Source organism: Silurus meridionalis, chromosome 1, assembly GCF_014805685.1.
Source record: "Silurus meridionalis isolate SWU-2019-XX chromosome 1, ASM1480568v1, whole genome shotgun sequence".
Taxonomy (NCBI): Eukaryota; Metazoa; Chordata; class Actinopteri; order Siluriformes; family Siluridae; genus Silurus; species Silurus meridionalis.
Genome location: NC_060884.1, coordinates 24,130,916 through 24,203,004, shown reverse-complemented (window position 1 = coordinate 24,203,004; position 72,089 = coordinate 24,130,916). Strand labels below are relative to the sequence as shown.

The 72,089-nt window shown below is 38.4% G+C and overlaps 2 protein-coding genes across 6 annotated transcripts in view; both read right to left on the bottom strand.

The window, feature by feature from the left end:
* The window catches only part of tp63 (tumor protein p63), a 43,857-nt gene extending 35,133 nt beyond the window's left edge, over window positions 1-8,724 (bottom strand). For 2 of the 5 annotated variants that reach the window (XM_046852512.1, XM_046852515.1), the window contains exon 1: window positions 8,506-8,721. In XM_046852512.1, coding sequence (XP_046708468.1) covers window positions 8,506-8,558 — 53 coding nt within the window. In that variant the 5' untranslated portion in view covers window positions 8,559-8,721. Of the gene's footprint in view, window positions 1-8,505 lie in introns of all 5 variants that reach the window. The other 3 variants (XM_046852516.1, XM_046852517.1, XM_046852523.1) reach the window with 2 other exon arrangements.
* A 26,297-nt stretch (window positions 8,725-35,021) lies between these two features.
* tprg1 (tumor protein p63 regulated 1) lies at window positions 35,022-68,453 on the bottom strand. The gene is made up of 6 exons (XM_046851412.1): window positions 68,333-68,453; window positions 66,939-67,237; window positions 65,827-65,918; window positions 59,925-60,101; window positions 37,293-37,446; window positions 35,022-35,873 (listed from the first exon to the last, which is right to left on the bottom strand). The coding sequence occupies exons 2-6, from the start codon at window positions 67,200-67,202 to the stop codon at window positions 35,679-35,681; spliced, it is 882 nt and encodes a 293-aa protein (XP_046707368.1). The 5' UTR covers window positions 67,203-67,237; window positions 68,333-68,453; the 3' UTR covers window positions 35,022-35,678.
* Between the last annotated feature and the right edge of the window lie 3,636 nt (window positions 68,454-72,089).

Sequence of the window (72,089 nt, the reverse complement as noted above, 5' to 3'; positions counted from 1 at the left end):
GTATCTCAACAGTTAAAGTGCTGGGCTACTGATAAGAAGGTTGCGGGTTCAAGCCCCGGTATCTCTGTTGGGCCTTGGAGCATGGCCCTTAACCCCCTGTGCTCCAGGGACATCGTTTCATACCTGACCCTGCGCTCTGATGCCAGTTTCCGAGCAAGCTGGGATATGGGAATAAAATAATTTTGCTGTAATGTACTGTATATGTGACAAATAAAGTCTATTCTAGTTTTTAATTTGCATTATATATAGCAAACACATTAAAATGATTCAGTTTCAGTACTGTGTTTATACACAGATCCCACAGAAAAAGATAAGGTTAAAAATATACTTTTTAAAGCTCTGTAAGCTGTATCACAGACAGTTTGAGGTTCTGAAAAAAGCGAGTATGACTGTCAGCACAGACACTGTGACCCTTCTCCCTCTGAAACGTAACACCAAGCAATGGCCCGAAGTCTCATTGTTCCTCTTGAAGAACAGCGCATGCTGTGGGTCTGAGCAAAGTGGAATTTCCCCCAAAGTCTACATGACAGCAACACGACCACTGTGATTTGCAGCATGCGGCATGTGTGCAGCTGGACTGGGCTTGGCAGTCTAGAGTGTTTGGTTATGTGTGTGTGTGTGTGAAAGAGAGTGTGTCGGGATGAAATAGTGAGAGTGTGTGTATGCGCCTGTCTGTGGCTGTGACTGGGGGTATCAAACTATAATGTGAGGCGGGCACTTGGGCGTACAGCCGGAATTTCCCCACATTCTGTGAACTGGTGATATTAATATGCTGCACGACGCAGACATACTTAATGAATAACTTCGAAGCAGGATGTGAGTTTACCACAGGCTAGAGATGAAACCTAACCACAGGTAGTTTAAAACATTAGTGTCAAACTCAGGTCTTGGAGGCCCACAGTTTTCCCTTAGTACACAAGTAATTACCAGATGGATCCAATCAGATGTCAGACCCCCCAAAATAAGGTCCTTTTATCTATTCGGATAATTAAGAGTTCTCTTTATTAATTCATTTTTATTTAAATTTAAAAATCAGAATTTGTAATTTGAATTATATACTATTTAAAATTCTAGCTGCAATATGTCCACTACATATCCATACTGATCTAGAAACCATGAGTGGCATACAGAGTAAAGCATGAGCACTAAGGATTTAATAATCAAATTGTGCACATCACTATTCAAAAAACAGATGCAACTACAAATTAAGGGAAAAAAAGACAACCTGATTTTTCCAACCAAATGTGGTCCTTCCCCAAACCGTTACCACAAATTTGGATGCACACACATATAGGACCTATTTGGATGTGGTAGTATTAAATTTTTCATTCATTTGATACCTAAACTCGTTCCAACATGACAATGCCCCTGTGCACATAGCCAGCTAGATAAAGATATGCTTTTACATGAGTTAGAGTGGAAGATCTTGAGTGGCCGGCTTTAGAGCTCAGAGTTTAACCCTATTGAACACCTTTGGGACGATATTGAACGCTGACTGCACCCCAGGCCTCCTCACCCTAGACCAGTACCTGACATTACTAACACGCTTGTGGCTGAATGATCACAAATCTTCACAAGCACACTCTACATGTAGTTGAACATCTTCCCAGAAGAGTGGAGCTTATTATAACAGCAAATGGGGACTAAATGCGGAATAGAATGCTCAAAAAGCACAGGTGTACACAAAGGTATGTCCATATAGTGTACTTGTGTGAGAGTTATGAGAATGGGGTAGAGTTTACCAAAAAGAAAGTGCCATTTCAGTTACACATGATTCGGGCAATTCGCTTGAGTGGGGCGCAGAATTAAGTCCAGCACCACTGCCTGATAACTTGATGTAACAACATCATGGAAGACTGAGTCTTAAATGGAGACAATGTTTCCATTAAGGACTGAATATTAACATATACATTTATGTATGAATTTAAAGATAAATGTCAGTGTAGCAGACAAGTGTTTGGTGAGAATAATGTTCAGAGTGTGGCCATGATTTTCTTTACAGGAGTTTTACATAACTCAAACTAGTGAATTAAAAGGCATGATGAAAACTTTTTGGACTATAGTTTTGAATAAAGTGTCAGCTAGTAATTGTTGGTTTCCAAATAATTAGGGGGAATGCCATATTGTTACATTTTTTTATCTTCTGATTATTATAACTACTATATCAATATTAATATAATTTACAACTAGGACTATTCAAGCAGCAAAATAATGGGCACATACTAGATTTCTTTAATACGTCTATATCAATGTTTCTCATCTGTTTCATTTAAAATGTCTTTAGTATTTATTTTTCATTTGACATTAAAACATAACATGACATTTAAGAGTTAAAGGCAAGTGCTTGTGGTCTAGATGATATTGTAGGAACCTATTTTAAATGGTTCTCATAGAGAAAACGAGTATCATTCAACCTCATAGGTCTTCACACATGCTACTTGAAAAGTATGGTATGTGCTGGACCCATTTCTAAATAGGATTAACTTTTCAAGTGTAAATTAGAATTTCTACGAGTTTCCTCCTAGGTTTGTCTCTTTTGTTGTTGCTTTGCTTAAAATGTCCCCCCCAGTTACTAGGTAGAAGATCTTGTGCAATGGTTATAATACAGACATTATAAACATTCCCACACAACTGTTTTTGTTATAAGTACAAAATCAAAAAAGCCCACACTATGTATACAACCCGGATTTGGCAGGAGGGATAAGCAACAAGAAAAACGTGTTCAATTCCCCCTTTTAATACCTTGCCAAAAAGGTGTGGCACAAGTGGGAATTACTAAACCAACATTAATGCATTCATGGATTTTAAACTCATGCTAGTGTAATATGCAGTCATGCCTAATAGTGAATGTCAAAAAAGTACACATTAAGCGTTAGGTCTAAGACTGGAAATACGACAGAATTAACTCTAAATCCCAAATGATGAAGGGGTGAAGACCGGTGGAGCAGCTTCAATAACACTCAAAATGCATCGTTCTTTGCTTAAAAGGTTCCCCCCCCACAAAACAGCTCAATGAGAAAGCGTGGTCAATCCCCCTTTTATGTGCAGCCAAAGAGGTGTGGCACAGGGTGAATGCTTGAGCTGATTTACTCGGATATTGTTATGCCGCCAAGCCTGTCACAAGAGAGCAAGCATCTTACTCCTAATGTGTGGTCTAAGCCTACAGATAATGTCATTAGGGCTTGTGAGGACTCACAAATGCTAAACACAGTCAAGTCTATTGTCATATATCCGACGTAAATCCAAGCTGAAATTTCTACTTCCAGGCCTGAATTGATTGTAATGCATACATGAAAGGTGATTTTAAAAAATGTTTAATGTAATTTAGGGCAAACAATTCCAATATCAATATACACACAGTGACATGCACTTGAACTAAAGTTGAACCTTTATTCATTAAACATGTGGAAATGACCTAAATCAGTTGTTGATAAGTTTTATTTTGGTCTTAGATTTGGTGACTAAAAAGTTTTATTTAACAAAAAAGAAGACCGTGTCAATTCGTATAACAAACCTTTGACCCACATAAGCGTATCTTTCCAGAAAAGAGCCTAGAGATAAATCTGACCTTTTAAGTAGACTTTATTGACTTCCTTCACTCAACATGAATCCCTAGCTGCTGGTTATATGAGTTGGATTACTTGACTCATCACTAGTGTGTGCAGCCTGACTGAGTTGCGTGAGCCTGTGATAGCAATGAATAATTACTGATCACCACCAATTGTTCTTGGTGTTCATTTCTAATCTTGTTCATATTATTTTTAATAGCTCTTGTCCAAAATTTTGATTGATATGTTTTTACATTTACATTTTAGGCATTTTGGCAGAGACACAATTATGCATATAAACAACTGGACAGTTAAGGCTTAAGGGCCTTTCTTAAGGGGCCTGCCACTGCTGGCCCCTTGGTGGTGCTGAGGTTCGAACTCATAACAATTTGTTTAAAACTTTACAATATGTTTACGTTGCCATAACCAAACACTACTTAGTTATAATTTAGTTTTACTGAATACAGGATTACAGTAGATTGTACCAGTTTTGCTTTTCTGCTGGCCTAATTACTTTCAGAATTACTGACTTGAATCTATGAATATGAATTAAATTATTCCCAATAGTCTAGTCCCTTGATTTCATAGCTTTTCTCTTGGTTGCCCTTCTTTCAGAAGTGTCTGTTCATGTTTGAGTTTCTATCCAATCATATTTCAGCCATCATGTGTTGCCAGGGTCAAAGAAATCTGCCTTGAGGCCTTAAAATAGAGCTTAAAGAACATGACACTAAAACTGCTCATTAACCAGTTAAATTTTAAATTGGTGAAACTGGGGCCATCTGGCAGGCATATGATAACATCAGCATTTTCACATCGTTTATTTGGTTGGACTGAGAAAACATAAAGCAGAGGTATACAAGGCCATTTTCAAACATGAGCTTTTTTAAAAAACCATTTAAACCTTTTCAATTTTTTTCCTGTTCAATTTGCATAAAAATGCAAAAAAGCCTTAATTTTAATTCTCCAGGAAACCCGTAATCCCCAGGGTTTCCATGGTTGGTGAACTCAAAATGTACAGAAACCATGTATCATTTTAAGAGGTTAAACTTGATTCCTCTGCTAGAGATCGATGTATGCGGCACGGCTTCTGCACTGAAAGGAGACTTAATAAATTGTGGATTTATAGGACACCACTGTAAATGTATTTGTTAAATGCATGGCCCATCACTGGATTGTACTGTATGTCAACCTGCACTTTATGGGCAAATGTTTGTGGATACCTGATCATTAGACGTATGCTTTTTGAGCATCACATTACAAACTTAGTCTCCTTTTTGCTGTTATAATAAAGTCCATTCTTCTGGGGAAGCTTTCCACTAATCTTTAGAGTGTGACTGAGGGAATTTGTACATGAGTTTTAGTGAGGTTAAGCACCGACGCTGGGGTGCAGTCAGCATTCCAGTTCATCTTAAAGGTATTTAGTGGGGTTGAAGGGCTCAGTGCAGGTCCCTTGAGTTCTTCCACTACATCCTTACTGAAATGTTACGCTGAAATATTGTCTCTCTTTTCCTCTCTTTTTCAGTTTTAGTTTTAGGAAATTTTAATGCACAACAAAGGGAACTGTTCTCACACACATGACCCAGCTCATTATTAAGTCATTCATCATTTAAATCAAACGAGGTGCTTTGGAGTTGCAACTGGAATTGTGAAGGGTATCCTGAGAACAGACGAAAAAAACTCTGCATTGTGTTGTACTTATTTTACAGTAATAAACAACTTAAGCTCAAAGTATGAACAGGTGTAAGCAACTTAAGCAACGTGTATATATCACATGGACACGATGTTTCATTTATAGTGCACAGAGAGCTCCTGGAGTAATACTCCATTTGACTGGATCCTGAACCAGATCTTGACTCTGTACCGCAAAACAAACTGATACTCATATACCACAGGATGTAATGGCTATTAAATAGCATGAACCTTCATGCGGCGTAGGGATTCAGTGTCCATCTCCCTCATATTATATATTATTACACGTAATATTATCAACATTTTGGGCCAGTGAGAGCATGAGGAATATATATGCCTTCAGCAGGTGTAGACTCGACACTTTCTCAGGTCGCACATCGTGCTGACCACGTTTCAGTTTTGCTGCTGGAGATTCGACAGCTCAACTGACAGACCACTGTCATGACATCATCATCAGCCTGGAATTAACACTGAGAGCTCTAACCAAAGCTAAGAGGATTTATGCACTGCAGCGAGGAGGAAGTGTTAGGACTGAGTTGACCGATGCTACCCCCTACAATGCTGGGACGTCGCCAGAAACACAATCTAGCCGACAAGGAGTGTTAGCCAAGTACGACATCATGGTTCCACAAAAAGCCACAGCACCCACACGTCAAAGCATTCAGGCCTTTTTCATCCAAGTGTCGAGGCTGTGTGATTTACAAGTGTAGAAATGACAGAAGTTTATGGTCAGGCTACATGCCATGGTGAGTGGTTCACAGATAGATGTTTCAGTTATATTGGACAGGTCATGTAGCCACACCAAAGGTTTTATTCGATGCGAAAGCCCACAGACAGAATTCATGGTCTTGCTCTGACCTTATAAATCAATCAAACCAACTGTTATTAGCTAGTACAGTGGGTCTGCTATTACATTTTATAATTCAGTGACATGTCATAGTTTTGCCTGACAAATCCATCACCATCCCACATTGCATATCATCCTCGGCTTAAGCAATCTGCTCCTGTCTTTCTAGGAAGGAAGATCAAAGTTTGTTTTATAAATACTTTGGGAAAATCCACTCAGGACTATGTAAATCTTCACGCTTCACCTGTATTTGAATTGAGCTACCACTTAAAAAAGGCCTGAAAACCTCCTTGGAGACAATAGTGGTCTCATCTCTATTTTTCGTTGTGGTTATTTTCTACGCTGCTCCTGAGTGTGGTGGGTTTGATGTTAGTGGATCTGGTGTGTGTTGGGGGAGGCTGTGGGCAGCCGGGTGTCTGGTTACTGAAGGACTTATGTATTGAGCCTAAGGGGGAAGGTGCGCTGCATTCACTTAAACGTAGACCGGGCCTCTCGCAGACGGAACAAGGTTAAAGGTCAGAGCTAAACAAGGCTGCCCATTGTCTCCTGGCAGGTTGGGCACATCCAGCGATGAAGATGCAATCAAAACAAACAGAGCCCTCCGATCTGCAAGGGTGTTGGGGGGTCTTCTCCTGTGACTTCATTAATCAAAAGCCAAGCGGTGTTCAAAGAGAGCAGTCCCTCCCTCCCTCATCCCTCAAACCAGCGGCTGCAGGACAGACAAGAGGGCTCAAACAATAGAAGAGCGGCCCTCCAGGTTTCTCCTCCTTTCTGTCGCGTGCTTTCATTGTGCCTCATTCTAGTGAAAAAGCCTGATTGATTTCAAATAGCAACTTCCACTCACTTTGCACGAGTGCTTTCTTCCTGATTTATGGTGTTTGTCCAAGTTTTTCTCCAAAGCACTACTATGGCAAAGCAATCAAACAGGGAAAGTCACTCTTCCATGAGACAAAAGTCCTATTTTTCACATGAGCTAAGAGCACATTACATACAACTGGTATAGTCCACATAATGATTTCCTAGCACAACATTAACACGGGACAAATTCTCTGAAAATAATTCCTGTAAATGTAAATCTAAGAATTTCCCAACTAGTATCTAATATATTTATTCTATTTTGTATTAACATTAAAAAATACATTGTATTTATATTTGTATTATATTATATATTATAAAATATTATCTCCAAACATTTTTCCTAAATTATTATAATCAAAGAAACATTTAATATTTTAAACATGAAATGGTTAAATTAATCGAAAAGATATTACTATTATAATTATTTTATTTAAACTAAATTTTAATGCATTTATAATCATTTTCTGATTAGAAATATTATAGAAATTGGTTTTCATTAGCTGACACTAGAAAAAATCCATAAGAAACTAAAGAAATTTGTTATGCCAAATTTCACTTCTTGTACATGCCTGTGGAGGAGGTTAAAGCAAATGAAGGCTAATAAGACTGGTCTGTAAACCATCAGTGATGGGGTTTGTGCACCTGTGAGCAAGATCAGATACAATTATTAGTGCGGGCACACAGCATAAACACACCTGTGTCAGTGATGTGGTGCTTATCATTAGAGTCTTGTCTTGTTAGACTTATTCACAAACACACATTTGTTTGTAGTGCATTTTTAGTCATGGTGACAGATTTGAATGGCACGTTTGATTATGACGTTGAATCAAAAATGCCATTTACTTCATGGTATAGGAAAGTGGGATCAAAGATGAATTAATATCAATAAATATAATATATTATTTATGCAAACCAGAACAATGAGTGCTATACCTTCCAAAACTATTAAAACTTTTTTTTTTTCGCCCTTTGCTTTCATTGCTTCAGCTGCCTAAAGGCAATATGGCCCAGTAACAATAAATAGATATGAAATGAGCACAGCAGCAGGACTGGCAGTGAGTCCAGCCCACTTTAACTCTGCAATAAAGTGTAAAGTGGTGTGTGAATACTAAGGAGGTTCAAGGTTTCAAGTGTCTTGACTGACTGCCCTGAACCCTGGACACTCCCATACACTTGCATTGTTACCATAAGAACACGTGTCTATAAATATCCGAGGTTGGCAGCAGCTGGACCGTTAGATCCATCTGTTTGCATCTCCAGACACTGTTACACACTCTCAAGCTGGATGAGTATAAATGCAAACATTTACAGAAAATGAAAAAACTGGTAGTTACTCAGTTGTGCAGTTATGCAGTTGTGTTTGTATCATGGTTAAATATACCCATGCAAAAGTGAGTCAAATTTCACTCAGTCCTTTGAATACACTGATTCCCAATACGATCTACTTGTGTTACTAGTACAACTAACCATACAGTCAGACTCTGGGTCATGTGACAACATTTCCATGGTAATCTCGGTGACTCAAACTTAGCACCTAGCCATGAATAGAAGGTCAAGTCTTACCGTTGAAAGGCGTGCTCTGGGCAGAACTGTACGGCTGCATAGGGAGATGTCATGCTGCCACACTGTAGTCTTCTCTGAGCCTTTTAAAGCTATCGGTAATTGGCACAAGCACATCGATCAAGGTGAAGCAAGAGGTCAGATGTATGATAAATTTTAGTAATGAACACAAAACAAACAAAGAAAAAAATCAAGCATCAGACAGGGTAAAGTGCAGTTAAGGTCAAGTGCACAGGAGTGAGTCAAGTGTGAAGGATGTTTTGATTTTGGCTTATTCTTTCTACAAAGCCCAAGCTGAGGGGGCGGGTCCAATGCCAAAGTGCTGACCAATCCCTGATGACAACTGCATGAGGTATCGTACTCCCTCCGTTGCTAGGATATTGATATTACAGCAACAATCCCTCTTGGCAAATTGTCCCCCGCCCTCTCCATTCCTGGTCCATGTCCCTAGTGATGGCTGGCTAAACACTGTGCTGAAATGTTCATTCCAACTTCCCTTTGCTGCCTGAAATTTCCTTTTACAATCACTAGAGCTGTCAGCCAGGCATTTGCAATTGCATCACTTTGGCTGCTGAAGCATTGCTCTGGATTGATCAGGTGAAAAACATGTCTTTTCTGTCTGAGGTGGTTTCCTGATCTGTCAATAAGACTAAAGCCTGAGGTGAAATGTTTAGCTCTAGCTCTTTACGCTTGCTGCTGACATACATTTAAGATGTACACTCACTGCTTCTATAGCACTTTGAAAGAGACCTGGCAATTTGGAATATACAAGTTTATGCTGGTGCTTATATTGTATTTGGGACACTACATAGCCATTGTAAGATTTCTTCTTTATTTAAGTGTACCCTTCTTTATCTTCATCAACATTACAGAAATTTCTAAACTGGTTCCAAAAGTAAAAACTGATATTGGGACTAGGTAAAAACATATATACATGCATACATTAACCAGGTCTAGCTAAAGTGGCCACTGTCCAAGTGACTGTAAACATAGAGGCATTTTTGAATTTTCTAGGGGAATAAACAGCAGATGAATCAGAGTGCTAAATTAAAGAACAGGGTCGCAGAGGTGGACAGATAATAAATAGATGCTGAGTATCCAGGGAAATATGAGTCGTCATGCAGGACTTTTGTACTTTTTGGAAACTGAGCGGTCCCTCTAGCGCCCTCTTCTCTTCTTGGCCTCACCATCCACAATGCACCTCTGAGACCTTGATGATGTCAGCATAGTATGCCAACCTAGTGAGATCAGTCTGCAGACCGGCTGTGTCTTTTTAATAGCCTATTCAGAGGGAAAGTGACGTGCAAAAAAAATCCCCTCCGCAAGCAACCAACCAGCAGCCCTCTGCAAATGTCTACTTTACCTCCTCTTTGCCACACATGCTAAGGCAGCAAAGTTATTTTTAATCCAACCCTCATATCACCCACCCAATGAACATGAAGCCTATATTGCACACACCCAGACAGATAGACAGCTCTACTAACATCTGCAAATTGTAAATCCTCATTTAGGAAGTGCCGTTCCTGAATGCGATCCAAATCAGTAAGCTGTGCTGAAGTGTAAGCCACATTTAGATTCATTAGTGAGTGGCATATGTCCATGATCACAGGAGATCATCCAATCAGTTGCTCAAGGCTTAATTGCTACTTGACCCTAGTGCTGTGCATGGTGACAGTAAAAACGTATCAAATGCTGAGAATTACTGAATCTGACCACGTGTACTACATTCACATTTAGGGCACTTGGCAGACACCCTTATGCAGAGTGACTTATCTCTTACTTATCTCATACTTATATAACTGAGCAATTGAGGATTAAGGGCCTTGCTCAGGGGTCCAGCAGTGGCAGGTCGGTGGTGCTGGGATTTCAACTAATTTAAAATGAACCACTGAGATACCACTTCCCCGTGTACTCTTACTTTATTACATTTTCAAGAAAAAAAATGACTCATACTCATCACTTATGTACTAAACCTAGAGCCATCAACCGATTAAAATATTTAAGCGCAATTAATCAATAGTTGTCATTAGTTAACTCGTGATTATTCGCAAGGTCATTGCACATTTTTATCTGTTCTAAATGTACCTTAAATGAATACATTTCAAGTTTTTAATACTCTAATCAATATGGGCATGGACAAATATGGATGCTTAATGCAAATGTATGTTTATTATAAGTGAAACCATACTCAACATAGAGCATGAAAACAAAATATACATGTAAATATTTATTTAAATAAAACTATGGTGTTTAAAATTATGAAAATCATCAGGACACCAAACAGAACTTTTTTTATGTTTCCACACGGATGGTTTTAGATGTGTGCACCATGCAGATTTTAGTGCTTGATTTGAGACTGGCGCATCAGTATAACAAATGTTTAGTGATAAAAAATTATTTTGCGGTGGAGTTTATTTTTTTTATATCTGATTAAAGAACATCATGAATAAATCTGTGCTGAGTTAAAGGTTTTTTATTGCGCCTTATATTTATTTATATATATATATATATATTTTTAGAAAAATTGTCAAACAGAAATGCAAAAGCAATGTAAGATAAGACTGTATGTGAAGTCATTTAATCCACTGAATTTTTGTTAAAGCATAGGTTTTACTAAATTGCTCAAATTAAATGGCTATATGTGACAAAGTTTTGTTTTTACTACCATCAAACCAAGTGGCCAAAATAATATGTAGCAAGTTACACACAAACACACACGCTCACACATGCATGCACACCTTGATGAGAATACGGACCCACTCTTCCTCTTTCGGACTTTGTACATACCTTTCCTGTACATATGACAATAAGCTCTTGAATGAGTCTTGATTCTTAAAGTCTAGCTTATGGTAAATTTTGCATACATACAAAAAATAAAGACACTTTTAGGCAAAATAATTGCTGTTGAACTGAGGTTGGCAAACTCTTTTTTATTAAAAGGCGAAAATTAAACTTGAGGGCTGTGGGCCAACAGCATATGTTGCATTATACCAAAATGCCTAGCCTGTACAAAAAGCATCCTACATAAGCAAATTAAGTGCACATAAGGTGTGAGATAAATGCACAAACTGTTCACTCAAATCTAGTAACAGCCACACCTATGCCCTTTGGTTAAGCACAACTGTTTTTTACTTGTGTACAGAAAACACTCAAAAGCTGTAACCGTGTGTGTCCTTAGCAAACCTTCACCAAACCTATCTAATCTAATCTAATCCAATCTAATCTAATCAACAAGAAAACAATATTATTTACTATTAGCGAAATCCAGAAGTGAGCTTACCATATCCTTACCATTTATTAAATGTTACACAAGAACCAACCTGATCTATTCAATACATTTATTGTAACTTGCATGAGTACACCTACATATACAAAAGCATTCAAATGTATTTATTTATAATCATTTTATATTAAGCCTAGCTAAGAGCACATCTATAAATGTACACCAGTTCCACAAATCAGTTCGTCCTTACCATTTTCTCTCTTTACTCGCCAAGACAACTACCAGAAGAGGTTAATCGGGTACACTGAATACTTAAATAATTTGTGCAACTAATTTTAGAAAGGAAATACTGTACATAAAGAAGAACAACCAACCTGTACACGCAGTTAAAATAAACAGGAAAGAGTAATTAAATAACAACTAGGAAAGACAAGTTGAACCTTATGTTTCCTACTGCATCTGTACACCTCTGCCAAATCCACTACTGTACCGAACCATTTATTCTCACAAATGTTGCATATTTTTTCTTTGTAAGTTTATCAAATTAGACTGTTGTTAATCTTGCATTGTTTTCTTTACTTCTCTTTTTTCCTGTGCCTGCTTTAGATGTGTATTTAATGGTGCTCATTGTTTTTTTTTTTTAAAGAGGGGGTTGTGGCAGGTTTAACAACCCAAAAAATACCAACATGGTTATCAATGTATATAGACAATTCTCCATGTGGCTTTTAATGACACGGCTACTTAGAAACAACTGCTAAAACATGTCCATCTAACTTTAATATGTTGCTTTCCTGAACTTGATGGTCGGTTAATCCAGAGGGCAAGCATGTGTTTGGTGCATTCAAGTAGATTGACAGGCAGCTGTCTTCTTATGAAATAAGAACTGAAATGCAATTTGCATCTGTGCATGCATAACAGAATACTTCAAACTGCTTTAATGTTGACCCTGGGAGTTTGTGCAGCATCACCAAGACTGATATCTTCGATTCCTTTGTGCTGAGATATTACAAAATCTTGTTTAGCCCATATGATCTGATCCGACCATTTTTAGAAACACCAGTCAGGTTGAAACCTGTGATTCGGACCATACACGTCCTTCGTGCACAAGGACACACTACCTACACGCTCCTGATGCGACCAAGGATTGATTACGGCTGATATTCCTAACGACACATGAAACCCTTACGTCACCGCACTGTTAATTGCTTTTAATATGCAGGCATGGCATGTCACTCACCACTGTCCTATTACTTCACATCAAATGCATGTCCTCGTTTCGCGCGTTAACAGTTACGTCAGTCTTTGCCTCGTCCAGGGCCACATCTCTAATGCGCTTATTATCCCTGCCTGGGGTTTAACACGCAGCATCATAACTCTGAACCATGGTGTTAAGCCCACATTAATCTGTAACTGTATAGGTATATGGGTTATGTAGGCCTAGAGTACTGCACATGCGCTTTTACACACATCATCTTCCTTAATTTGTCTTTATGCACTATTGAATTCCTTCAATTACATATAACTGAAAAAGCAGTTGTTGGGGGGTGTGGGGGATTGGTGTTGGGGCAGCTGGCCAAGCAAAAGAGCCTTGGGGTTTGGCTTGCCTCGCAACACACACATCAAACATACACATATGATATACACACATGGCAAGGCTCGCATGGAGTGCAATTTGTGAGTAATGGAGGGGATGTCCAGTGACTGAAAAGTATCAGCGTATTGTACAGTACTTGACAGTGATAATTCATAAACCGCCATATTGCTTGTACGACCCTGAAACTGCCCAGCAACCGCGCACTGTTTAAAGGTAAATATGGCAACAGTAAATTACTCGGAAGAACAAAACCGAGATACTGGAAACGCTAGAATGCTAATCGCAACAGTGTAAACTCACAGTGTCTAATGAAAAGTCTGTGCTTGGGAGTTTTTGCAATTTATCAGAAGTGCAAATCTCAGCCTGGCTGTTTCAATTTCATGCACATAAGGGCAGTAGTGGACAAAGTACACAAAGCATGTACTTGAGTTAAAGTAGGGATACAGTAGGTGAAATATTACTTCAGTAAAAGTGCTTCATTTAAACTTCCACTTGAATAAAACAAAAAAAGTATTTGCCCATTAAATTCACTTAGTATCCAAAGTATTATGATTTATTTTGGCTTTAATGTTCCTATTATAAGTTTTGTCACAAAACCTTTGCCTAATCAACTTAGTTGATGTGGAAAGACTCTCATGTTACTCTTGTCTTTTAATAGAGTATTCTATTAATATAATGATATTAATGAGTCAAACACTGATTGTTATCTATTACACTTATCATAAACCCAAAACCTTCTTTTCAACTACTTCAAAATCATCACGCAAATAACGCCAAGAGTGTTGTGGCAAGTTAGAGTTAGGAGTTTCTTCCATTATGTTCTTCCTCCATTGCACAATTTGTTAATATATTAGTTTAGTAATCTAATAAAACTATGCAGAAACAAAGGTGACTGTTTTCCCACGCTGTGATTCAAACTTTTCTTTCTTCACTTTTGTTACAGAGACTTTTATGCCTTCCATCGATTCATGGGAAAATTTCACATCACCTGCGGCAACCAATAAACAGGCAAAATGCCAGAGATTGGATTATCCTGAAGGACAACTTTTGGTGGGAACCAGATTTGTTTGTATGTTTTTTCCTGCTTTGTAGCATTCACAACAGATTACCTGGTTTTTTTTTTGTTTTGTTTTTTCCATGCTGTCTGCTACTTCGCATTACTCAGATCTGGTCATAGCTGTTAGTCTATAGACTAAACCGGTTTGTTATTTGTTACAAATTGCTGAGCCATCGTAAGGTGGAGTCAGAAAAAACAGTAATTTCTTTTTGTAAACTGACAAAACAGTAACATAAATGTCTTTTGTTAAACTCAAAATACATATGAGTGACATCACTGTATTGTCATAACTAAGGGGGTATTGGTACAGTAGCGCTAATGGAGCTGGGGTCATACATTTTGCATATTATTATTCGATTGAATACACATTTTAAATTCAACCTCAAATAAATTTTAATGTTATATATAAAACTAATCAAGAAAATATACATTTTGCAAATGTCTATTTATTTAGCAAATTTTAAATTGAACTTTTTTATTTAAATCAAGTTCCTCTTTTTTCTTGTACTTAGTAATGAAGGAATGAAAATAAATACACTTAATTTCTTCCATCAGTGCATTTTTTCAACTAAGGAAAAAACAAACAAAAAATAAATACATTTAATGCTCACAGCAACCCATTGCCTCATAGCTAATGCTTCAACTTCCAAATAAACCCTTACAACCACAATCTTTCAGTAGGTGAAATCCAGCTTTAACTTTGTTTTGCTTTGGTTTCCTGATTGTTCTGTAAATCTTGGCAGCACATTGCTGTTTGCGGTTTTTTTGTTTGTTCAAATGAGAAGAAGTAAAGATTTTGTGTGTGCTGTGAAGGTAATCTCACTTGATCTATTATTCCAAATTAATTCTGCCCTTAATGCTTTCATGAATCAGTCATAAAACAGGTTAAAGTCTCATATGCTATATATCTGTCAAATAAATAAATGAAGTAAAACGAAGCTGGTATAGCAGTAAAACAGCATTAGGAGTTCAAACAAGTGTGTTCACTGGGGTGTGTGCAGTACAGTACGGAGTGTGAAAAGACACCTAGTTTAACAGCTCGTATACACATCCAAGCAGGTGTCCCAAGCTCAGCACTTCTATGGCGTAACCTTATCTTGGATATTCCAACTTTCAGAAAAATAGCCCATGATGTAAAACGGTAGGCCTGTTGTTTAGCAACCAGAAGAGCTGTGTCTAGGCAACGGAGTGACAAGTGTGATTGGTCTGAACCCTCGACCTGTGAAAGTGGACGTGTGTGTAGCACATTATGATGCTTGGTGGCATCCCAATGACATTTTATCCTGCGCGCATGAAGCAGCATCTATCTGTGTGTAATCTAAGAGAGGCCTGGAGGTGCCCTTTGTCACTGGATAGCTCTTAAAAATAAAACATGGTGAGATGATATGGACGGATGCTGGAATCCATGCAAGTATTTTTCTGGGGGCTTGAAAGACCAATTTAATAACAGATTGTTGTGGTAACTTGGCAAAGCAATAAACTAGTCAAAGCATTCTATAAAGCATCTGTCTGTGAACGCTTACAAAGGATTTGAAGGTCGAGTTGAATACTGAGATCGGGGATCAGAGTGAATTACACTGGCGTAATTTCGTTGTCTTGGAACTGTTTAATTCTCTGTAAACCGTTCAGAACAATCCATACTTTTTAAAATGTGTGACCTGATGGACCTCATAGGCAGCTGGCAGAAGAGATGTGAAATTACTTTTGAAGGTGCTCATGTTGCAATGTTCAATTTTCAACATGAGTCATCCTAAGAAAACAGGACGCAACAGTGTCAACGGTAGCTTTCTTCCCACTGATTCTCAATAGTGAGACACACCACACCAAAATAGGGGCCAGAGTCCTTCCATTTGCACTTTTAATCAGTTAAGCAATCACAAAGCAATTGCTGATAATGAAAGGATATCTAGGAAAGTGTGTGTGTGTATGTGTGTGTGTGTGTGTATGAAGCGGTTGGCGTGACTTAGTGTGTGTTTCCCCTGAAACAGAAAAGCCGTGAAAGCAATTCATTCTTTTCCACTTTCAGTAAATTCTTGTTGCGGAGGATCATCGCCTCACTAAAAACATTCGCGTATCTGCTCCTTCATGCAGAACTGGAGTGGGCTCAGTGCTAAGCAATGCCGGATTGGTTTTCAGATGGAGGTGCTCAGGCTGAACAGAGATATGTGCGTTTAATTGAACTGACGCCGACTCCCAAACGGGACACGATGAACAGAGTTCAAGGTAATAAACACGTCATCTGCTCAATTTACACTGCGGCTCAGTAACATGGCCCTTCACACCTGGTGAACACTTCTCTAGTTTATACACATTCCAATTGATTACTATATTCAAATCCTACATCTTTTAGGAAACATTAATTCAATCAGATTTGATCTCAAATACCACCAAGTTATACTCCGGGTAAAACTGATATTTGGTAATTAAATGTTTAAAATCCAAACCTGCATGTTATGATTTTGAAATGGATCAGTATTTTGCCTAGGGTATGACATCACTGTTCCAGTAGTGTTAATCAGTAATCAAATCATGGCGAAATACAAAACAAACAAATAAAAATCAAATAAATAAATTAAGAGGGGACAAATATAGTTAAGAGCAACAAATAGGAGGAAAAAATATATAACTCAAGTAAAAAAATATCATAGGAAAATATGTGAAAATTAAGGATATTTATATAAGGAAGATTGCAAAATGGAAGAAAGATTGTGAGGCTTAAAAGGGATGGAAATACAGGAAGGTTAAAAAATAGGGTAACGGTATGAGAAAATACAAATACAAATAATAAATAAATAAATAGATGCATAAATAAATCAATAATTGATTATATTATTATATATTTATGTAAATCAAGTTCACAAAATCAGTTCCAATTCCAAACATTATGAACAGTAGATCACATTCAAATAAAAGGGGAAAATACAATTATTTGTAAAATACAAGAAATTGGGAAGTTAAAAAAAAAAAAAATACAAAAATCAAGAGTTACAATTGTGAACTTGTGAAAAGTGACATTTTAATAAGTTGAGGAACACAATAATGTAAAAAAATAAGTGGGGAATAGAGTGAAATGCAGAAGATATAGACATTTAGGGAGAATGCATTGTAGAACAACAAAATTCTGCAAGTAATCTTTTGTAAAAAAAAAAAATAAAAGATTTGATGAAACACACATATATGAGCGTGGTTCTCAAACAATGCATATACAGCCACAGTGCTTTACTATTTTCAGAATCCCGCCTACATTTATGGTTTTTGTGCCAGTGTTTTTTCCCTTAGGATTATTCACGCTACTGTTTCTATCACATGATTTCTATCATATAAGGATAATTTAAATTACCTCTCACTCATAAAAACATATTTTTTAATTACATTTTAAGAATATTAAACACAACACATATTTGGGATTGTTATGTCATTCAAGACTGCATTTGATTGGCCTATTTCATCCATTTTTATTAAATCAATTCCACTCAGAATCTTTCGAAACTACACTAAACTAACAGAGGTCAGAAAAAGAGATGAACATAAGTCCTGAGATTTCAGGCAGCTTTTTGACACACAATCTGATCCAGTAAACAGATGAATAAAAGTGTATTCACTACACCAAATAATAAAAGACATAAATTAGGGTAAAAAATATCTGCTTCTGTGTTACAGTTGACTGTAATAAATTTTATACAACTGACTAAAAATAAGTACTGTATTGTCTTCTGTCTTCCAAGCCATGCTTAGGGACCGTGTCTCTGTGGAATATCAATGTAGCATCACTAGAATGCTGGTGGGAATAAGGGTTCCTTATGCTGGAGGAATGTAAACTACAGCCATGGTCAATGGGACGTATTAACTACAACCTTAGTTCCTGCTACCTGATATATGGATCTGTTTCTGGATAAGAATATGGAACACCATTTTTGAATTCTTATCCTGCACAAAGAGTAATGCATGTTTTAATGTCTATAATAGTCACGATCTTTAGTTCTCTATCATTATCATAGCGCTATCATTGGTCATCAGTTGTACAAAACCATACCATGTATTCCATATTGTCTCCAACTAGCAGTTTGCTAAGATTTAGGAGTAATTGACCTCAACAAGTTCCTACGTTATATAATGAGACTTTATCCGAAATAGTAGTCTAAAAATGTTATAATTCCTGGTAAATTACTGCAGCTTTTTACACAGATGATGTGAACATGTAGTTAGTAAGTTGCTTATTAATTTTAATTGCACACATTTTTCTTTTGTTGAAATGAAATGCTTTGTTTTTATGCACTGATTTTTGTTACTTTCATCCCTCTGACAAACGCAGGAGGTGTGTGTGTAGGGTCGTCAACCCACTGCAACGGTTGAGTTGGATTACTTGAGCCACACTTTTGCTGGTTATACATTTTGTCTTGTTCCAGTTTTTTGTGAGATTGAACTTTTATGGAGTTTTGAGGGCATCACTAATGTAAATCAGCTCTGCCATGAACAATCTTAATAAATCCAGGGTGACAAACTTCAATCTGGCAGGAAATTTTAGTTTGGTTTACAAAAGGATTTAAACACCTAAAAAACAAAAAAAACAAACAGATAAATGAGGCACCACATGAGACAAATAACAGAGGTTGCTGTAAGAAATGTCTAATGGAGCTGTTGCAGTGATTTCTAACAGTTTTTCCCTCTGGTTTATGTACGGGTGTGAATGCAAGTCACTGTCTGGGAACTAGTGTATGTTCAAAACTGTCTATGTTTGAAGATGACAAGATGCAGAACAGATTTGCCTAAGGCGTTAGAAGCTGAAGATTCCCGAAGACCTCTCTGAGAATGTGTAGATCTGTGATGTAGGCCCTGAGGGCTGATTCCACGCAAGAGAAGTATTCACCCCAGCTAGCCTACGAGTTCTGCGACGTGGTAACTACAGAGCCACAAGACTGCACATTGCATCAACCACACTAACTGGCACGAATTCATAAAAACTTCACACCCTCTCAAATGTGTTGCAACATCTATTTTTTTTTTTTTTTTTTTCTTTGCCATGCAAACTAAGATCTTTCAAGCATACCGTGATCCAGGTGGTGTGTTTGCAAATAAAAAAAGTGTGAACCGCCTTAAAACAGGGGTCCTTACTTAAACAAAATGTCTTTTTACCAGCTTCTACCATATCAAAATGTTCTGCTTTAAACTCTGTTATCTGATGCTGCAGAAAAAGAAAAAAGAAGAAAAAAAAGAATTCACACAAACACCTCGGAACACATTGTTGACTGTAGCAACGACAAAAACATTGGAAAACAATACGTGCCCAAATAAGTTGTCTTTACATGGGATAAAACACTTGATATTTGTAAACTGTTTGCTTTAGAACCCTTGTTTTAATAACAATGACTACCTTGTACTATTGGTGCAAATGCAACAGGTGTGTAGAAATTACCAGTGGTTAATGGATTATATTGTCTATTCAGCTACAATCTTTAAAGAGCCACTTTCAAAAAAAGGTTTTATGAAAAACCTGGGAAGCGACTAACATTATAAATATATATAAACACACACGAAAGTAGTAGTCACTCTACATCCTGTGCAACTCAGTGACTATTGTGTAAAGCTGACAGCAAAAAGAGGGTGATGAGAGCTGGGCAGACAGAAGTTGACCCCTTGTGTCATCACTTGGCTGCCCCTAATGCTGATCTGCGTCACACAAAACAACAGACCTGCTGCCATTGTGCCGCTCACCATCGGGAAAACAAGCCATCAATCAAGCATGCATCAAGCCTTGTTTTACTTATCAGAATCATCTCAGATAGAGCAGAATTCCACATTGTGCGAGAACCAGTGCACTGAACTTAGTTCTCATGTTAGCTTGGCATTTACTTACACAGTTTTGTTCTTAAGTAACAAGAAAGTGAATAACTGTAGGTCCCATGCCAAGAAAGTTCACCTTACATAAAGTAAGCCTATTTATTTGTGCAGTGATATATCTTGTTATGTGGCATTTAACCAAGACTCCCTTTTCTGGTCTGATCAGTAACTCCTGATTGTTATAGATTTCTTTTGTAATGTTTCCAGCTCGTCTGTGTGAGCAGTATGCAGGCTCCTTCTACGAGCTTGTTGTTTTTTTTTTTCTCAGAACTCTTTTTGGGGTGTTAGACCTCCATGGTCAAACCTAAGTTGTTGTATTCGTTCTATTCACCACCAGGTGGCACAGCACTCGGGGAGATTAATAATAGCAAGAGACCACAAGAATCCCCTGACCTACAGATGTGATTCTACTTAACAGAGGCACCTCAAGCTCCCTGCACCACCCAGGCTATTAATGCCAATTATGAGATGAGTGTCTCAACTGGCTGGCAAAGTGTCAGTAATGCACAAGTCTTGCTGTCTCTGTGCTGAACATTTTTTTACTGTTCATTTTCTGTAAGCAACAAGAGGAGCATGATAAAATGTTTATTGTAAAACATAAGCCCAGCACTTTACAAACTGTGAATATAAATGGCAGCAGTGTTGAGGAAATCTTAAATTGAAAAAAGTTATGTGGTAAGATGAAAAATGACACCAATGGAAATATGTTAAAGAGAGAAGAGGGCTGAGAATTGGAATGTGATGGGTCGGTGGGGTCAGGACTCAAAAATAGTGAAAGTGTAATACACAAACATACACATGTTGCATAGGGTAGACAATGCTTGAAGGGAAGGGGAGAGAGAGAGAGAGAGAGAGAGAGAGAGAGAGAGAGAGAGAGAGCATAATGTGTGGATCGTTTTTAAGCAACAGCCCATCAAACTCTTGCCCTGCTTCAGGAGGTCAAGTAGGGAAAAGCCTGAAGGCAGAAGGAGATGAGGGAAGAGGGTGTCAGGAGGGAGCAGCGTACGCTCTGGGGTTAGCGTTCCATGAACTCACACTCTTGTCTGACCTTGCTCATAAACTCTCCCACTTGTCAGGAGAGGATTAAGACCATAGAGCTCCAGGCCTGAAAGAGACAGCAATGGCCAACGTTCCTGCTGAGGGAGGTCAACATCACCCGCCTGTCTTTACTTTTATTAGCTTTGGATATATGCAGAAATGTATTTCTGCTTTCTCAAGTCAGGAGTCTTGTAATGTATAAAACCAGGTTTTGGGCGGAGGCAAGAAATCAAATAGACGAACGACTAAGTTTTGTTATCTGTTCTGAAAGAGCAAACAGAACATTCTTGAATGGTGAGCTCCACCATTAGAATTCATATTAGTGTCAGGAATAATAGGCGAAGTGAAAGAGAATAACTGCTTGTTTAAATACTTGAGGGCAGAGAGGTTTTTTGTTTTGTTTTGCTGAAAGACACTTTTGCTGACTAAACAGAAAGTGCACTGGGCCTGATTGCATTACATGCTTCTGCAGAAAGGTGTGCATTGCCCCCTGTTGGCAATCACATGTATGAAGAAGTGAAGGGTTAATACTTGGATATATGTGATGAACTGCAGCAATGCTACACAAAAATGCAGGTGCAAATTTGGCACGATACACATCAATTTAAGATATGCACAGCGCTGTACGGCAAATGAACTCTATTTTTAATCACTCCGTAGAAATGCAGAAAGGATCGATATTACTGTGCAATGTGTTTCTATTGCAGTTTGCTCATTACCAACAGAATGTGGAGAACTCCAAGCAGCCGGGCACGCTGGGGTTGTTTCATGGGTGCATTTTAAAGGCTTGGATTACACAGCAGGCTAAAAAGTTTGAAATTGTTGGGAGTCACGGCAGGGACAGAGTGAGTGTGAACGCACCTCCAGGGCTTAAGGAGGGCCCCTTAGAAGCATCTGCTCTTTCTGCCACTAATGGTAGCCCCCCCCCTAAACCCGCCTGTCATCAGGCTTTAGGTCCCTCTCCCTTGCAGCTTCTGTAGCCTAACTGTGTTTCATTGAATGTTTTTGGATCATGTTTATTGAACCACATTTAACTCTATCAGAGGTGACAAGGTGCAAACATGTATACACATGTTTCTACTATAAATAGATCTAAAACCTACAGGTTGTGCCATGTTTCACTTCTGTATCTTGACCACAAAATGTATAGTTACCTGCAAAATTGAAAAAAAGAAAAAGAAAAAGAAATTTGCTTTTAAAATGTCAAATTTCAACACCATTTGAAGATTCACCACACTCATAGTCCGCATTAATATTATGGTATGTATTAATTTGCATTAATATGTAATAGACATGAGAAATTAGAAAACGACCAGAAAAAAGTTACCTTCTTAACAACCTTAATTACTAGCCAACGTACTGCCAAGTTATTCAGTAAACCCTGCCCATCCAGCTGTCATTCAATGTTTAATAATTATTTTCCTTTTATAGAATATCAGAAATCATTACATGTTCTTCATTAGTCATTTTTCATAAGTCCCTAACAACTCTGAAGTCACCTCTTAATTATATTAGTTAGATTCATCTGAACCGGTTTAAATATTATCCTGAAATGAAAGCAGCGTATAACATGTCCTGTCCCGCCCACCACTACATTTGTAAATTAATCTGCTTGCATACCAATTACACATTGATACAAACTCAATTGAAAAGTAAAAGGTTTATAATGGGGAATATATAAACATTTTAAACCATTACCACAATGTCAGTCATTATAATTTTTATCAACTGAGGAAAGAGGATTCAAACGAAAGCGATCTCTTTTCACAGCAACTCAATTCGGCAATAACTAATTGAGGAAATTGTGTTGTACATGAAATCTTTACGAAGGCATTTAAAATATTGAAAAACAATTTGCGATCATATATACATCGTCTAATCGCTCCAGTATGCTTCGATGATGACATAAGAGCTGCTATCTGATTACAAACTGAAATCTGTTTCAATACAGAGGAAAACTATGTAAAACAACTGATCAATGCCCGATAAACACTGTGTGAGTAACACAGTTTTAGACATCTCCAAGGACACTGTGTTTGTAACGCTGATTCAGAACTTCTTTGAAAGAGTGTAACTAAGCGTTAAGAAGCAGGTAAAAAGCTTTTCTATGTATTTTGAGTGAAATGTATAAAACTAGGCAGAACAAACTAATTTTTCCACGTTTTTTGGTCATTCGCCAGATTTCTGCCACGGTGAAATCCGTTGGGTTTTCCCAGACAGCTAAATATACACATGGCTAAAGGTGTTTATGTAACTATGTCAGCAGATTTGGTTGAAATTTTCCTTGCAAAAGGTAGAGAGTAGAAATCTGCATGAGAAAATCAGTGGTGAACACCCTTATTTATGTTGTCATTGTAGATGGGGATGATTTCTGCAGAACACAACTCTAGTCACAGTCATCCGAATGACAAAATCCTACCTAGCATGGAGAAGATCTTTATCTAATAAAGGTGTTGTCTCTTTTTCTCTCTCTCTTCCATGTTTTCCTTCTCAACCTGGGTTGACGGGTAAAAAAGTCATGACATGTAATTGATTCTCCTGGTTCTATTATGAATTACAGTAAGATTTCAGCAAAATGCATGTTGAAATGAAAGAGGTCAGATGCTGCTCTGTAATTTGCCTTTGACAATACAAACCATAAACAGACAATGCCATTCATGTATGTCTTAGCATTGGATGGAATCAAAATAATCACTAGGTTGGTGATCCTGTGATTCTTATCTATGTTTTGTTTAATTTAAGGTTACAATGAAGCATTTCTTAAAGAGCAGTGCTGACTGCATCATATACATATTAAAACATATTAGCTTGTTGCCCATATTCTAAATCTCTGCAATTTCCCAGTAGTAAATACCCACCACAATTGGTCCTCTACTGTCCAATGGATCTGCAAATTGTAGTTTAATCTTTCCCTTCACTTTATGAGAAGGTAACAAGCACAAACAGACATAATTTTTTTCTGACATCAATTGAAATAGCTCACCAGGGAAGAAACTAAATGGCTGAGTGTAGTATTTCGTTGTGATGACGTCCATCAGGGGTGGCATCCTCACATTTTCGCCATAGCTATTGTTTTCCACGCATTGAAATCCAGGGCGTGTTCCTCTCTGCATTCTGCATAGCTGGGAAGACTGGCGAGCTTGAGCAATTTCCAGCAGTTCCATTCCTCACAACGTTCACCACACCACTCCAGACACAACACGGACAGCTGGGACAGAAACAGCAGACGAGGGTGTAAATAAAAACAAATATTGCTATCAATCTGGTACTTACACACAGCTGTATGGTTGACAGATGGAAGGAGTAGAAATGGAAAAAGGAGAAGTACACAGCAGGGACCATAAATGCCACTGGGCTAGCTTAGTAACCTGCATTCCACCAACAGGTGTTTGATGTTTACTGAATAAACAAGTTACACGATGGTGCTTAAAGTGACCTGAGGACAAGGGCAATACTCCAAATGCTACTTCTTCCATGCATCTCCTTCAGGTGCCTGCATGCTATTAAAAACTAACCATTCAGACCAACAGAAATTGATTAATAGGTGAAAGGAATGCTCAATTACTAACCTAACCAAAAAATAGCTGACTGTTGAGATTTGGAACCAGGCCTGTGCAACCTGCATCCTCCTTTCCAACTGTAGCGAGCGCTCTTATGGGGCCCAGCAAGCTGTAGGCAGCGTGCCATGTAAGCCTGGCAAGTCTGTCTAGTATTACTTGCTTCAGGCATGTTGTGCAGCTCTGGTGTTAGTCAGGTCACACAGGGTCATGGGCGCTTGGAAAGTTTTTCAAAGCCCCTCCACCCAGCTCTCACTTTGCCAGTTAAATTCCACTCCGGGGCAACAAGGAACCTCATTTCACATCATAACAAACCCCAAATGCACCTGTCTACACACATGCCACTTCCCTTTCCACTAAAGATTAACCTGTGTGAAGACATGAAGACAAGGGATGCCTGTAAGGTACAGACCTGACAAACACAACTTGTATGACTGCCATTGATTTGTAAAAAATACTTTGACTGACATAAGCACTTCAGTGTTCCTTATATTTCAATTTTAAATATATTACAGCACTTGTATACTATAGTAACAATCCCTGTTGAAGATCAGAGCTATGTAATAGATTTCATGTTTTGCATCAAAATATAGAACAGATTATGTCCATAGAACCAATATTATCCCATATTATCCCATAATGCCCTCATGTATACACAATGTCTAAACTTAAAATGTGTGTGTGAATGTGTGCTGCTGCAGTGGTCAGGGGTTCTATCCAAAGGTGTATTCCAACTTGGATCCATCACAACCCTGACCACAATAAAATGTTTACTAAACATAAAGAAATGGCTGTAAATTTAGAAAGCATATTTAGATTTTATTGCTTGAATGTTTGAATATAATAATTTTCATTATTATTTTATTTGCATGTAAATGTATCTAGAACAGCCTGACATACATGCTTTATTAGAACTCAGGTCAAGAGTACACAGACAAGGTTTCTCCAGAACCCTGGTGCTACATAAAACAACATAGAGCTACATCACACAACACAGAGCTGAGGACTAAAATAAGCTGTTATTCCCACATTAAAAATCTATCAGGTGCAAACTAGTGCATACAGTGCAAACACACAATACAAACTGCAGGGCAGATACACAAAATACACAAAATACCTACATACCTTCTGTATGATATGTTACACAGTACAATGTGCAAAAAAGTGAACTGTAAACAAAGACTGTACATGTCACCATGAGTGGGTGTGCAGAACAGCATGTAAACAATTACAGTATAATGCAGGTGGCGCTATAAACATGGACGTGTATGAATTTTATTGGGTATTTGAGTATTATTCATGAGCATTTCCTTAGAAACAACATACCCTACTATACTATACCCAGCAGGTGCAGCTAGGTGGTGCTGGGATTTAAACTTCTGATCCAGAGCCTAATGCCTTAACCACTGAGCTACCACCTCTCATATATATATATATATATATATATATATATATATATATATATATATATATATATATATATATATATATATATATATATATATAGGAAATGGTAAAATAATCTATCCCGAGCTAAAGTCTTGGGTGTCCTTAAATACAATGAGGCGCAGGAAAAACGGCAAGATGGATGAAGAACTGGAAGTGTGTGCAGTGTGCACGAAGATCCTGAGAATTTATTCCTCTAAAAATGTTCTGCTTAATGTTAAAATGACGCTAATCTGTATGTTTGTGCTAAGTAGATACCACCAAGCGACAATGGTGGTTTGAGCTTGAATGACACTCTGGGTGAACCATGCCATGATCCAACATCTCCCCCATTCATTAGTTTCAGCTTTGAAAAGCTCCTCTCTACTTCAGCCACCGTCACTCTGGATGAGTAAAACATGTTATCATAGCAGTCCACAAATTTTGTATACATTTCTGTATTTTATACAAATATATATATAAATTATTTCTGAAAAATATCACCCTAAATGCACAATTAATTTCACATGCAATAGTGCACAATGGATCAAATTTATAGAACCAAAAAAACAAACAACTCCTTGTCTGTAGCCATAAGATACAGATAACATCTATATCCTTATAATAAATGTCCTTTAAATTAGCCTTTTAAGATGCACTGGAGATTCCCCTTTTTTCAGTAGAATTACAGAAAACCTTTATGACATTACCTTGATTAAAGGTAATCAAATAAACAAGTGCTGTTTTAACTACAATCCAACTAGACTAGTTGTAATTGTTTTTTTTTTTTAATTGAAAGCTACACACATTATGATAAACCACATACCAAAAATTTAATGTTAGGCAGCTAATGTAAATATTAAAGGCAACGGAGCATAACTGTTAAGTGCTATACAGTTATTAGCCTGTTTCATTAAATGCATTTGCCTATACAACCTTCTTATAACGAGATGAGCTGCATGCACACCTTCATCTTTTGCACGTTTTTTCCCCCTACTTCTTTTCTCTTTTTTTCTGAATTGGACTTCTAAGGGTTTAGACCTTTTTGTAATCCACAATCTAAATTTGGGTTCAGCGCTCCTGAGGTGACGTCACCCAACGCCCTCCTTTACTTTCTGATTGTATGATTGAAGGAACTTCTCTGGTTGGTGGGTGCACACTCCAAGTTCACATCATCACATCAACCGACCAGGTTCATTTACCGTGCCATGATATAATATTTGATGCAAGAGATTTGACATTAAAATAGTTGAATTAGTTGACCTCTGATGGCTTTTTTTGGTTTACAAAGTATAGTGTAATAGATGTAGGGTGGGTTAAGGGGCCCAGGTGCTGTATTTAGTAGCCTCAGGCAGTGTTTTACCTTCATAGATTGGAATGAAGCACAAATTGCTCCAAGGATGATTCATATAGCATTTCCCCTCTTTCATATTATCCATAAAATAACATTTTTTTAAACATTTTAACACAGCTAATATTGTGCATTCTTTCATCCTACTCCATAATTCTTTGGATAATCATTGATCAATCTGTGCACTGTTAATAAGAAATGCTGTTGCCTAGAGCAAACTGAGTTCATCACTGGTCCAAGTTCAAGCATTTCTTTCGGAGATAAATGTATTTATTTTAAATAAGTGAGTGCCCTTACAGAAGTGTTTAGCAATTAATACATTTGTATTGATCAGTAAAGATTGGGCATGATGAGCAGTGCATGATGGTTAAAACATAAGTACCCACATGGTTAACAAGAAAAACAGAACCTGGCAGAACAAAAAACAAAACATAAAAATCCCCAGGATTTTACAACAGAGCCCCAAGATTATAATAGTGGATGGGATCACTTCATGCTAACTGCACAAATAACCCAGACATTAATAAATTGTGGTTCATGTCTAAATTATGTGACTTTCTGTGTGAAAGATATTTACTCTTTATAGGTAAACATTTCTTGTTCTTCTTCTTTCAGCTTGTCCCATTAGGGGTCGGCACAGCAGATCATCCGTCTCCATACCCACCTGTCGTCTACATCTACCTCTTTCAAAGCAACTACCTGCATGTCTTCCCTCACCACATCCATAAACCTCCTCTTTGGTCTTCCTCTTTTCCTCCTTCCTGGTGGCTCCATCCTCAGCATTCTCATACCGAATTTACCCCATGTCCTTCCTCTGCACATGTTCAAACCATCTCAATCTCGCTGCCCTCTCCAAAATGTGCTACATGTGCCGTCCCTCTAATAAACTCATTACTAATCCTGTCCATCCTCGTCACTCCCAACGAAAACCTCAACATCTTCAGCTCTGCTACCTCCAGCTCCACCTCCTCCTTAATGCCACTGTCTCTAATCCATACAACATCGCAGGCCTCACCACAGTCCTATTAACTTTCCCTTTCACTCTTGCACATACTCTTCTATCACAAATCACTCCTGCCACTCTTCTCCACCCACTCCACCCTGCCTGCACTCTTTTCTTCACTTCTCTAACACACTCTCCATTACTTTGCACTGTCTGACCTCGTCCGTCAACCTGTCCATCACCACTGCAAACAGGAAAGGGCCCAGAGTCAATCCTTTTTGCAGTCCATCCTCCACCTTGAACCACTCTGTCGTTCCTACTGCACACTTCACTGCTGTCACACTGTCCTCATACATGTCCTGCATCACCCTCACACACTTCTCTGACACACCTGACTTCCTCATACAATACCACAACTCCTCTCTCGGCACCCTGTCGTACGCTTTCTCCAAATCCACAAACACACAATGCAACTCCTTCTGACCTTCTCTATACTTCTCCATCAACATCCTCAAAGCAAATAATGTGTCTGTGGTGCTCTTCCTCAGCATGAAACCATACAGTTGCTCACAGATGGTTATCTCTTCTCTCAGCCTGGCTTCCACTACTCTTTCCCATAACTTCATGGTGTGACTGATCAACTTTATTCCCCTGTAGTTACTGCAGGTCTGCACATCTCCCTTATGCTTAAAGATCGGTACCAGCACACTCCTTCTCCATTCCTTAGGAATCCTCTCACCTACCAAAATCCTGTTAAACAATCTGGTTAAAAACTCCACTGCCATCTCTCCTAAACATCTCCATGCTTCTACCGGTATGTCATCTGGTCCAACTGACTTTCCACTCTTCATCCTCTTAATCGCTGCTCTCACTTCCTCCTTACTAACCCTATCCACTTCCTGCTTCACCATCTCCATGCCATCCAACCTTCTCTCTCTCATTTTCCTCGTTCATCAGCTGCTCAAAATACTCCCTCAATCTTCTCAACACACTCTAATCACTCGTAAACACATTTCCATCCCCATCCTTTATTGCTCTAACTTGCAGCACATCCTTCCCAGCTCGGTCCCTCTGCCTGGCCAATCGCTACAAATCCTTTTCTCCTTCCTTAATGTTTAACTTCTCATACAGCTCCTCATATGCCTTTTCCTTGGCTTTCGCCACATTATTAGATTTCATATTTGCACACATCCGAGCAGTAGCCTAGTATAAATTGTTCTTTAAAATTGTTTTTACTGGATAGAAGAAGAAATGTCAAACAAAGATACTGTTTATAAACAACCTGTCTATCCAAATCGGAAACATATTACTCAATAAACAATGAAAACATTTTCATCAAAATCTGAAGAAGTATTCATGCAAGAAGAAGCAATGGTTTAGGAAGAAAGCAGCACCTGAGTGTGGGGAAAGGGGGTTTCTTGTGCATAAAGAGTTTTTCTGTAAAAATAAAGTAAAAATAAAAATACAGTACAGATACTTGAAAATGTACTTGAAGATCTTGCATACTGTTCTTGCAAGAGTAAGAACAAATGCTCCTGAAAAAAATAAAATAAATAAAAATTAAAAAAAAGACTGGTTTCTCTGTTTAGCTCTCAATTTTATATTAGTTCCAAGATGATGTGAACGTTTCTCATGTTTGACTCATCATTCTGGAAAGACTCTTAACATCTGTTAAGCATTGAACATTTAATTTTTTTTGAGAAACCAGAGTTCCGCACTGAATCAGAATCATTATTAGGGCCTCCTTGGAGACAACATGCAAACACACAGCAACACAATTAAACAGATGACATAAAACTGCTTACAAAGAAATACACACAAAAAAAACAACAAAGCAGAAGGTGAGTTCATTAAAGGCAGCCGTTTACACAAAAAGAGTGGATTGAGCATAGGGATCCTGTCTATTCTGTTTTTTAATTCTCATTAACAGTCCCTTTTTTTGCTTTAGTCAGCACCTACAGGAAAGTTAAACACAATATTGTAGAGTTAAAACATATTTTATCAGGTAAAAATAAACCAGCTAAAATGATATATACTTTGCATTACTAGCAACATGGCTTTTTGGTGATAAACTTTGCTAATATCATCAGTATCAACAAGTGAAGCAGTATTTTATTGTGAAATATTTTTGTATCACACCCCAAGCACACTGTTGTGAAATCCAGGTGCATGCCTGGAACTCGGTCACTCCTTGTTTTTTAGGCCCACCTCTGTTTTAACAACTAAGCTGGCAGTTCACCCAGTGTTTTCTTTCAAAGAAAAAAAAAAACCCTTTATTAGCTAAAGTAGAACTGCAAATGTACGTTTGAGAAGGCGCTCCTTCAGGGCACAGCAATTCCTAAGCTTGGGTAATGAAACGCTTCCAAGCTCCACATTAACACCTTGGCTTCTGCACACAGTAAACCCACAAAAAACACAAACACAGTCCTTTTCCTATCAGCTTTTCATAGTTTCTAGAAGGACAGTCCCTAAACCATGGAATCTCCATACAGCAGTTTTGTCCATTCTAAAAGGGCGGACAATTCTTAAAGAAAAATCTTTGATGAAGCAAAGATTATAGCAATGTCTTTCCATCCCACAGCTTTAAAAGTAAAATTCAGTATTAATAGAGCACCTGCCTGGTTTGCAGTGTCATGCTATACAGCAAAAGATGGTATGTTGTAAAATTAGCACTTGATGTCATATCTGGTTGCAGGTATTCACATTCCCAGCAGGTCACCAAAAACATTGTGCATGTGGAAAGTGAGGTGTGATCACATCTTTACTAAGCCGACTTAACATACACACATACAGTCAGCTCCACACTGACCTATCTTTGGGAAAGATAGCTAAAAATACCTCATAGTTCTCTAGCTTGATCCTGAGCTAAGGTTACTGTCTGCCTGAAGTTTTCCATGATGTCCTTGTGTCCATGTTTGGTTCCTCCAGAATCTCCAGTTTCCTTCCACCTCTCAAAACATACTAGTAGGTGGAATGCTGACACTAAAATTGCCCCAAGGTGTTAATGGGGTGGAAATGCGTGTATAATTGAACCTCTGCACAAGCAGAGTTTTTGGGATAGAACCTGTATCCACTGAGCACCTGACCAATTATTGAATAGCAGTTATTGAATGAATCAGTGATTAGAAAGTACTCTCCTGTTCTTAATCTATACTTGATCTTTTGATGAAGTCATATCCTCACATGGATTTTCATACCATTGCCATACAGATGTCATTCAACTAATTCTCTCCTTCCCCCTACATACACTCTTGTTTCCACTGAGATCTTGGCATGTCTGGAAGATGTCTCATTGTAGATGGCAGTTCATCAGCTGAAACCTAATCCCAGCAAAACTAAATTGCTGTACATCCCAGGGGATTCGTCTCTGCATCAAGATTTTGATCTCTATGGACAACTCTCTCACCATCAGTCACAGCACAAAATCTAGGATTAAACATAAATAAGCAACTGTCTTCTTCTTTGCTAATTTGACAAGTTTAAACCCATTTCTTCTTTAAAACATCAGGAGAATCTGTACATTTTTAAACCACACAGGTGCTTCCTCGATCCCTCGACATCTCAAGTGTGGACTACTGTCACTCGCTCCTGGCAGGTCTTTCTCTGAAAGACATTTGACCTCTGCAACTGCATGACTTGTTTTCAACACTAATGCTTGCCTATGCATTTTAATGCAATTTAACTGCTATGATGATGTTTATTGGAAATCTAACAAGGTAATATGTCAGAAATATAACCAAATAGTTCCGTTAAGTAAAAATAATATTAATAGTTAATGTTGATTAAACGTAGGAGTCGATTTCAAAGGGAATGAAAAACTAGTCGATTCTAACAATTCTGCAACTGATAAAAGCTTCTGCACGGAGAACATAAGTACAATTAGGGTGTGTATTTCACAAACGAGTCGACCTTCTGAAACGATTCTTTAGGTGTCGGCACTTTGGAAACCGACTTGCGGCATGAATAAATGGTGACTGGACAGGTGGAAAATAACAGCCAAAAACAAGTCATTATAGAATTATCAGAATTAATTTAACAATTTTAATTCAAAATCCAAAATATTTGTGAAAAGATGACTGTTCAGTGTGCAAAATAAATAAAGAATTAATTAAATAAAGAATTAATACATTAACATGAAATAACCATCTAGAATTACCGTAATTTCTGGACTATTAAGCGCACCCAAATATAAGCTGCACCGGTTGAATTTGAAAAAAATTATTATTTTGAACATAAATAAACCGCACCTGTCTATAAGTGTCTACACTGAAACTAATGAACTTTACACAGGCTTTAACGAAAATGACAGTGTCGACAGTGAACGAAAGACAGTGCCTTTTACACGGCTTGTATCTAAACAGTAGCCTATCAAGAAAGTCATTGTTCACTGTCTTCCTCCTTCCTTTCACAACTATTTCTCTCGAGAGTTTTTCTTTTGGCATCGTCGTGCGTTTAAAAATCACCATCGGTGAAGCTTTTCTCCCGATGCCGTGCAGCTCAGAACACAGGTGAAGTGCGTTTTTTCATGCCCGGTTGTTTTCAGCGTGACGAATGATTCTCATTTCCTGTAGACAGTCCGAGTGAGCGGCAGGTCAAACGTCAGAGGAACATCATCCATATTTATGATGTGGTGCAGCCCGATTCAGTGAGAGCGCATCTGATTTAATATAAAGAGTTTTAATGGTTCACCTGAACCCGTTCGGCAATTTCATTGGTCTAATGTTTTGGTACTCAGTTTTTTTGGCGGCATGACGCTTGTAAAACCGGGAAAAATTCAGAAAAAATCCATAAATAAGCCGCTTCGTTGTTTAAGGTGCGGGGTTCAAAGCGTAGGAAAAAAGTAGCGGCTTATAATCTGGAAAATACGGTAAAAGCCACCATACCTGTCAAAATAAAATGTCCAAAGAGCATTCATTTTATACATCTTTTTTAATCATGTCACGTATCCTTCAGAATATTATGTTTAAATGTAACAAAATATTATGCTGTGTTTATGCCGCACATATTATTTACAATAAGATTACGCAGAGCAACAAGTTTTCGGTGTGGTGTTATGAAGCTGTACACCTTGTGCTGGTAAGCTGATACTGTGGGAGGCTGCTGAGTGACAAAAATGCACACCAGAACCAAATAGCATGCAAAAAATTAGGTAGCGGTGTCCATGAAACAGTGGGCCATTGTGTAGAATCAGGTGAACTAAAACCTAATGCATAACATGTAGCAGGCCAATCAGGGTTCTGGGTTTCCAGGGTTTCTGCAGGGTTCACATAGTCAAATTTAAGACCTTTTAAGACCATTAAGAATTAAATTTAAGACCTACAACATGACATCCAAAACGCACACACACAAAAATGCTGTTAGCAACTGGCCTTAACCAAGCCCTAAATACATTTTTTTCAAGCCATGTATCGCTAAACTTGCACTTTTCCATAACTGAAAAATAAATGTGGTACAATCCAAGAGAAGTTTGTGCCAATAACAGAAAGCTGACTCGCTGTTGCATGTTGGTCTGTAGTCATAATACAGCGAATTATATTTGGACTTGCGAAACAAAGCACAACACCACCATGGAAATTACCAAAGAAAACATTCTAAAGTGCTGCAGGAGCATTTCAATAAGCATTAGAGGGAGCGTTACATGGACGTCGGAAACGTTAGACCAGTTTAAAATGATTTAAGACCTAGAATATTTAACACCTTTTAATGCCTAAAATTGTGATTTTTATATTTTAGACTTTTTAAGACCAAGCGGAATACGTGTTCACTCATTTTTATTGGTGTCACGTGCTTTACGAGGGGAGCGTGCCTCCCTTTTGCACCTGATAGCAAGTGCAACTAAACATTATTAGCTGTGAAGAATGCACTTTATTACCCAGAAGTTTGAGTAAATTGTTGAAAGGATTTGCAAAAACTCAAGGGGCTCTTCAACACACTGCATACTTTTCACTATTTTAATAATAAGGAATAAATGGATTGAGCAAAAAATTTATATCAGGCAGTGTTAGCATTCTCGGATGGATTTTAGGATTTCACCCAAAAGGGAATAGATCAGTAGTAGATTGTAGTTAGTAGAAAACTGTAGATCAGTTTTTTTAATCAGCTGGGACTCAGGGATTTGTTTTTAACCTGTTACTTTGCTAAAGAAATAAACAAGTAGAACTGCAATTACAGAACCCAGCACATTTTTTTTTTTTACTTAAAAACAAGATTCCTATCATTACAGTAACATGACATGCACCTTCATGCTTCAGGGAGCTTGTAAGGAGCACTGCATTATTGATGGGGCAGCAAATGGTGGGACTGATGACAGAATTGTTAGAGTAAATGAAAATGGAAAGAAACTCTACAGAGGGTGGTAAATGATCTGCTGTAGGAGACACTCCTCATTGTGCAATCCTAAGGGAGTCATGTGATGTATGCCATGGATGATAAAACAAACACACACACACACACACACACACACACACACACACACACACACACACACACAGTGAACTGTTTCTCAACATTTATTCTTCATTTATACCTTAGTTCTGTCTATTATGTTTTTCAAACATTCATTAAATGGTGGTTATGTAAAAAATATTTACAAATCGACAGTGCACATAATCTTCTTCAGCAGCCCCTCCTGAATCCAAACTGGGACAGTGACAATCATTTAAAGCATCTAGAACAACATTTGTCATTTTTTATATTTCAAAGTCGTATCAATTATTGGTGGATTACTTATTACAGAAGCAGGATTAAGTAAAATGTATGAAAATGTGGCATTCATTTCCTTCTAGACTCATTTTCATTGAAACAGAAATGCATGAACATCGATCCCAAAAATCTTCGGAATACAAAGAACATTCCTACAAGATATATTTTTAACATTTTAAACTTTGACACAAAGAACACTACGCCACCTTAGTTTATAGCAAAGATCACAACTTCAATTCCCAGTGGTCACATTGCTTTGATTAATCTCTGGGTATGCTTGTGTTTGGAGTAGCTTATCTTGAAAAGAAAAAAAGAAAAAATATGTCCAATATATAGACACACACTTAACATGATGAAAAAGATTTAAGATCTATATTTTCAGAACACCCAAACATCACCTGCTCTTCATTTTAATAAAATTGTTAACTGATCAAACCACAAATTTCACTCAGAAACCAACGTTGCCTCTTGCTAGGCAGTAGCCCAGCTTGTTCTGGTTGCCCAGGGTTGACATGAGGCCGACGTAAGCCTCAATGAGGACAGGCTGGTTCAGAAGAAGAACACCATTGGCTTTCCCTGGGACTGGATTCATACTGTGGGCTTTCTGTGCTGCAGCAATCAACTGCTCCTTAAAACTCTGAAGCTATGAAGAGAAAGCAGATATCGGAGGTCATTAGGTGAGTGTAAATTTTTCACATTCTCTAAATTCTTGAATGTATTTACAGTTCATTAAAGGTTAAAAGAAATAAGGAGAATGACAGCTATGACCTAATAGAGTTGTCAGACATTTTCACACTGACTCTTTTAAGCCTGAATTACACAGTGCAGTCTTTTCAAATTAATATTTTTCACACTGTGTGAAATGAGCCAAACTGTGATATTGTGTTCTTCATGTCAGATTATACAATGAAGATCCTCTAACTGTAGATCTGTGATAGGCTCATGTAGAAAATAGAGGCACAGAAGGAATAAGCCCTTTACTATAATAGAAGCAATTTTATTTCTACAGAAAGGTTTAACATTTTGTGGAAGAGGGATGTAAAAGCTGGGTAAATGAGTATAACGTGTGTGCTGATAGTTTATAGTTGTTTCGATCAATAGCATTAAAAGTAGTTTTGCATCTCAGTTTATGTCAGGAGCGTAGGCTCCTTACATAAAAGACTGCATTTGACGTTATGCATTTCGTCATTGTCCCACACTTTACGCGTCAAATTTTATTCAGAAATCTTGTCTGTCTTTCATCACAATGGCTCTAACTAAGCTGCCACGTAATGTTCGGTTATCCATCTTAACTCAAAACCAGAGAATTGTTCTCTGACATCTCATAATGTCTGCAATTAAATCATGAACAAAAAACCCTACACAGCTGGCTTTGGACAGTTGATGCTCTCTGCCTCATTTCCCTCTTTGCTGCTCACCTCCATCGGTGTGATGGAATGTGAGGAATGGTATTGGGGCCGAAAGATTTGACACCCTGCCTCTCTAAATGAGAGGTTATGTGATCTGTGCAATCACCTGCAAGGACACTGCAACTCCACCCATGTCCACAGCAACCCCCTAAAATCTGCATCATCTCTGCAGGGTTGCACAGGGTGCCTCGAGGGGCTTTTTTTAATTTATGGAGATTTCAGCTTCATAAAGGGGCCCTAGTTGAACTCCTCAGAGAGATAACAGTAAAAACTGTTAACTATCCTTAAGGGCACTAGATGGATGCCAACTATATTGAAAATCCACATCATTTACTTCACTTTGTATTCCAGTGGTTCTCAAAATTTTTGCATCGAGGGACCTATTAAAATTGTGAAATAAAATTCAGCAGATTTATTTTCACAAACTTAAACAAACTTAAATTTTAGGCTTATCTTAGAGTAGATTCTTTGCTATTTATTGGGGCCAATGAGTAAAACATTTTTCTTTAGATGTTTCTGCCAGAGAAACATTTTTGGGTAAAATAATCCTTGGCTTTTCCTTTGTAAAAATACATATAAAATAAATAAATACAATAAAAAAAAAAATAAAACCCTTAATTATATTAGTAAATTAGAGTTTTCAGTTTCCTCACATCACAAATTTTGGCCAGCTTCTCATTAACATTTTGAACTGGATGGTAGGTCAGAGTGCTGTAGGGGTAGTCCGTGGCAAAAGGGTTCCAACGTGATGTTAATGAGGGCTCTCTGAGCTTGTCCCAATCCACACGCACTCCCTCGCCCTCTCGTCTGAAACAGTGAAACAAGAACAGAGGCACAAATACACATTAGTTTTATTGCACTCCTTATAGCCATCAGGGACACTGTGAAACATATAACTCCATGTGCTCCGCCTGAGATAATGATGGATGATGCAGCGTTAGCAATAAAAACAGCTGTCATACCATAATCATTCCTTTTTTCTCTTTCTCAGCTCAAAATGAACAGGATCTGGAAATCAGTTTAACAGCTTGTGACCCTGGGTAGAGCCACAGGGGTTTTATCGTCCAAAGTTCTTTATCCCTTTTTGTTATGCACATTCTCTATATTTTCTCAATAACATAATGACGTGCAGAAGCTAGTCACAAACCGTACCTTGTCCACACACTTTGCCTATAGTTCTTGAGGTCCTGTGCAGAACAGATTATTGACCTGGATGCTTTTCTTTTAATACCACTACAAGTCCAATCACATCATTTTACCCCCATTGTCCCAAAGCAACATTACAGAGATAAATAGGTTAGGAATTTACATTTTAAATATATATATATATATATATATATATATATATATATATATATATATATATATATATATATATATATATGCGCCTATTATTGTATTCCTAATGAGCAAGCCAGTGGTGACAGTGCCAAAGAAAGCCTTATAAGGAACAGTCTATACGCTATTGCCAACCGTAAAACATCCTCCAAACATCCCTACGTGGAGTGTAGACTGATGGCTATGTTAAAAAGACATGGTCAGCTGGCACATTTGAATTCTGACTCGGAGTCAAATTTGGGCCAGGCCTAGCAATGGTCAAAAAGCACAACATTAAGCCCAGACAACCGTTTCATTTAGTGTCAAAAGGAATCAATGATATGGCAGGAAACTTTGATTATTTCTCCAAGGGCTGTGACTATGCTGCTCGCTTCCCGGATGCTATTGATCTACTAGTTGCACTGCCAATTTCAAAAGCCTGAACTCCTTCGTGAGCCAGAACAGCTTGTGCCAGATCCACGGTGCGTGCTCAGGCTAATGTGATGATGAATCATGTGCAGAGAAGTGGGAGGAAACACACATGGACATGAGGAGAAAATCCAAACAGTTTTCAGAGCTCATAATCTACACCTTCTACCTGTCTCTGTCAGCCACTATTACTACAACCACTACAACTATTATTATTATTATTACTACTATCATCATAAATAATATCATGTATCACAATAGATCTCACCTAATCTGCAATCCGTTTTTAGTTCATGTCATTGTGGCAGGACTACAATAAAACATAAAATAAATAAAATAAATACAATCAAATAGCAGTTTTGTAGACACTATGCAAAATATCCGAGTGCACATAATTAGAAAAGCTTTATCAAATTAGCCGCTCATGCTCGGATTCACGTGCACTTGTGTTTTCAAATAGGTGAGCTTGACCTCTCGAACCTCTCTGTTCTCTTTCAACAAAGCTCACTCACTGCCAAAATCAGCACCATTCCTCTTTAGGGCACCTCCTTTATGCATGAGCCAATCTAATGTTTACTAAGCTTAAAGGCAATTCCCAGTGTTCATCAGATTTTCTTTCACTCCCCCTTCTTTTCTTTTTGCCATTTTAAGTAAATAGATTTTAATGAAACGCCCAGGGGCCATGTCTTTATTTTCCAGGCTGATGAAACCCCAGAAGACAAGTGTGTGCCTGGCAGCAAATACTGAGCTTTAAACCTGCTCCACATTCAGGCTTTGAAATGATCTTGGCACCCCTCCATTTTCACTAAGATCTTTCACAATGCTCTATTTACCGCCTGCCCATCAATCTCGGTTGGGGAGGCACTGATTTCCGTTCATGGCTGTAGGATGCACTCCAGGATAGATTACTGCGCTCATCTGACATGCTAATGCTTTTGAAATGCATGTCTTTCTACCGCATTATTGAAAACCAGCAAGCGGCAGTGTACCGGACAGACCCGAGAGTGACTGGAGATCATTACATTACCTCTATTACATTTCTGATGTTCGTGTTTTATGAATAACAAGTTGCTCAGATCGATCGCTCTAACATCCTAATGAAAAGACAGGTCATCTGATTCACTGCACAAGTTACATTTATATACCAGGTATAAATTATGGTGCACGTTTAAACTAAAAGTCTAGTTTGGCACAGTCTAGTTTAGTTTGTAAGCCACAGAATGATTCATAATCAGTGCCCAGATTAACAAACACAAATCCAAACCAGGAAGTATAACTGAGGACATAGAAATCCAGATAACAAAGACCAAGAAAAAACAAAGTTTAAAACTAAAAGTGATACGCTCATTGTTACAAAGAAAACACAGAAATTGACCTATACAAAGGTGAACACCTTTAGGGATGTAGACAATAACAAAGCCAGTTTAGACCAAAAAATAAAAAATAAAAAAAAGCCGTAGTAATTTACAGACTTAAATACATTATATGTGTATATGTGCATATATACGCCATATGACGCTCTTCCACAAACTTTTGCCGCAATGGTGAAAGTACACAATTGTATAGAACGACTTTGGGTGTGCTTTTGGATAGCATTCAATTTTCCCCCTTTACCTCCATTTTTAACACCAGACTGTCACTTTAATATCAGCACATGAACACTTTAGTAAATCACACTGGGACACTTTAAATCTAGACTACTGTCAATATCGTTGTCATATCCATACCTATATTTTATATATACACAGTACAGACCAAAAGTTTGGACACACCTCATTCAAAGAGTTTTCTTTATTTTCATGACTATGAAAATTGTAGAGTCACACTGAAGGCATCAAATCTATGAATTAACACATGTGGAATTACAGTGGAACCCGGTTATGTCGATGTCCTGGGGGGTCTATCGAGGTAACCGATGATCGAGATAAACGAAAATCAATATGGCGGCAATATATTAACGTGCTTGAAATTTCTTTATGTACATGATGTGCGTTAATAAATAAGAATGTGCATGCACGTGTTTTTGAAGGGTTTTTACACAACAGCGTTGCCGCGATTTGTTTGATGAAGGCATGCGATAAAAATACACACAGTACATGTTTATCTGTCAGGAATCCACCTGCCACGCCCCCTTCGGCCCCCTTCAGCGTGGCAGGTGCTTTCTCGGCCGCTTTCTCACATATGGTGCTCGTTTAGCATCATCACCAGCTCCTATTTAAACTTCCAGACTCTCACTGTCCGTTATTGTTGGTATATGTTGGTTCACGGCGGTCGTTGTTATCGCTCATGCGTTTCCTGGTACGTGTCTTCCCACCGGCACTCTCTCAACGGCTGCGCTTTTCTTCCCAAAGCCGCGCCCCTACTAACACTACGAACACTAGCACTAACTAACAGCAGAGATTCACCAGTATACAAAACAACACCTGTAGCAGATGTAAGCCTTGACAATATGACATATTTTCAGTTCACTTTTTTGTTATGTATATAATCCCACATGTGTTAATTCATAGTTTTGATGCCTTCAGTGTGACTCTATAATTTTCATAGTCATGAAAATAAAGAAAACTCTTTGAATGAGCAGGTGTGTCCAAACTTTTGGTCTGTACTGTATATGTAATATATATATATAAACCATTGGTCTGTACTGTATATATATATATATATATATATATATATATATATATATATATATATATATATATATATAGATAGATAGATAGATAGATAGATAGATAGATAGATAGATAGATAGATAGATAGAATCTCACAATAATATAGAAATGAAACGTGGATATATTTTAGTCAACATGCAGCTTGTATAGCAGTACAGATTTACTGTCCTAAAAAAGTAACTCAACATACGGCCATTATTGTCTAAATACGTACACAGTGAAAAACATCTGTACGTCATGTAACCATGCAATGCTACATGTCCTATTCATCGTGGTCATGTTTTTGTCTGCTTGACAGAACCATACAGATTTGTGTATTAGATTAGTTCAAATTTGGTGCTTTGGGTACAATTCTCTTATACTGACCACTGGATGTTCAACATGGCAACTTTTGGCAAAGAACACTGAAGATTTGAGAATTAGAAATGTTGCTCTCTATAAAGATTGTCTCGGCTTTAAGAAGTTCTGTAACACCTTGAAACTGAGTTACAGAGCAGTGGCCCGGGGCATACAGAGGTTTTCCAAGACGGGTTCCACTCGGACCAGGCCTCGTAATGGTCCATCAAAGAAGTTGAGTTCTCGTGCTGTGCGTGAGGTGTAGAAGTTGCTTCAAAAAGTAGACGCATGAGTGCTGCCAGAAGAAAGCCTGCAAACAGTTTGTTGAAGACAACCTGTCCAAGACTATTAATTACTAGAACCATGTCCTGTGGTCTGATGAGACTAAGATAAACATGTTTGGCTCAGATGGTGTTCAGCATGTGTGGTGACGCCCTGGTGAGAAGTACCAAGAAAATTGTGTCTTGCCTACAGTCAAGCATGGTGGTGGTAGCATCCTGGTCTGGGGCTGCATGAGTGCTGCTGGTACTGGGGAGCTGCGGTTCATAGAGGGAAACATGGACTGTGACATTCTGAAGGAGAACATAATGCCCTCCATTCAAAAACTAGTCAAAACCACAGTTTTCCAACATAATAATTGACCCCAAACGCACAGCCAAGATGACAACTGCCTTGCTGAGGAAGCTGGAGGTGAAGGCACCTGTGGGTAAACCTCAAGCAGAAGGTGGTGAAGACACTCCATGTCTAACATCCAGCAGCTCTGTGATGTAATTTTAAAGGAGTGGAAGAGGATCCCAGCAACAACCTGTGCAACTCTGGTGAATTCCATGCCCATGAGGATTAAGGCAGTACTAGATAACAATGGTGCTCACACAAAATATTCACACTTTAGATACAGTTTTGACATTCACTTAGGGTGTACTCACTTTTGCTGCCAGTTATTTGGACATTAATGGCTGTATGTTAAGTTATTTTGATTATATACAGTGAGGAAAATAAGTATTTGAACACCCTGCTATTTTGCAAGTTCTCCCACTTAGAAATCATGGAGGGGTCTGAAATTGTCATCGTAGGTGCATGTCCACTGTGAGAGACATAATCTAAAAAAAAAAAACCAGAAATCACAATATATGATTTTTAAACTATTTATTTGTATGATGCAGCTGCAAATAAGTATTTGAACACCTGAGAAAGTCAATGTTAATATTTGGTACAGTAGCCTTTGTTTGCAATTACAGAGGTCAAACGTTTCCTGTAGTTTTTCACCAGGTTTGCACACACTGCAGGAGGGATTTTGGCCCTCTCCTCCACACAGATCTTCTCTAGATCAGTCAGGTTTCTGGCCTGTCGCTGAGAAACACGGAGTTTAAGCTCCCTCCAAAGATTCTCTATTGGGTTTAGGTCTGGAGACCACATGACTTTCTCCCATGACTCCTCTGGATCATCCAAATGGTCATTGGCAAACTTAAGACGTGCCTGGACATGTGCTGATTTAAACAGGGGAACCTTCCGTGCCATGCATGATTTCAAACCATGACGTATTACCAACAGTAACCGTGGAAACGGTGGTCCCAGCTCTTTTCAGGTCACTGACCAGCTCCTCCCGTGTAGTTCTGGGCTGATTTCTCACCTTCCTTAGGATCATTGAGACCCCACGAGGTGAGATCTTGCATGGAGCCCCAGTCTGAGGGAGATTGACAGTCATGTTTAGCTTCTTCCATTTTCTAATGATTGCTCCAACAGTGGATCTTTTTTCACCAAGCTGCTTGGCAATATCCCCGTAGCCCTTTCCAGCCTTGTGGAGGTGTACAATTTTGTCTCTAGTGTCTTTGGACAGCTCTTTGGTCTTGGCCATGTTAGTAGTTGGATTCTTACTGATTGTATGGGGTGGACACGTGTCTTTATGCAGCTAACGACCTCAAACAGGTGCATCTAATTTAGGATAATAAATGTAGTGGAGGTGGACATTTTAAAGGCAGACTAACAGGTCTTTGAGGGTCAGAATTCTAGCTGATAGACAGGTGTTCAAATACTTATTTGCAGCTGTATCATACAAATAAATAGTTTAAAAATCATATATTGTGATTTCTGGATTTTTTATTTTTTAGATTATGTCTCTCACAGTGGACATGCACCTACGATGACAATTTCAGACCCCTCCATGATTTCTAAGTGGGAGAACTTGCAAAATAGCAGGGTGTTCAAATACTTATTTTCCTCACTGTATTTGTGGTTGATTTTAGTTCCTTATGTTTTTATACTTTATACTTTTATTATACTGTATAATTGTTTATTTAATGTATTTATTTATATTCTATTTCTATTACATGTTCACTACATGTCGTACTCTATATGTATAATAAAATTTGATTTGATTTGATTTAGGAGACCCAAACCTGTTTCAGCATGACAAACCTTAAGTGGTCTGCTAAAAAGCTCTGACTTCAATCATATTGAACACCCCCAGGCCTCCTCACCCTACCTACATCAGCACCTGACTTCACGAACACCCTTGTGACTGAATGAGCACAAATTTCCACAAGCGTGCTCGAGAATCTAGTGGAACATCTTCCCAGAAGAGTGGATATTATAAGAGCAAATGGGAGCGAAATGTGGAATGGGATGTTGAAAAAGCATATACGAATCTTATGGTCAAGTGTCCACAAACCTTTGTCTATACAGTGCGTAAATACATTCTACTAGACCTCCTATTATTCAGCAACAAGCTACAGCGAATGTTGTAACGTTTTCCAGAAAGAAACATTACTACACAGGAAATTGCGGCAATAAATAAAACATTGTGGTTTGCGCTACTTGCAACACGCCAAAAGAGGAGAAAAGCATGTCAGACTTTAGGAAATACTGTACATTTACCCTATTATTCTGGACTTTTTTGTATTCATTCTATGTGTATTCACAGTTGTTATTGTATAAGGCTCTATGTACATATTGTGTACATCTATTATTCATTTTCTGTTGAGTATTGTGTGTATACAAACCTTGTGTATCCTGAATACAGCAAATATAATGGGCTATTTTGTAGCTGTTTATGCCAAAGCCAGTTCTTTGTAGAAGTCAATAAAAAAAAAAAAAGTGTTGTTCATCTTCGCACAGTGATTCATGTTTGGCGCAACCAACCAATCATTAGCGACTAACTTCTTCAGAACACAACTTTCTCCTGAATTTGTGTGAAGTCATAACCGATTCTTACAGGAAGAGAGTCGCGACTTGCCTCTACCTGCACTGAAGGAAAGTCATATGCAAATAAAATCTTTTCTGCTAGTTATTGTTATCAAAATGAAAGCAGGCATGCTCTGAATCAGCTCGAGTTGCCCTTCCACCTTTCACACCCCCTTCTTGCCTTCTGGCATTAAGCATTACACCTCGGTTGTGTTTTAAGGAAACTGATGTGCCCTCCGGCTTCAGCTAAACTGCACGGTGTGAGCAGTGCAAAGCGCTCAATAGGAGCTTGTTGAGTTTTTTTTTTTTAAGCAGATCTTTAGACACATTCTGCCGCAGGGCTGTATCAGCTCTTCTTCTCTCGCACCATCTCTCTTCTTCTTCCTCAGTGTTTCCTTCCTCTCCGTGTCACACTGTTTTTGCCCTTTTTCCACCCTGAGCCTGTGCTCATGTTTTAACTGATGAGTGTAAAGAGCTAAGTACTACATCAGTCTCAGCTTTCACTGTCAGACCAGACATTTCTTTCTCTCTTAAGCCACAAAACACACAGTTCAATCATTAACACACTGCAGGACACTGAAACTCCAAGTAGAACCAAATCTATAAACACCTCTGCACTAGAATAAATTAATTAAAATATTGAATTATTTTTTTTACATAAACAATTATTTAATTAACATTAATTATTCCCCATTATTCCTATTCTGATTATTATCACTACTATGCTTATAAAATAATTTAAAACATTTTTTAAATAAATATTAAATATTTTTTATATTAAATGAGCTTATTAATTCAACAAAACTTTTTAATTAAAAAGTATAGAAATTTGTAACTAAACATAAAAGCATATATAGTATACAGTTTAATTATAGTGCCATTATGATTTTAATAAAAGTGCATTAATGGGTTTCGAGGGTAACATTTAACAGGATGTCGGGAGGCTCTAGAAAAGTCTGTTAGAAACCAAAAATACAATCAAGAATACAATAAGTTCTCCTGGCTGTAAGAGCTGAAGTAAGTATTGATTCAGGCATTAGTGCATGATTATTCATGTACTGTTATTGTAAAGTACGCATGAATGTATGCACTTATGGTTAACAACCGATCGGTTCAGTAATTTCTCCCCTTCACTGATTTACAATCGCTTTTGTTTTGAGTGTACACAGAATGCGGGCACTTCGCCGGCCGATAAATCAGAACTTTAAGGCATGGATGAAGATGGATTTGCCTTTCCAAATGCAGCGAGAGTGTGTTTGTGATGGGCGGAGATCAGCATGCACCGTGCACTTGCGTGTGGGTGTTGCATTTGTGCAGTGTGCCATAACCTGACCAGAGCAACACCATCAACAACACACCTTAAGGGGAAGCATTCTCTGCTAAAGCAAACACATGGCCCAGGGCTACACGTGCATGCACGCACACACACGCACACACACACACACACACACACACACACACACACACACAAAACCTCTTGAGAGTAGCATGAGTCCTGCTGTTTACACTACGCTTTCAGAGTGCTGACAATGTATGTGAGACTCCACCCTGAAAAATGAAGAAAAGGTGAGGCACAAAGGACGCACTTGGAGAAAGGGCCTTAAACAATAAGTGCACGTTCGGAATTGGGGTGTAACCTGATGGAGGGGGGATTTGTGTTTCCGGTGCCGACGTTCGTTTTGTGCGAGAACTATACACGCACATACGTGAGCGTATACATACTTATTTATGTGTAGCGTATATGTTTAGTGTTATCGTGCAATCAAACCATGCAGAACCGTGTAAAAAGGTGTTTGTCTAGTGTAATCTGTGCTGAAACGCATGTCATTCTAATGTGTGTATGAGTGTGTGTATGTGTGTAGAGAGAGAGCTCCAGATGATTACAGGTAAGCTATCGGAATAGGACCAGTTGAGACAAGCTAAAAAAAGAGGGCAGGGCCTTAGTCACCATTGCTCTTACACACTCACTGTTTATGGTACAAAGCTGCGCTTTCACTGATCACAACGCACACACTTTATATCTCACACCCACTCTGACTCTCCTACTCTACTGTTCTTACCACATTAAAACGAAAATTGCTGGGAAGGACAAAGTGGGGGAGGAACTATAGATTGTATAAGACATCCTGCATGGGCACAATGCTTCATATTATCATATATCAGAGGACAAAGTGTAAATATTCATGCCATAATACATAAGCACTGCTCATTTCATTGCTCTCTCTCCAGCACACACAGACACACAGAAACACACACAGACAGGGGCCCACGTCCCCCAGCATATTGAGCTCTGCTCCCTGGTTTTTACAGCATGCCGTACGGCGAGACAGCGGCCCCCCGGCAACGCCGTCTGCACAAGAGCAGCAAGAGTACATTTCCCCAAAATACAACGACAAGAGTCTGTAAATGGAGTATAGACATTATGAGGGGAAAAAGACCCTAAAGCCTCTATTAGTCCACGTGCATTTGCACAAATAGAGACACGTAGAGAAGAATGAAGTGCGAGATATTTCCCACAATACCGCACAAGCTCACCATCACTGAGGGATTCTAATATACGCTATTCAAGTCCAAATGAATGAGACAAAAATATGTCACAGATGTTCATTCCTGCTTTTATTTATTAAGACATACGACTTTTCACTGTGTTTCTTTATTTCATTTACTTTGTCGGGTTTGCGATGAATCCAGGGTCTCTCCTAGGGGTCCAGGCAGAAATATACCCTGTATGAAACACACACATTCATACACTCATTCACTCTGAAGGGCAAAAATGTGTAGCCAATCCACCGACGATGCACATTTTTTAGAAAGGTGGGAGGAAACCAGAGAACCCAGAGGAAACCTGCACAGACACTGAGCACAAGGCTTTAAGCAGGGACATGAACTTTTGAAAGTTTCACACTCTATTGTAATATCAAAACTATTCAATATTTATGCATAGAAATATATTTCCCTAAAATGATAAGCCTTTGGGGAAGAAGAAAAAAAGAAAAACAGTGTAAGGGATCTGTTTGGAAAACTCGAACTTTCCCCTACAGCGTAACCTTTGCTAGCACAGTGACCCACACACTACACAGATATACTTCAACGCTGTGAAATGTTTGACAAGCAGCTGCTTGCTGAAAAGAAATGCTTAACAAATTCAAACACAAGAACGGTAATCCCTGCCATTCCCAATCAGGAAGTCGACGCATTCAACACTGTGGGATCGTGCGTCGCTTTTGTTGCTTTTGCTTAGGCTCCACCTCCACACTTTGTGTTAAATCAGTAAAGATTTACTGTATGGCTGGGAGAATTCTTTAAAAAAAAAAAAAAATCAGGACAATGCCACAGACAGGGTAATCATCTGTGGACATCAAATCTACGACATTATAAAAATAAGTAAAGGGAGGGCTGGTGGTCGGTGTACAGCTGGGCGATAATACAAATGGAAATGTGTGAAACGTCCCCCTCTGCTGGCCACACAGAGAATGACTACTGCTACTACAATTCAAACTGATGAACACTGTTCAAATTGCATTGAGAAAAAATAATACATCATATCTTATACATATAATCACTACTTAATTAAACAATTTGTTATTTTTTTACATCTCTATCGGTTTGCCTCAAAGAGTGACAGAAAAAAATTAGTACAGGATCTACAATAAACATAGGCATAATACACATTTACAGAATTTAGCACATGCACTTATTTAGAGTGACTTAAAGATGTGCTTTCTGGATCAAAAACATACTGTATCTTCATGCTGGTGCAGTAGGTCAGAGACGGCACTATAAGAAACAATATGGTTGTGATGGTACCATCAGTGCTTACACTGACAGACACTTGAGTTCTTATAGTTATTAAGCTGTTTGGTCATTTGAGTGGGTTTAATTAAGCAGTCATGTATAGAACAATAATTAGGGATAGATTTGCCATAAACAGTTTTCGAGTGTCTATCAGTGAGCGGTTGATAGCCTTCACAATGACTCACCTTGCTCATTAGGAATAAATGTATAAAGACTTAATTATGATGTTTAAAAGTATAGTTGCAATGTATTTGATTCTGTAAAGCTGCTGGACTTACATACAAGTCCAATAGACTTTTTCAACAATGAATAGAAATGTACACTGTGAGTGTATCTTCAGGAACTAAACACTTCCTCTTCCCTAGGTAAGAAAGCTTGGCAAAGGGTCAGATTGTAGGTTAAAGCTGGTGCCACTGTGTAGCTGGTTCACACCTTTTACTTAAGGGAGTGTCACTGATGATTAGTCTTATTGCTAATATGTGAAGCAAAGTCAGTGGCCCCCTCCAAACCATGCTAACACATTACCTGACTGTTTCTTTTCATTTTTTTTCCCTTTTAACACATTATTGTGTATCTAAATGCGTAGACTGAAGATGAACAGTTTTGTCATGTAGTCATATACATTTTTCATAAGTACTGTTAAATATTTGACCTCTGTCATTCTCTATTGGTCAAAGATCTAACACACAAGATAATGAGAGAGAAATACAGACATACTCCATTACATACTGTAACAGCACGGCCTGTTACTGGTAACTGCAGTATTCAGCTTAAAAAGCATTTCATAGAACCTGCTGTTAAAAATGAGGAGGGGGGGAAGAGGAAAGATACAAAACATCTTTTTACCCCCAAAGCATTTTGCTGAATGCTGCATATACAGTTTAAAATCATCACAACAAGCTGTCCTCGGCAGGAAAAATAATAAAAAAAAGACGTGAGTGGTGTGCAGTGCAACTGAGTAATTACCTCGTCTAGACAGCTAGAGAGAAAAACGCTTTTCAAAAACACATCCCCAAGTCCCGCAGCGTAGCCGCGCTCGACTGTGTCTACCTCACGACAGCACCGAGAACGTTGTATTTTTTTTTAAGAAACAACGGGGCTAACACCAAACCACAATGAACTGTTTCTCCAGCTTATCGAAATGACTCCAGGGCCTTGAAAGATTTGTAGCAAAGCCTGCAGCAGAAACCAAAAGCCACACAATGACTAGGGCTTGATGGAGCTGAAACCCCATCTCAACCACAGTGCTTTGCAGTAAACAAATAACATTATGAACTGTAGAATTATGTTATTTCTTTCACTTGGTGAAGTCACCCGAGAGGAGGTCTGCCCCTGTGCCCCTGTGAGTCATTGCAAATGCTTATCAAGCTTTGACAACGCCTTATAAAGAAATCAAGAGGAGAAGACTTGAATACTTTCTCAAACTTTTTTTTTTTAATCTACCTTCCCAAAATGCCGGAAAATGATTCACTCCTACCCATCCCTTTGTAGGATGTGATGAAGTGAACACACTCCTTCTCACTCTCTCTCTCTCTCTCTCTCTCTCCCAGACACACACACACACAAACAACCGCTCCCTATAAAACTATGCATGCTGGCCTCTTTACTATACTCTACCTCAAAATAAGTCAATCATTAAATGACACATTTAATGGCCCACAGCTATACAAAATGATTCATTGCTCTCAACCACAAAATATGAAACTGGGTCACACCAGGTTAACTTGGAAAAAGAAAGATAAAATGGCTATATGCATTAGCTAAATAAGCATAATCACAGATATTGTGTTCTATGTGCTCTAGCTGGTTAGTTTTTATTTTTTAATAGAAAGATGGCAGAAAGGTTAACAGGGGATCTGGTTGAAATGAGAAGTGTGCATCCCTGGGATCTTGCCAGTCATAACAAAAAAAAATAAAAAAATCACATGAGCAGTTTTTTTTACTCTTATGCGGGCATGAGTTAATCAGATATGAAAGTCATGGAACAAAGGAAGACCACATTCATTCTTTAAAACACATATGGCTCCAGTTTTAGATTAAAAAAAAGAACAAAAAAGTAAATAAAAAAATAGAAGAAAAAAAAAAGAGAAAAAAAAATTGAAAGCAGATATTTGCAATACATATGCATATAAACTCACTGAGCGATTTATTAAAAAACGCCTGGCCGTTCATGCAATTATTCAATCAACCAGTCATGTGGCCGTGGTGTAGGGCATGAAACTGTGTAGACTCAATTTACATCCGTTTAATATTCATATCAGAAAGGGAAACATTTTTATGTCATCTCAATGACTGAATGGTGTTGCACAGTTTGTGGTGCGGGACAAGATGGTATATTTCTATAGAACATGGAATATGATTTTGAAGAAGATGGGCTACAACAGCATAACAATCACAACAGATTCTATTCCTGTCAGCCAAGAACAATAATATTGGACCAGGTAAGTGTGTGTACAGTACTCTGTAAAAGTTTTAGGTAGGTTTAATAACGTATAAGAATGTTTCGAAAAAAATAAAAAAATAATAATAAGTGTTTAACAAATAATCCTGATTAAATCTTCAACTCAATTTGCAGAAATGAAGCAACAAAATTGCAAGGAACCTCCACCATGCTTCTCTGTTACCTGCAGACACCTTTTTTATCGTTCCACTCTGCACTGGCAAACAAACTCTTCTCCTACTATAGCTAAATATTGAAAATTTTGATTAGTCCAGTCTAGTCCGGCACCTGCTGCCATTTTTCTGCACACCAGTTCACATGTTTTTATTGTTGAATCGCTTAGACTTGTCAGAGGTTTTGCTTTTTGGCCACAATTCTTCCATTAAGACCACTTGATATCACCTAAATGAAAATGGGTTCCCCTTTTAAGTCTGGTTTCTCTCAAGGTTTCTTCCTCATAACATCTAGGGGAGTTTTTCCTTGCCACAGTCTCCATGGCTGCTCATCAGGGATAAATACACACCATTCACCTTGACTGTTAAATTCTGTAAAGCTGATTTGAGACAATGTTTGTTGTGAAAAACGCTATAGAAATAAACTTGACTACTTCTGGTTCTGGCCAGACTTCTCTGGGCAGTATATGGGTGTACAGAAACTAGGTTTAATGGTTTTCCACCAGTTCTTTGATGATGGCACTGCTGGACATCTCCCAATGGTAAAGTAAAGTAAGTATCATATGTCTTCATCTGCTGCATTAAGTTTCCTTGGTTGAACACTGCATCTAATGTCCTCAACATGGCCCATTTTTTTTTTTTTTCTAAATAACAAACAGCACATCCTGAAACCCCAGTCTGTTTTGCAATCTTTGCCTGGGAGATACCTTGCTGATGCAGAATAACTACCTTGTGTCATGTTTCTGTGCTCAGTCTTGAAACTGTCCTCTACAACCTCACCTTAGTAGCAGAGTTTGGCTGTTCCTCACCCAGTTTTAATGCTCTGCTTCATAGCTGTTTCTTTTTCAGTTAATGACTGTGTTTCCACCTACATACAGTGTAAAATTATTAGCACCTGATGGGTACAAAATCCCTCACTTAGTGCAAATGTACAAAGCGTGCAAGTAAGAACTGAAAGCAAAACGGTATTCACACCAAATATTGATTTTATTACATTTTTCTTCTGTTTGCTCACTTTGCATTTTGAGTTTCTTTACACCTGCCTAAAACCTTTGCACAGTACTGTATATATTTATTTACTTACATGCACAAACACACACACACCCCCCTAACCCTAGACAGACAGACCGACAGATAGATGATATGAGGTTTAAAGCCACATGGGCCGGTTTGGGTATTTCAGACAATGGTGCTAAAAAACAAAACCATGCTGTGTGTAGTAGATCTGCTGGCTGAACCGCAATGCTGATGAGAGATTGAAATATAAATTAACCAAAGATTCTTGTAACTGGAAGTGCTTAGTAGTATCGCTAAGGGGAGCCAATGGCCCAGTGTGGATAATACTAGTGATGTATGAATGCAGACATGATTGATCAGAGCAGAAATGAGGGTTTATCAGTCACAATGATTGGCTAGCTGTAAAAAGTGGAGGTGGGAGTGTACAGATCATTACAGGTGATTTGTGTGAGTTCAGACTATTGATTGTAGGCTTGGCTGACAGTCGCATCCTTAAAGATTAGAGAGAAAAGATTTGGCCATTTGTCATTTGCACGTGCGCTCCTGTTTGGATGAGGTAGTGTTATTTTGATGGATACCTTCAGATATTTCTCAAATGTGCTCTATGAACTTTATTTTTGAAACCCGGCACATCAATCACCGATGTTTTGCAGGAAACAAAAGCCTCATAATGTTAAACTACAACAATTATCATATTTTACAGTGTTTAGACGACAACTAATGTTCACTCTACACTTTTGGCTTTTAACTTGCATCTTCTGAGTAGCAGCACTCTCAACAGATGCGTCAACCACAAAAGAATTAATGGATAAACAGCTAAATGGCTGCACCTCCACAGACCCCTCAATCACAGTCCTGAAGTTTGCAGACGATACTACAGTCATGGCAACCTGGTACAGTCATAACATCCTGGAGCTTAACACACACCCCCACACTACCCCCACTCACAATCATGAACAGTCATTCAGATTTCTGGGCTCAAGCATCTCTCAGGGCCTAAAGTGGGACAATCGCATTGACTCCATTGTTAAAAAGGCCCAAAAAGATGCTGTCCTTCCTTCTCTAGCTGAGGAAGTTCAACCTGCCATAGAAGCTGTTCATGCAGTTCTACCCACTGAGTAGTCATTGAGACTGTCCTGTGCTCTTCAATAACTGTGGTTTGACTTCAAAATCATCTACAAAATCAGACATCAAAAGACTTCAGAGGACGATTCGGATGACTGGAAGGATTATTGGTTCTCCCCTGCCCACCCTTCAAAAACTCTACACATAGAGTGAGAAAAAAGGCTCAGAAAATCACTCCGGATTCCTCACATCCAAGCCATATACGTCATCTGGACGTCATTCCAGAGCACCGAACACCAGGGCAAGAAAAGTTTCTTCCCCAGGCAATCCATCTAATGAACAACTAAATCCTCCCCCTATTGTGCAAGAAGAATAAAAATATGTGCAATACCACTTTTTATTCATTTTTGCATCTTTTCATGCAATACCACTTTTTAAAATTGTATTTGTTTAAATATGCAAATGGAAGCTTGTCACCAAAACAAATTCCTTGTTAATGCAACATACTTGGCACTAAAGCTCTTTATGATTGTATGCTTTTATGATTGAGGATATGATTATATAAATGCATGGATCAGTAGGTGTACAAGTGCACAGGGAATGTACATGGCTGATATCAGAATATATAACAGAATACAAACAAATACCCAAATCAGATTTTATCTGAAGCTGGCACAAAGTAAAACCGAACTGAGTTTCACTATGTACAGTATAACACACATTGCATTAAACAAATGACTAAAGAAGAAGACTAAATCTAAGAGAAGAACAACAGGAAATAATAAATTGGAAAGATATGAGAGATTAAAGATGAGAGAAAAGGGGAAAGAGGATAAAAGAGTGACTGTGTCTGGTTTATGGCTGGCTTTTCTTCCTTTGCAGCACTTTAGGGTGGGTTTCATTGGTGATTTTATTTATAATCGAATGTAATGTGTGAAGATTAAAGGCCCTCCAGTGTCGCCTGCCTCTCCTAAGCACTTTACGCTGCATTAGGCTTTATTCATTGAATTAGCTTTACTTGAGTTGGCATCCCCTGAGCCTCCTTTAAAAAAATTCCCATGAAAGGCTTACATTAATTTCTGCTACTAATCACATGCACAGGAGCGTGGTTGTGTATTCTGCATACTTCTGCCTCTTTCTGCCTCCCCAAGAAATAAGAGCAGAATCAACATTCTTCTCCTTATGCTTTGCCGTTGCTGCTTAAAGAAAGAAGCCATTTTCCCCTTTCCTCACATGTATATATTGACTGAGATATAGATACACGTATGTTTGGGGTCAAAAATTGTCTTTTTAAATTTTGCGCATTAGCTAAAATAGTGAGGTATTAGTTACTCTGCTCTGCTTCTAGCTAATAAATGCATGCCTGAATCTTCAGACACTTGCTCTACCCACCGTATGACTCAGTTACACAAATAAATGGTGCTGTCGCAATGAACGCGCTAATAACGCGTTAACGGAAATTAATTTTAACGGCACTAATTTGATTAACGCGGCGATTTATGCGACACGCATTTCTGTTATAAATAAATATAAAAAAGGTGAAATTAAAACCTTCAACGAGACACACATTTCTCACAATAAAAAAAACAATGATTTTTTTTTTTATCAATAAACATTTGTTTTACTGTTTTCTCTTATGAAGCACCAAAATCCGACGTGATGCACACATCCGGCAAATAAAACCGTCCGTGTGGAAGCATAGTAAAATTCTATTTGGTGTCCTGATGATTCACATAATTTCAAACGCCATCATTTGAAAAGAGTATTTATTTTACGAGTTGCCCCGTCATCTGATAATGATAAATGTAAACAGTTTTTGTGTACAAATAAATTGCTCAGTGCAAAGAAAGAGAGGTAATGGGAGCCTGCTTCTTTTTAATGAGTCTAATAGACATGAACAAGTTCTTTGTGAAACACTGATGTTTGAAACTGTGTCTAGTTTCCATGCTCTATGTTGAGTTTGGTTTCACTAATAATGCACGTTCATTTGCATGAAGCATCTATAATTGGTCCATGTTGATTAAAGTATTAAAACTCTAAAAAATATTAATTCAAGGTATATTTAAAACGGATAATAAATGTGTCATTAAGTTGCGATTAATCACGAGTTAACTCGTGACGATCATGCGATTAATCGCAATAAAAATTAATCGATCGAAAGCCCTACAAATAATACATGTACAAATTTATAAAACTGCAGAAGATTCAAGATTCAAGAATTACAGCTGCATATACAGTGTTGTGAAAGTGTTTGCCCCTTCCTGATTTATTTATTTATTTTTTGCATGTTTGTCACACTTCAATGTTTCAGATCATCAAACTAATTCAAATGCAGTTTTTAAATTAAAGTTTTAATTATTGAGGGAAAACTAAATCCAAAACTACATGGGCCTGTGTGAAAAAGTGTTTGCCCCCTTGTTAAAACTGTGGTTTATCACACCTGAGTTAAATTTCTTTAGCCACACCCAGGCCTGATTACTGCCACACCTGTTCACAATCAAGAAATCTCTTAAATTGGACCTGCCTGACAAATTGAAGTAGACCAAAAGATCCTCAAAAGCTAGACATCATGACTAGATCCAAAGAAATTCAGAAACAAACAAGAAAGAAAGTAATTGAGATCTATCAGTCTGGAAAAGGTTATAAAGCCATTTCTAAAGCTTTGGGACTCCAGTGAACCACAGGGAGAGAAATTATTCACAAATTATTCCCAGGAGTGGCCAGCCAACCAAAATTACCCCAAGAGCGTAGTGACGACTCATCCAAGAGGTCACAAAAGACCCCACAACAACATCCAAACAACTGCAGGCCTCACTTGCCTCAGTTAAGGTCAGTGTTCATGACTTCACCATAAGAAAGAGAGACTGGGCAAGAAAGGTCTGCATGGCAGAGTTCCAAGATGAAAACCACTGCTGAGTAAAAAGAACATAAAGGCTCGTCTCAGTTTTGCCAGAAAACATCTTGATGATCCCCAAGACTTTTGGGAAAATACTCTGTGGAATGATGAGACAAAAGTTGAACTTTTTGGAAGGTGTGTGTCCCATTACGTCTGGCGTAAAAATAACACCACATTTCAGAAAAAGAACCTCATATCAACAGTAAAATATGGTGGTGGTAGTGTGATGCTCTGGGGCTGTTTTGCTGCTTCAGGACCTGGAATTCTACTGTTTACCAAAAAATCCTGGCTATCTGTTCATGACCTCAAGCTGAAGGGAACTTGGGTTCTGCAGCAGGACAATGATCCAAAACACACCAGCAAGTCCACCCCTGAATGGCTGAAGAAAACCAAAAGGAAGACTTTGACCTTAAAAAGGCGGTTCATGCTCAAAAACCCTCCACTGTGGCTGAATTAAAACAATTCTGCATAGATGAGTGGACCACAATTCCTCCACAGCGCTGTAACAGACTTATTGAAAGTTATCGCAAACGCTTGATTGCAGTTTTTGCTGCTAAGGGTGGCCCAACCAGTTATTAGGTTTAGGAAAAGAACACTTTTTTACACAGGGCCATGTAGTTTTGGATTGTGTTTTCCCTCAATAATAAAAACCTTCATTTAAAAACTGCATGTTGTGTTCACTTCTGTTATCTTTTACTAATATTTAAATTAGTTTGATGATCTGAAACATTAAAGTGTGACAAACATGCAAAGAAATAAGAAATCAGGAAGCAAAAAACTTTTTCACACCACTGTAGCTAGAATGGGAACTCGTTGATTTTTTTACTGAAAGTCACATACAACACTAGAAACCATTAAAGAATATTTAAGATCATGACCTGGTCATGAATTTCATATCAAACTAGTAGACTTTTAAAAAGTAAATGTTGCTATTATCCTGATCAGGGACAAATGCCGGAATGGGTGACTGTCACAGAGGACATTGCAGATACACACACACACACACACACACACACACACACACACACACACACACACACACATCAAGTAGCCAATCCACCTACACTATGTGGACCCAGGTATTGGGACACCTGACATTTCCTGCCATATGTGGATCTCCAAACTGTTACCACAATGCTGACACACAATTGTATTGGACATCTTTGGAAGAAGAGAACCATCTTCCCAGAAGAGTAGAGGGAAATATAAGAGCAAATTGGCACTAAATGTGGAACGCAACGCTCAAAAATCCCATACCATACTCATGACCAGGTGTGTATAGAGTATTTGCATGTTTTTAGAGGTAGAAGAAAACCAAAAAACCAGGAGGAACCCCAGATGAATATAGACGGAATGCAAATCTCCACGCAAACATAACCTGAGCGCAGGGTCTCTGAAACTCTGAGGACGCAACAATATTCATATCAAAACACTAGAACTCTTAATACTGCTATACTATAGGATTAGTGTTCGGTAGAAGTTTTAACACTGGAGGAAAATGGAAGAAATAGAATGGAAGAAATTTCTAACAGAAGTGACTGAGATGTTAAGGTTAAATAAATCTTAAAGTGAAGCATCTGTGCAGTGCACCATCTACAGTTAGGTACGTGATAACACACCGTGTAACAAAACACCGGCGATGGTCATCATACTCTTCAACACTCACTCAGTGCCTATGGCACAAATTAGCAATACTTTCCACAGCCATATTCACTGCTGGGACATGAACTGTTGAATGAAGCTGCTTATATCTGCCAGTAATGTGGCTTACAGTAATCAACACTGTATTCCTGAATAATCCAGCAATGTTGAGTAGAGCAGGACATTTCACTGGATCCCGGAAGCCTTTTTTTTTCCACATCTGTGCAACCGTGTTCTCCTGAAATCACCTCTGCACCTCATGCTAATGTTCCTAATACAACCCTAATGTACTTTAGGATCTTCTGGGAAAGCAGAGAAGTTGATCAGATATCAAAGCGCAGAAATTAGTGTAAATGGAGTTGTTTGTTATGTACAAGAACAAGACCAGATGTGCTCAATGCAGCATGTAATATTGTAATGGTGCTTATCTAGCTTAGGTGTGTAAATACGGCAAGCTCTGAACCAACACGAGATTTCAGGAGACAGCTGGCTGATACGCTGCACAAATGAGCTGCCGCAGCAGTCCTCTGATGTAGAAGGAAATGCTCAGAAAACAAAAGCACTGAATCTGATTCTTACAACAGTGACACCATAACCTATACTGCTCTAACAAGAACATCCAATTACAGCAATCCTGGATCCCTGTGGGCATACCATACATGTGTATTCCTCTATTATCACATTTGCTCACACACATTTCTACTGTATATTTGATGTTGAAATTTTAATTCAGTATTACCAGGACAAGATGCAGTTATATACACCCACCGACCATAAATGTATGGCCACCGAACAGGCATTACATTATGACCTAATATCGTGTTGGTCCCCTTTTTGCTTAACCTGTCGAGCATTTACAGCATTAACGTCTGCAGCAATTTGAGTTACAGGAGCTCATCTGTTGGATCAGACCACATAAGCCAACCATCACCCTACACATGCATCAATGAGCCTTGGCTGCCCATTCTGTCGCCGGTATACCACTGATCCTTCCTTTTGATAGATACTGACCACTGCAGATCAGGAAACCCCACAAAAGATGCAGGTTTGGAGATGCTCGAACCCAGTCGTCTAGCCATCACAATTTGGCCCTTGCTCAAATTCTTACGCTTGCCCATTTTTCCTGTTTTTAACACATCAACTTTGAGGACAAAATGTTTACTTGCTGCCTAATATATCCCACTCACTATTAGGTGCAATGATGAAGAGATAATCGGTGTTATTCACTTCACCATTCATAATGTTATAATGTCAAAGATATGCCTGGTCAGTCTATAGTAAATGGGCTATTTAGAAACAGCTAAATAACACTAAGGATTCACTTTTGTCACCAACATTGTATTATTTGCTGTTAAAAAAAAAAAAAAAAAATGCTTTATACTTGTCACATGTGCATTACAGGACAGTAAAATTCTTTCTTTGCATACCCCATTGATTTGAGGAAGCTCACAGAGGGGTCAGAGGGTTAAGGGCCAGCTTGGCAATGGTGGGGTTTGAACCCCTGACCTTCTTATCAGTAACTCAAATCCTTAACCAACAATCTTCCAAAAGCTGGCAGAGGAATTCTGTTTTCTAGGTTATCGGTGCGCCAGTCTGTCCATCCACCTGAGATTCATGCCATATCTCAAGAACAGGGAGTTGAACGCTGGCAGAGTTTAAATAAAACTGTCAGATAAACAGATTAGATTGTGGAATTGCTCCAATCAGAGACAAGCTCACACCAAGACAAGTCTGAAATACATTTTTTTTAGTAGCACACTATCTGTTTGAAGTATATTTGAAGGCTATTCCATGCATGCGAATTAGTTTTGTTGTTGGTTTTGTTGGTTGCTGATGGAGCTCCATCGATATTTATCCCCCCGCCACAAAAAAGAAAACACCCAGAGTGAAATTCCCCTTAGATCTGGTGTCCAGTGGGCCTAATTTATGTATGGCTGCTCCACTGACACCTCAGCACATGTCATAATGTGGTGCATGTGAAAAACAAATAGCAGGAATATAAAATACAAACAAGACGGATTACTTTCTTGATCATTTCCTTTCTCCATTCACCTACAGAAAAGCATAGATTATATTACAGAATCAGATATTCTACAGAACCGCATGCTTTGTGAAAGAGGGAGCTGGCTAAATATAAGCACAGCTTGTTATTATTCGAGAGAAAAATGGTATGAATGTGGACTTTGAAAATGTGAAAATAACATAAGTGTGTGTTCTGGTGGTTTGTTGCTATGTGATGAGAATTAAACCATAATGGGATCTTTATAGTAACCTAATGGTAAAAATAAGGAGATGCTACAGTGCAATCTCTGGGAGATACTCACGACAGCAGGGAGCGAGGAGGGAAAGTAAAGGCACCCTGGGTGATCCGATCCACCAGATTAAGAGGAATTCTCTGGATCTGCTCACAGTTCAGCATGATGAAATCGTACTTGCAGATGAGGAGGGACTTCTCCGTGATCAACACCACCCGCTCTTTTTCATTGTTCCAGTGATCAATCCTGGGGAACAAAGACACATATTTAATACATAGCTAAGATTAAAAAAAAAAAAGTTGAGTACTCTCTTTAGTAATGTATTGCGATGTACTTGACTGGTCTACATTCACCAGCACATCGAAAATTCTTCATCAAAATACAAAGATGGGGAGAAAAAAAAAAAGCACTGCTGGAAATGAAATGAAAGAATGAAGAATTAGGAACGAAGGTGTCAGTGACAGCACTGGGAGAATGAAAGCTCTGACAGATGAGCAGTGTTTCAATCTATTTAGCTTTAAGGGATTACTGAGCATCTGTTTGCTGAGCAGATCTTCAGGGAACACCTGAATAAATTCAGTGCAAGCAAAGTAACTTTGAGACAAAGCTGATTGAGCCACTGCACATGAAGCCAGACAAAAAAAAAGAAGAAAAAAACAGTTAAAAAACAATAGCATCATTAAAAAACTGATCAATAACAACAATGTGAATTAGAAATTAGGAATACACAGTATATACTGGCATCGCTTTTCCCTGGGAATTGTAACACGACTACTCAAGAGGTTTACATAAAAATGTAATTCAGCAGTCAGGGTGGTGTATTTTGCCAGTAAGTTATTTTGAGGTGAGACAAATACACAAAACCTCTCATTTATGTACATACTCAAAAAGCTTCAATATTTCATGAAGTGCCTTAAGGAAAACCTCATCAAATATGCATGGTTTGCATTTTTAGTTCCCAGATGTTATACTGAGCGCAAAAGTGAATGTGTTCAGAAGATGAATCACTGATACATAAGCCCTGAACGTGAATGACCCTGTTGTGGAACAAAAACTAAGCTAGAAAGAACAAACAAAACTTGCAAACTATTGGTGTGTTCTTGCCTCATTCTGTCGCCGCTGCAGGTACTTATGTGGGCCAGAGAAGAGAAAAGTAAAGAGGCGTTTCAAAGACTGTTTTGAAAGTGAAAAACAATTTCAGCCATTTATTGGAGGCAGTGTTGTCTCTAAATGACATCCCTTTCTTTAAAACACAATGAGAGGAAGAAAACATCCAAGTCACACGAACATATGAATTGGCTTCAAAGATTCTAAAAACTTCACACAAAGGATGCTGAACTTTAACCACTTGAACCACATTCAATTTCCTGAAGAATTTCCTATGTTTAAAAACGAGGACAAACACAAATCCACTGGTGGTAGTTTCATAAACCTCAATGTCTCAAATCTTTGTTTGGATTAGATTTGTTTGTTTGTTTAACAAATGAAGAAAAATTTTATCAAAATTAAAAGCTACAAGCACCCAGTTTCAGGATGCCGCACATTTACAAGCTGTTTCCTAAGTAAATACAGGAAAGCAAAGAAATACATTTATGCAAAGGAATTCAAGTGTGATTTGTAGTTTGACTCATGGTGTGTATTTTAATGAAATGTCATTATAATTTAGAAATACAAACGCAATTTCTAAAAAGTTGCGAAACTGTTAAATGTAAATCAAAACAGAATGCAATGGCATGAAAATCTTATAAACCCATATTTAATTCACAATAAAACAGAGGAAGCACATCAAGTGTTTAAACTGAGGAAATGTACCATTAGACCATAGAGCTCTACCATAAGAAACAAATAAGTTACTTTTGAATTTGAAGCAACACATCTTAGAAAATTTGGGACGGGGCAACAAAAGTCTGGAAAAAGTATGTGTTATTAAAATGAAACAGTTGGAGAAACATTTTACCACTAATTAGGTTAACTGACAACAGGTCAGTGAGATTGTATAAAGAGTGTATCTTAGAAGATACAAAGTAAAGATGGGCAGAGCGTCACCAATCTGTGAAAGACTGTGGAACAATTTCAGAACAGCTCATTGACACCTACAGAAGCACCTCAACTTACCTGAAGTATAAGGTGGAGTTAGAAGTACATTGCACTTGTAAGAAAGTTGTATCGGTCACAAGAAAATGATTGGTTGTGTTTGTATGTGAGGAAAAATGCAATATATTATTCATTCCCATGCAGTAAGCTCCTAAAATAATTTCCTAAAAGCTTGTGTCCACTGATAGAATCTGACAACCGCCTGCACATTTAGCAAAACTTCCCTTAGCAGCCCTGCTTTACTCTCTGTTTATTTTACTTAATTCATTTCCTGCATATCTGCCTTATATACAGGAAGGCATGACAAAATAATGGGCTGTCAGGCGCAACCCTGCCGTACGGGATCTTGTGTAAGATGGACTCCTTAACATTGCTTGCGATTCAGTTAGTTCTGCAGTGTTACCACATTACATGACACATTAGTCCATGTGTGGGCTCAGAGAAAGGTTAATGGGTTAAAGGCTTCATAATGGTTTGCTTACCATTTACATACACATACTTCCTCAGTCACACAGAACATAACACAAGTGTTCTACCTGCAGTTGCAAAAACAACACAGCCTGCAAGGTAAACTGGGTGGGTTATAGGTAAAAGGTTTTATACTTCCTGTACTTGATATAGTCTGTGACAGACTTAGATATATTTTCCAGTAGGGGCGTTACTGACCTAACCTCACAAAAGTGTTTTCAGTTAAATATTGTAAAAAACAGGAAGCTTTTTTCAAAACACATACCACAGTTTCTCAAATAGGAACTTCAGTGCAACCGAACAATCAAACAGGAAAAAAGAAGACTGCAAAACTCTTAATTGGCACAATGGCATACTGCAAAAACTTTAGTATGCAAAAACATACTAAAGATTAAATTACTGATATTTTAATCGGTTAAATGATTAAACCTGTGTAGTGATTATATTAGAGTGTGGTGGCACACACACACACACACATTTTACACACATACATTTACATACATATACATATATATATATATATATATATATATATATATATATATATATATATATATATATATACACACACACACACACACACACACACACACACACACACACACACACACACACACACACAGTACCGGTCAAAACTTTAGACCTTTTTTTCATTAATTTTTTTATTTTTATTATTGTTTTCAAAATTGTATATTAATACTTAAGATATTAAAATGATGACGGAACAAATATAGAATTATGTAATTATATGATCAACAAATGTGTGTGTGTGTGTGTGTGTGTGTGTGTGTGTGTGTGTGTCCTTTTCATCATGTTCATGTTTTTGTCTGCTTGACAGGATCATACAAATTTGTGTATCTTGTATTAGAGCAGTTCAAATTTAGTGCTTTGGGTAAAATTCTCTCATACAGACCACTGGATGTTCAACAGGGTACCTCATGGCAAAGAACACTAAGAATTTGAGAATTAGAAATGTTGCTCACCACAAAGATGGTCTCGGCTATAAGAAGACCCTGAAACACCCTGAAACTGAATTACAGTACAGTGGTCAGGGTCATACAGAGGTTTTCCAAGACGGGTTCCACTTGGAACAGGCCTTGTAAGAGTCCATCAAAGAATTTGAGCCCTCATGCTGTGCGTGAGGTGCAGAAGCTGCTTCAAAAAACAGACGCATGAGCAGCATTGCTTTAGAGGTTGCAGAATTGGAAGGTTCGCTTGTCAGTGCTCAGACCGATTGCTGCACACTGCAACAAGTCGGTTTGCATGGCCGTCATCCCAGAAGGAAACCTATTCTGAAGCTGGCTCACAAGAAAGCCTGCAAACAGTTTGCTAAAGACAACCTGTCCAAGACCATAAATTACTGGAACCATGTCCTGTGGTCTGATGAGACTAAAATAAACATGTTTGGCTCAGATGGTGTTCAGCATGTGTGGCGACGCCCTGATAAGGAGTACCAAGAAAATTGTGTCTTGCCTACAGTCAAGCATGATGGTGGTTTCATGTACTATGACATTACTACTTTCTTTCGGCTTATTAGTTTTCCAAAATGATAATTGACCCCAAAACACACAGCCAAGATGACAACTGCCTTGCTGAAAAAGCTGGAGTTGAAGGTGATGGAGTGGCCAAGTATGTCTCCAGACCTGAACCCTACTGAGCACCTGTGGGGCATCCTCAAGCAGAAGGTGGAGAAGCACCTGCTCTGTGCAGCTCTGGTGAATTCCATGTCCAGAGGAATTAAGGCAGTGCTGGATAACAATGGTGCTCCCAACAAAATATTCACACTTTGGACACAGTTTTGACATGTTCACTTAGGGCAGATCTGGGCATTTTACAGCGACGCCTATTAATTTGTGATAAGTGCACAGAATTACATTGCTTTAGTTTTAAAGGCCACTATTGTTTTTCTTTATTACAGATCCTCTCTCAGTGATGATTATTTGTGTGCTGTCCTTTGCATATTCACCTCAGATATTCAACCTGACTTCAGTGCACTTGTTTAAGCCCAGAACAGGCTAGATTTCTCTCACTAAATACTTAAAGAACCGAGGTAAACCAAACAAAAAACACTAGGTGCAGTTATTTCTTTTTTCTTGCATAGATTAATGTAATGTGGGTCATTAAAAACTAGTTAATAAAGTTATGAGGCTATTTTTAAAGTATTAAAAAGAAAAAAGCCAATTTTCTAAATTGTTTTTTACAAACGTTCCTTAAATAGCGTGTTCCAGTTTGCTGCCAATATCCAGCAACCCTGCACAGCAAAGAGGAGTAGACTAACATCCCACAGGCCACAATCAACAACCTGATCAACTCTATGCGAAGGAGATGTGTTGCACTGCTTGAGGCAAATAGTGGTCACAACATATACTGACTGGTTTCCGGACCCCCAATACAGTTAAACTGCACATTTTAGAGTGGCCTTTTATTATAACCAGCCTAAAGCACACCTGTGCAATACTCATGCTGTCTAATCAGCATCTTGATGTGCCACACCTGTGAGGAGGTTGGATTCCCTCGGCATAGGAGAAGTGCTCACTAACACAGATTTAGACAGATTTGTGAACAAAATATATATATATATATATATATATATATATATATATATATATATATATATATATATATATATATATATATCATGAATAATCACAAAACAATTTACACTGACAAGTGGACCTTTCGCTTATTCCATATCTTTGTGATCTCAGTGACGGGGTTCTGAGGGACTTTCAGCTCCAACAGGCAGCTTCTGCATATATATATATATATATCATGAATAATCACAAAACAATTTACACTGACAAGTGGACCTTTCGCTTATTCCATATCTTTGTGATCTCAGTGACGGGGTTCTGAGGACTTTCAGCTCCAACAGGCAGCTTCTGCATATATATATATATATATATATCATGAATAATCACAAAAACAATTTACACTGACAAGTGGACCTTTCGCTTATTCCATATCTTTGTGATCTCAGTGACGGGGTTCTGAGGGACTTTCAGCTCCAACAGGCAGCTTCTGCATCTGACACACAGCACGAGGACTCAACTTCTTTGATAGACCCTTGCGACGCCTGGTCAGAGTGAAACCCGTCATGAAAAACCTCTGTATGACCCTGGCCACTGTTCTGTAACTCAGGTTCAGGTCTTCTTATAGCCTAGACCATCTTTGTGGTGAGCAACAATCCTAATTCTCAAATCCTCAGTGTTCTTTGCCATGAGGTGCCACGTTGAACATCCTGTAGTCAGTATGAGAGAATTGTATTTATTTTAAATAAGATGGATCGATGGATGGATGGATGGATGGATGGATGGATAGATGGATAGATGGATAGATGGATAGATAGATAGATAGATAGATAGATAGATAGATAGATAGATAGATAGATAGATAGCAAAGCACATACTCAACCAGTAGCCAAACACTCTCGACAGCACCATCTGTCTTCTGGTCTACCAATGATTTGATGTCTTCTATTGCACTGTCCAGAGTCCCAGGCTAGACCAACAACCAAAAACAAAGAGCATCAGTCAATGAGGTGAGACTGTCAATTCAGCAAGCTACAGTATCACTGTTAACGCTTTTAATATTTAAAAAAAAAAAAGATTTTTTTATGAGACGCTTCACATTACACAAGAATTCCCAGAAGCAACAAAGAAGGTTGTTATAACACCAGAAAATGAATAAACAATATTAATAACAAATTGCATTTGTACGCTTTGTACAAATTACCTCAATTACATAGTATTTTTATAGGCCTAAAACAAACATACAATGAATCTTAAGATGTGTTAAACCTGGGCATTGTTAAATATGAAATTTTGTTACTTCAGACACTTTTGCTACTGCAACATGGCCGTGAACAATGTCTGGATTAGTTGCTAGGCAAACAGCATTTGATTACCAAATGTTCCGAGGTCGCTAGCTAGACGTAGGTAATAGTATGTGTGTCTGTCTGTGTGTGTCGTGTGTGTGTCGTGTGTGTGTGTGTGTGTGGGCAATAAAGGAAGGAGGGTGAGCCCTATTGCCTTACACATGTGATTAACATTATTTACTATGGGTGGATTGAGTATTACGCCACTGTTAGGCGTCAGCAAATTTGTTCACTGAAAGAATAACAATGAGCATTGAGAGTAAAACACATTATATAACCTCCATTCTACTGGGACCAACAAAAAAACATGCACAAACCTAAATCCAAAGCTTAAGCGCTATCAAGCAGACCTAGTTAGAAAATGTATATAAATAGAACAAAACTATGAGGCCAAAGATGTTTTGCTGCTACTTCTGTTTTTAGTGTGTACAGTAAATGTGTCAGGTTTAACACTCAGTGGTAGAACTAACATAATTAGACTTTTATTTTATTCTTGAAAAGGTTTTCCAGCAGCATATTCGGTGTGACAGCTTTAAAATTTTAACAACGATTACATGTTGTGATTTGGATTTACTTAAATCACATCACTTTACCGATCATCTATAAAAACTGCACAGTAAAAAAAAATAAGTCCTGAATTTTACCCGAAGGACGAAGAATCTCTTGAGCTTGAATTGGTTCACTGCTGAGGCCCATCTTCCTCCCTGTTCTGCATCGGTTGTAGTGGTGGGGGTGGTTTTGATGGTGTTGGCTGCAGGTAGGGAGGTCTTAGTCTCAGTGTTCTCAGTGACAGTCACAGATAAAGCACTGTTGTTGGACTGATGCACCTCGGGGGCTGCATTCGACGAATCTGCCACTTGCTGGTCGAGCTGCACAGATTTAAACGACTCCTCGTCTCTTTCTGACATTATGCTGCTTATTTAAGCAGGGAGAGTTCGATAGTCTGAAAAACAAACTTGTTTACTCACACAAATACACATACAGAGGCATATAGACAGTGGCAAATAAAAAGAGATAAAGACAGACACAGGCAGATAGAGTAGTAGAGACAGGCAGATAGAGTAGTAGAGACAGACAGATAGATACTAATAAAGACAGGTGCAATGAGGAAGAGTGGTAAAGAGAGACATACATAGACAGAAGAGAAAGAGTGGTAGAGCCAGACAGATAGATACTGCAACAAACAGATTTTGAAACAGACAAACACAGGCAAAGAGAAAGAGTGTTAGGCACAGAGAGATAGATACAGATACACAGACAGACAGACAGACAGACAGACAGACAGAGGCAACAAGTAAAAAGTAGAGACAGACAGAGACAGAGGTAAAGACAAAGAGTAATAGAAGCAGACAGACAGACAGACAGACAGACAGGGCAAAGAGAGAGTGGTAAAGACAGACAAATAGATGCAAAGACAGACAGACATAACAAATAAAAACAGTGGTAAAAAAAACAGTCAGGTAGACAGACACAGAGACAGACAGATATGGGCAAAGAAAAAGAGTGAAGAGACAGATAGATAGATACAAAGAAAGACACACAATCAGACAGATAGACACAGAGACAGACATACAAACATAGACAAACAGACAGACAGACAGACGCACACACACTTTGAAACCCACTTTAAACTCAACTTAAAGACTTTTTCAATTTAATACATTTTTTTTCGTTGTTCCTGAACATGTTTTTGCATATTTTAAGGTAATCTCTTACAGCAACAGATGCGATGGAAAAAAAAAATCTTATAATTCACACAAAAAGGTTTGAAAACTTCTGCAAAAAAGAAGATATGAATGAAATAAATGATGATGTTCGCATTATTTCAATGAAGTATTGGAACTATAATAAATAAAATGAAACCAAAGCACTTCTTCCGCCTGTAACGCAGCAACACAAGAGACAAACTGTCACGTCACTTTCCACTCTCATACAGTGATTTACTCAACACTCACTCCATGTTTATATGCAAAACGCAGAGCAAAATATCGCTTCATATTCATTAAATAAAATTAATTCAAAATAAGTGAAAGCTTACCACAGGTGAAAAGTTCCACCGGATATGTTTATACAGACGCAGGTGCACGAGAGACGTCTTCCTTCTTCCGGGCTGTTTCAACAGTGGGCGTGACCAAATAAAGAAATACTGAATGGCCCAACTGCTTCTACTACCTAACCCAAATCTAGATCTTTCTTTTCAGCTACTGAATATAATTAATATCATTTCTATTGTCTACAGTGAAGTTCATACTATAATGAAAATGAAACATAAGTTTGTATTTATGCTCTTTCCAAAATAAGTAAAAAAAAAAAAAATAAATACAGTAGATAACCTTTTCTTAAAGAAGTGTCCAGTTCATTACCATAAACTGTTTACATGCCGTTTTTGCACATCTTTTCTGGATTGCTGCTTTTGCACAACATTTTTTGCTACTGTTCACTTTACTCTTTTACACACCACAGTGTGTAATATATTATATGTAGTATAATATATAATATATTTTGTGTTTTGTGTATTTGTCTTACACTGTCCTGTGTTGTCTTGCACTGTCCTGTGTTTTCTTGCACTGTCTTGTGTTGTCTTGCACTGTCCTGTGTTGTCTTGCACTGTCTTGTGTTGTCTTGGACTGTCTTGTGTTGTCTTGCACTGTCCTGTGTTGTCTTGCACTGTCTTGTGTTGTCTTGCACTGTCCTGTGTTGTCTTGCACTGTCTTGTGTTGTCTTGGACTGTCCTGTGTTGTCTTGCACTGTCTTGTGTTGTCTTGCACTGTCCTGTGTTGTCTTGCAATGTCTTGTGTTGTCTTGCACTGTCTTGTGTTGTCTTGCACTGTCCTGTGTTGTCTTGCACTGTCTTGTGTTGTCTTGCACTGTCTTGTGTTGTCTTGGACTGTCCTGTGTTGTCTTGCACTGTCTTGTGTTGTCTTACTGTCCTGTGTTGTCTTGCACTGTCTTGTGTTGTCTTGCACTGTCCTGTGTTGTCTTGCAATGTCTTGTGTTGTCTTGCACTGTCCTGTGTTGTCTTGCAATGTCTTGTGTTGTCTTGCACTGTCTTGTGTTGTCTTGCACTGTCCTGTGTTGTCTTGCACTGTCTTGTGTTGTCTTGCACTGTCCTGTGTTGTCTTGCACTGTCTTGTGTTGTCTTTGCACTGTCTTGTGTTGTCTTCGCACTGTTTGCACCAGGTTGCACACAATGCACTTTATTTGTCGAGGACACTTACTAGTCCTTGGCCCTGTGTTTTCTGTTTTCTGTGACTGCTGTTGTATGCAGCACCAGGGTTCAGGAGGAACATTGTTTCATTTCACTGTGTACTGCGTCAGCTATATACAGTATGTTTGAAATGACAATAAAAGCTTCCTGACTTGACTCTTGACTTAGTGCCCAGAATAGTGTCAGCATTTTTCCGTCCTCTGTTTGGTTGGTCAGAGGGAAACCGTTACAGCCAAGTTCGACTGGCAAAACATGTCTGTAGCTCTGCACACATTAATACATCTAAGTTAGACTTTTTTACACCCACAATGGTTGACAGAGGAAGAGAAATTTATTTGGTCTCAGACATTCTTAAAAATTAATTTTCAAGAAAAGCTAGACATTGTGAGACGATCGGCCAATCCCAAAGCTAGCTAGCGTGTCTTAGCCCGGGAAAGGGTTTGTTTTACACTTCCAGACCAGTGCCTACGAGCTGGCTAAAAGCCTCTGAGGAGCGGTGCAAATTATGAGTATGCATCTCTGGTAAGTAGGTTGTATTGTATTTAGATGGGTTTAGACAGGTTTTTGTCATGTTATTAGACAGTTGTGGTTGTAGTGTAGAGGTTTGGAGCTTGCCTTAGTAAAATGGTATTCACCCTCCATATGTGAAATTCTTCTCTCTGTAATGCCATGCGTTGTTATAATGCGTTTTTGTATAGTATTGATGGTTTCTAAAATTGCGACGTGATAGTGGTGGTATTAAGAAGTGGATTAAGTCGGGGAAGTCCCCACTGAAGGCCCAGGTACCAAATGCACGGCCTGCCACTGGGAGACTCCCAGGTGAGACTGGGAGGTGTTACCTCCGGTATTCAGACAGTCAGCACTGGTGCTCCTCAGGGGTGTGTCCTTTCCCCACTGCTATTCTCCCTTTATACGAATGACTGCATATCAAGTGACTCAACTGTCAAACTCCTGAAATTTGCAGATGACACCACGGTCATTGGACTAATCCAAGATGGTGACGAGTCTGCATATAAGCAGGAGGTGAAGCAGCTGGTGCTATGGTGCAGTCAGAACAACCTTGAGCTAAATACACTCAAAACTGTGGAGATGATAGTGGACTTTAGGAAACATACTTCAACACTACTCCCCCTCACAATATCCAACATTCCTGTGTCACCTGTGGAGAACTTCAAGTTTCTGGGCACTACCATTTCCCAAGACCTGAAATGGGAATCAAACATAAACTCAATTCTGAAAAAGGCCCAGCAGAGGATGTACTTTCTAAGGCAATTAAGGAAGTACAGTCTGCCACAGGAGCTGTTGATACAGTTCTACACTGCAGTCATTGAATCTGTCCTGTGCTCATCAATCACCATCTGGTTTGGAGCAGCAACAAAACAGGACAGAAACAGACTGCAGAAAACTGTTAAAACAGCTGAAAAATCATTGGTGCCCCCTGCCCACTCTCCAGGACTTGTACCATACAAGAACCAGAAACCGGGCAGGAAAAATCATTAATGACCCTTCACACCCTGGACACAACATCTTCCAGCTCCTCCCTTCTGGCAGGCGCTACAGAACTTTGTTCACTAAGACTGCCAGATACAGGAACAGTTTATTTCCCCAAGCAATCACCTTCACTAACAACTGACCATAATTATATTCCCTGCTCACATCTATGAGTACTGCACAGAACTGTCACAGAACTGTCACTCATCACATTATCTGTATATGTTGCACACACTATTGCTTCTATATACTGTACAAAGTTTTATAGTAACCTCTCTCATCATACCTGACACACAATACTGTCATTTGCACTACCATGCACTCCCACACTTTATGTACATTACTGATCTGTATCCCTATTTATTACCCACACTGTCTATACTGTCTCATTTTGTCTGTATTGTCTGTATTGTCTTGTATAGTCTGTTTTTGTCTTGTTGTGTCTGTTTTGTCATGTATAGGTTTTTATTTATGTCAGTACTTTTGAGAGTAACAAACAGCTGGAACCAAATTCCTTGTGTGTGTCAACACACTTGGCCAATAAACCTGATTCTGATTCTGATTCTGATTCTGATTTGGTGTTTCCAACCATGTGTCCAAAAGCCTCAAATTGGCCGAATTCAACACACCCTATTATGGTTTGTTTACATTTTCCACCATCTTGGATTTTGTCAAAACATAATCTACAGAGATCATCCACAAAGTGTGTCTCACAAAATAGTTTTAAGTACTTCAAATGGTTTGTAAAAGGCACGACACTGACAATTAAGAATCCAAATAGGAAGTGAGGTAATGAGGTAATAAATGGATAAAAGATATTATTTTCATTGTTATTTCTCTTATTATTATAATTTTCTTTGCTTAGTTTAGGTTTTGCCTATGCTTTTGTAAATGCTCACTCTAAGCAGCATGTATGCCATAATATATGTTTTGTCATTAACTCTTGTCACTTGTCTTGATAGCACTTTATGGATGCACACCCTCACATACATATCGGTCATTCACACTGACATTTTGTCTATAAAGCTGAACATATCACTACCGTCCTCTTAAATGCACTACGAAACAAATGTTGATTTTAGAAAAGGAAACTCAA

What these genes read in the sequence shown, in the direction of transcription:
- tprg1 (XM_046851412.1), bottom strand. Translation starts at nt 67,202, where the DNA reads ATGTCAGAAAGAGACGAGGAGTCGTTTAAATCTGTGCAGCTCGACCAG. An exon ending in AGAGATTCTTCGTCCTTCGG is followed by an intron (nt 65,919 to 66,938) that starts GTAAAATTCAGG and finishes TTGTTGGTCTAG; the next exon opens with CCTGGGACTCTGGACAGTGC. An exon ending in CCTCCTCGCTCCCTGCTGTC is followed by an intron (nt 37,447 to 59,924) that starts GTGAGTATCTCC and finishes TCACTGTTTCAG; the next exon opens with ACGAGAGGGCGAGGGAGTGC.